The sequence below is a fragment of the Amphibalanus amphitrite genome, unplaced genomic scaffold (assembly GCF_019059575.1).
Source record: "Amphibalanus amphitrite isolate SeventyFive unplaced genomic scaffold, NRLGWU_Aamphi_draft 000406F_arrow, whole genome shotgun sequence".
In the NCBI taxonomy this organism is placed as follows: domain Eukaryota; kingdom Metazoa; phylum Arthropoda; class Thecostraca; order Balanomorpha; family Balanidae; genus Amphibalanus; species Amphibalanus amphitrite.
In genome coordinates, this window is record NW_024881900.1 from 257,984 (window position 1) to 321,996 (window position 64,013).

Below are 64,013 nucleotides of genomic sequence, written 5' to 3' on the forward strand. Positions count from 1 at the left end.
GAGATTCCCCGAGCACAATAAGTTTCACAAATGTCAAAAGGTCAGCGGGACTAAGCGACAAGGCCATTTGCCTCTATGACAGAGGGAAACAAATGACGTCTGGCCGGCTGTCGGCTGCCTCCCGGCTCTCTCCCATCCCCTCCCCGGCGGCGGCCGGTGACAGCGCCCATAATGGGAGACACTACGGGTGCCCGAGCTCGGCGTCCGCCCACACGGCGCCTCACACCGGTCCAGAGTGACAGCTGGGCGCGCCACCGCACCTCCGTCCTCAGCGTCTCAGTCCCCAGCTTAAAGCTTCTGTAACCAAGCAGCTCGCCGCCTCTGTCCCCAGCTCAACTTCCCTGTCCCGGCTCACCAGTTTTGTCCCATCGCCCCGACTGTCCTAAGTTCACTGTTTCTGCCCCCTGCTCACCGACTCTGTCGACTATCTCTGCACTGAGCTCACCGACTCTCTCCTCTGTCCCAGTCCTATACACAGCTGGCCATGACAAACCATCCACAACCGATCCCCATAACAGCAAACGGTTACGGCTGACATATTGTTCGACAGTAGCCGCGGGGACCACCGCGGCGCTGACCAGTCCACTCTCACCCTCTCACCCTCGCACCTTACATATTCAACTCATAGCGGCGACGCGGCTATGGAAGGTTAGGACCCTGCCCGGGCGCCACTGAACGTGACCGGAGCAAAGGGAGACGGGGGTCGGAGACAGATAAATCACCCCGCCGACAGACGCGGGGCAGACCCTGACTAGGGGTGGTGCGAAGGGGAGTGTAGGAACGGGCGCGCCGCTGGCAGGAGAGCCGAGAGGCGCGAACGGCAGTCGTCGACTGCGACGGACGGCGAGTGGAGCAGAGAGTGGGCGAGAAGTGAGCTAAGGAATCCGTGCGGAGTGCCAACGGCTACGAGGATTATCCGATCACGCACTCCTTAACGCCGACATGGCCGCCGGCGAGTGGAGCGGAGAGCGAGCGAGAAGGGAGCCAGGGAAGCTGTGGGGAGTACCAACGGCTACAAGGATTCTATGGTCAGGCACACTAACGCCGGCACGGCAGGTGAGGCGTATCGAGCACGGCTCGGGGGTACGTACAGCGGAGTGCGGTTCCTTGGCGGCGACACCACGAGGATGGTTGCCCGGCGACTGACGCGGCGCCACCATGAGGATGGTTTCCCCGGCGACTGACGCGCATCTATTCAGAGGCATATTAAGCGCACACGCAATCGTAAAGGAAACTGGGGAGCCTGGTAGGCACGCTTTGAAGGGTCGTGCAACGCGACACCCCAACCTGCGACGCGATACACACAAAACACCTGGTTCCGGCCACCCTACAACTCATGCACACACATCAGGTCCGCCGCCGACCCCTCGGCTACTCTGCAACTGCTATGCGTCCGACGCCCCGGCTACTCCGCACTGCACATACATCAGGCCCGCTGCCGACGCCTCGGCTACTCTGCAACTCACGCACATACATACCCATGCACATGCATCAGGTCCGCCGCCGACGCCTCGGCACGCACATACATCAGGTCCGCCGCCGACGCCTCGGCACGCACATGCATCAGGTCCGCCGCCGACGCCTCGGCACGCACATGCATCAAGTCCGCCGCCGACGCCTCGGCATGCACATGCATCAGGTCCGCCGCCGACGCCTCGGCTACTCTGCAGTAGAGATGTCCTCGGATATAACTTTTCGGTATACCGATACCATACTGATACCAACTCGGTACTTGCTAATTGATTCCTAATGTGTTCGGTATTTTGTTGGTATAATGCACCATAGGTTGGTACTTGGTTTGGTATCGGTATTCCGATTTTCCGTAGTCGACGTCCTACTCTGCACCGCACATACATCAGGTCCGCCGCCGACGCCTCGGCACCCACACGCATCAGGTCCGCCGCCGACGCCTCGGCTACTCTGCTGTAGAGATGTCCTCGGATACAACTTTCGGTATACCGATACCATACTGATACCAACTCGGTACTTGGTATTTGATTCCTAATGTGTTCGGTATTTTGTTGGTATAATGCACCCTAGGTTGGTACTTGGTTTGGTATCGGTATTCCGATTTTCCGTAGTCGACGTCCTACTCTGCACCGCACATACATCAGGTCCGCCGCCGACGCCTCGGCACGCACATGCATCAGGTCCGCCGCCGACGCCTCGGCTACGCTGCAGTAGAGATGTCCTCGGATATAACTTTTCGGTATACCGATACCATACTGATACCGACTCGGTACTTGCTAATTGATTCCTAATGTGTTCGGTATTTTGTTGGTATAATGCACCCTAGGTTGGTACTTGGCTTGGTATCGGTATTCCGATTTTCCGTAGTCGACGTCCTACTCTGCACCGCACATACATCAGGTCCGCCGCCGACGCCTCGGCACGCACATGCATCAGGTCCGCCGCCGACGCCTCGGCTACTCTGCAGTAGAGATGTCCTCGGATACGACTTTCGGTATACCGATACCATACTGATACCAACTCGGTACTTGGTATTTGATTCCTAATGTGTTCGGTATTTTGATGGTATAACGAACCATAGGCTGGTACTTGGTTTGGTATCGGTATTCCGTTTTTCCGTAGTTGACATCAATACACTGCACTGCACATACATCAGGTCCGCCACCGACGCCTCGGCTACTCTGCAACCCACGCACACACATCAGGTTCGCCGACAACGCCCCGGCCACTCCGCAAATCACGCACATACATCAGGTCCGCCGCCGACGCCTCGGCTACTCTGCAACTCATGCACATGCATCAGGTCCGCCGCCGACGCCTCGGCTCCTCTGCTACTCATGCACACACATCAGGCCCGCCGTCGTATAGCCTCAGCCACCCCGTAAACTCTGCACCGGCATGGGTCGAGAATATGGTATGGCAGGCATGGCACGCGCCGCACCAACTTAAAAGATGGTATACTTTTCAGGGTAAAAGCTACGAAATTTAAGGATTTCAGTTTGATAAGAATAAAACACGATAGTATTGTTCCGAGCAACTGGCGCCATACCAACTTTGAAAACAATTCTCCACCCATGTTCGCACGTACATGAGGTCCGCCGCCGACGCCTCGGCTACTCTGCAACTCACACACATGCATCAGGTCCGCCCCCGACGCCTCGGTTACTCTGCAACGGCACATACATCAGGTCCGCCGCCGACGCCTCGGCTACTCTGCAACTCACGCACACGCATCAGGTCCGCCACTGACGCCTCGGCTACGCTACAACCCTTGCACGTAAGTACATCAGGACCGCCGCCGACGCCTCAGCTACTCTGCAACTCATGCACATACATCGGGCCCGCCGCCGACGCCTGGGCTGCACTGTAACCCCTGCACACATCGGGTCCGCCACCGGCGCCTCGGCTAATCTGCAACCCATGCACACGCATCAGGCCCGGCGCCGACGCCTCGGCTACTCTGCAACTTACAGGCGCCAGGTGCGCCGCCGTCACCTCGGCCCTCTGCAACACGGTAGGCACTTAGCTTACTAAAGCGCATTTTAGCGACATCAGAGCCGGAGTCGATCGCCGGCGACCTGGTCACTCGTGGAGGTGTTCACCGCCGTACCGTACAACACGGAACGCAGACCATTTAGTCACGCCGGCGATTCGATCGGAGTCTGGCAGGCGTAGTTCAGACACGCTATTGTCATCGCATATAACATCTTGCCACGAAACCGCTGCTCGGCAACTCGACATTCTTTTTTTTTTCGCCGGGACTGGAAAACAGCATCTCCTTTTTTTTTTGTCTCAGAGACCAGCTTTGGGATAATGCCCCTTGTCAAAACAGACCACGCATTTCGAGAAGCGCTTCCGAACGCAACCTGATGGACATACGCTGCCGCAGAAACACATCTCAGCCAGTCACCTTGGAGGCTCGGTTTAGCACTCAAGGCGTCTCTTTGTAAAAAGGTCTCAAAGTATTTTCTAAGTGGCCGCCTCCGTATTTCTGCAAATCGACATACGCATACATCCGGTCCGGCGCCGACGCCTCGACCACTCTGTCTACCGCCTCCGTATTTCTGCAAATCGACATACGCATACATCCGGTCCGGCGCCGACGCCTCGACCACTCTGTCTACACTACACAGCTGGTCCGCTGCCGACGCCTCGGCTACTCTGTCTACACTACACACCTGGTCCGCTGCCGACGCCTCGGCCACTCGGTCTACACTACACACCGGTCCGCTGCCGACGCCTCGGCCACTTTGCGCTTAACACGCACGCACACACACACACACACACGCACCCCCCCCCCCACACACACACACATACACACCCGGTCTGCGTCATGCATCGGCTGCTCTGCAACTCGACAGGCATCTAGCTATCGACAGACTATGAACTTCTTTCGTCCAATGTCTGAAATACTGGGCTCAACGGTGGCAGACGAGACCGAAAGAACAATCCGCACACACTGAGAAAACAGTTTCTCCATTTTCGGTCTCAGAGATCAGTTTCGGGCTAATGTCCCCGATTCAAAACAGATCACACATTTTGAGAATATTTTCTGAGCAACGCCATTGATCGCAGAAACAGAGCTCAGTCGGTACCTATTTTCGGTGTCAAGCTTTTAAAAATTAGTCTCACTATGAAACCAGTTTCCAGTCCGAACCCCAGTTTCGGTATCGCTTGAATCCAGTATTCGGGTACATGAGCCCTTAGGAAGCCTTACTGAAACCGTTTTAAAATTCAGACACATTTGAGGCTGGTTCAGCGCTCAATTGAGTCTTTATTCAAACTGCTCTCAAAGTGTATTCTGAATGCAGGAATCGAGCAAGCACAGACAAAATGCATGCAAGATCATGCCCGGACACAACTACACCGACTACGCCGCTGCCTGCCGGCTCCCCAATCTCGAGACTCCGAGTAAGCGTCGCGACACTGCAATCTGCGGCAAGCTGGCAGCCGACACTTTCGCGAACCCTGCCCACCCACGGTAACCCGTGCGAGCAGCTGCCAAATGTGAGTCCCCATATGCGCTGGCAATGCAAAGTTGTCATCCCGCAGGCCAGAACGGAGGGGCAGAAAAGTCATCGGCGCCCGTGCTCACAGGCCTCATGAACAGCACGTGATTCTTAGGTAGGGGTAGGTGCATTTAAAGTACGCTAACAATGCACCGTTCCTACTTTCCGTGAGGTGAGGCACTGTGCTTTGCGTGCGGCGCCATCACAGCACCGGAATCTATGCACAACCTTTTCTACCAGTCATTCACGGCCACATGGCCATACAAACCTCATTTATGTATGTGCGGTCGTATAAGCACGTAAACCGGGTCCGCCGCCGACGCCGCGGCTAAGTTGCGCGCAACATAGGTCTACGGGACCGCTGCCGACGACTAGATAATCTGCAGCACGATATCAAAGGCGAAACCAGGCCACTGATCCCAGATTCGCGGCATTCCATTTTAGCCAGCACCGATGACGTCGGTTTAGGCGCCGGGAAGCGTGCCGGGCTAAACATCACAACCCCGAGGCCGCGAACACGGGGGTCCAAGACCGACACGGGGACAAAACCATCGGATCGGACCCCCCCCCCCTCACCGCAGTGTGTCCAGGCATGGCTTCACACACACCGGAATATCAGCGCACGACACGGCAGGGCCGCCGGGAACCACAGTCGCCCTCCCCCCCCCCCTCCCCCAAGGCCGCCCGCGCCGACCGCCAGTCAGAAAAGACAGCCATCGGCGGAGCCAGAGCCGGCCGCCGGCCGCTGGCACAGCCCCGGCACCGCCATGACACCGGACCGGCTGATGAGACAGTCAACGCCGGGGCAGCCGCGGGCCCGCCTGCCGGTACTGTCCGCGGGGCCACAGAGGCCCACAGTGGGGCCGCCACGGTCCTCAAACCGGGCGACAGCAGCCTGACGGGCCGCCCCGCCGCAACCTGATACCAGCCGACGCCGCACGACCCGGCTCCCCCGCTGTCCCCCGGCGGCCACGAGAGGCAGACGACTAACGAACACCCCGAACACGGTCACGTTCCATTAGTGGGTTGCGGCGCCCCCACGCCGGTCGACAGTGAGTCACTGGCGGCACTGTGCGGGGAGTATGGGGTCCAGTCACAGCTGACTCAGGACGGGAGCCGACCTTGGGGTGGAGGGAGTCCCTCGCCGCCCCGGTTCACACTAACTGGTTCGACCCAAACTCACCACCAAGAGCCATGCCGCAATAACAGACCGGGCATCGCCAGCGGAACACACTGGGAACCTTTCCGCATGCGGCATGTGCCCGGGTTCGTGGTCAAACCATTAACTGCTCAGCAGAGATCGAGAAGGTGTGGGCAGCGGACGCTTAGCCTAAGACTTTTTCATTCCATTGGGTGTATTTGGCGTTTTTTAGGGGCCGTCCTACCCTACAAACGAGCCGACGCGAGTGGTTTCGGCCGCTGACAGCCAACTGAGGCGAACGCTTGGTGATAGTGGCGCGGGCAACGGGGGCCTAATCAACTCATAGCGGCGACGCGGCTATGGAAGGTTAGGACCCTGCCCGGGCGCCACTGAACGTGACCGGAGCAAAGGGAGACGGGGGTCGGAGACAGATAAATCACCCCGCCGACAGACGCGGGGCAGACCCTGACTAGGGGTGGTGCGAAGGGGAGTGTAGGAACGGGCGCGCCGCTGGCAGGAGAGCCGAGAGGCGCGAACGGCAGTCGTCGACTGCGACGGACGGCGAGTGGAGCAGAGAGTGGGCGAGAAGTTTCCCACCCACCCTCACCTTTTTAATAGATGCGACTTCGAGATTCGTCAAACCTGCATATCCTTAATCCCGACCATTTACCTCGTCGTTATCACTCCGTCGGTGCGTTTTTTAGGGGCCGTCCTACCCTACAAACGAGCCGACGCGAGGCAGCGTGGAGGGGACCGTCGCCGACTCGAATCCAAACCTCGGCCGACGCGGGTAGTTGGCGGCAGCAGAGCACGTGGTCCTCGGCTCCTTTTCTCCGTCCGTTTCACTCTCTCCTCGGAACGCCGCTCGGGAACGCAGCGCACCTGGAAAAAGGACGGCGCACACCTGCGTCAGAATCGGCGCACCGTACCTCATCTGCCTATAAAAAGGCCAGTGCAATAAAACGTCGTATGCAAACGGGACTGAAAGGCTCTCGGAGGCGGCTCTCGTTGGGCCGTGGGAGTGGCGGAGCGCGGGCTCAAAGGGTGGCGTCTCGTGCGGCGGACCGATCGCGGCCAGGTGCTGAGCTCGCGGCGCCGTCGGCCGTCCCCAGAGAAGGCCCAACGGTGCGCGGCGGCGGCAGTGGCGGCGCGGCGGCCGGCCGGCCAGGTGGTCCGCAGCGGCGCGCCCGTGAAAGGCACCGAACGCTCATTGTTTGCACCCGAGCCGGAAATTTATCGCCAGAGTAAATCATACGTAAACGGAAAACGGTCTCGGTAAGCCGGTGCGTCGCCGGCGGAGCTGCTGAAAGGCGGTGGCGCGGGCCACGGAGGGCAGGGTCGGGCTGAGGCGACCGGCGGCACAGCTGCGGGGGGCTCACACGCGTCCTCAGCGGCGCGCCGCAGGAGGCGGCAGAGAGACAGAGATTCACGCCACATGTAGACGGCAGAGAGACAGAGATTCGTGTCGGAGGTGCTGTCTAAAACAAAAAGAAAACAGAGTTGAATTTTAAGGGTTCCGGGGTGCTGAAGGAAACGACATTGATTAGACAGTTAAGGCCTGGCTACACTATGCGTTTTCTGCGTGCGTTTTTTTTTTGCGAGTTTGCGTGTTTTGCGTAATATCGTTCTAGAAAAAAGTTATTATTAGTTTAACTTCTTTAATATTTATATAAAAGTTAATAAAACGTTTATGTTAACCCTAGAACGCCTAGGGGGGGGGGGTTGTATCAACCCCCCCCCTGAGGTTTTTTCAAAGTGCACGCTAAACGGCTTGTCGTAGCGGGCTGAAATTTTCAATACCCTCTGGGGCAACCTTTGCGCATCTTTTGCCGAAAAAAATTGATCGGGTCATGTCAGGTCACGGAGTTATGACGTCATAAGAGGTACAGCCTCCGGCCGACAGTTACCAAACGTGTGCGCCGAATCCCTAGGTTTTCTGCCGGTGATACCCACATTGTTTGATGGATCATGATGAAACTTCCCATGCATGTTGGGGCAAGCATTGGCTATCGTGTGGTGCAAGAAAATTGACCGGGTCAGGTCAGGTCACGGAGCTATGACGTCACAAGAGGAACAGCGTCCGGTACTATTTTTGAAAAGCGCCCGAACCACTATTTTGCTAATTCTTGTCACCTCAATGGGAATATGCAGCAATATTAGCTTCTATAGGGAGCAAATGGAACTCCCAAATCCAAAAATACAATCAGATTTCAAAAATTTAAATTTTGATTTTTCGAATTTCTGCCGCCGACTGTGACCTTGCCGACTTCCGGCGCTCCCAACGCGCCATTTTTAGAGCTAGGGAAACGAAATACATACCAAACGATAGAGAATTGATCAAGGAACACGATAGTGAAGGTTTCAAGTCGATATCTCCCACCGTTTTGCCGCAATCGCCGCGGAAAGTTGAAAAAGTTTGATTTTTGCGGAAAATTTGACCTTTGACCGGTCATAAGTAGGTCAAATGTTGACCTAGGACCAAAAAATATACCACCAATCGCGAGATCTCGTTGAGAGCAATCCGTTGGTTTTTTCCGCTAAGCTCTACGACCTTCCGTTTCGAAACGCCAGGGGGGGTCGTAACAACCCCCCCCCCTGGTCGTTCGTGTTATGAGAAATGGCCTGGTCGTGCGAGGGTTAATTAAAAGTTTATATATGAAAAAAAAAACATAAAACAAAAACGTAATGTCGTTTCTTTCCAGAACGATATTCCGCAAATCACGCAAACTCGTAAAAAAGGCATAGTGTAGCCAGGCCTTTATACCTAAAATGTTAAAATCTTTCACGAGTGAAATCTAAATTTAAGCTTTTGAAATGATTGATTAACTTTTGAAATGTCATAAGTGGTTTTCTCTTGTTAGCCTACCTAAAGCATTAGGTGGCTTAAATATGACTTCAGAATAAATAAATAATTTTGACAACAAATAGCATTGCCAATCGAAAATCTGCTTCCATGTTATTGCGGCTGTTTGTTTGTTACTCGATTATTTAGATAAATTGATGTTTTATCCCGTCTGAATGTCAAACGACGATTTATTCGAGCGAAATAAATCTATCCTGCCATCTGAATATCTCCCCCTTTTCAGTCTCCCCGTCTCCGTTTCTTTCGTTCCGGTTCTGCGGGGCTCGGTTCCATCTTCGTCCTTTATCCCGGCTGCGGGGCTGGTAACAGCTTATTTGGCTTCAGCGCCCTGCCTGCTCCCTACTTGAACACATCTGTCTCACCAGGCGTGGCCGCACCGCGGCTTATGAAATCTAAGCCATTGCAATTTGGCCTTGTTGAATATGAAAAATTGGCGCCGTAGGGTCGAAGGTGGTGCACTTCTGGATGGCTAAATAGACCTTGGTGGCGCGCGTGCTGCCGAGAGCGGTGGCGATGGGCGTTTGATCGGTGGCGGGTCGGCTGGGCCGAGGGTCGGGCCGCGGGACGGTCGGGCTGTTCGACTGACTGGGAGGGGAGATGGGTCTTGGGATATCCACTGGCGCTCAAACGATTCACGCACTGCAACACGGAAAATTGACGAGCAGGTCGATATGTGTGCTGTGTAGCTCGTCGGAATCGGCGTTCCATGCTTTCCTAAAAAAGCAAAAAAAAAAACCTAATTGCTCGAGCATGTATGTAATGAAATGTAAAAACAAATCTATTTGCTAATCTGGAAAAGGAATCTACAGCCACTTGAATTTGCGGACAACTCAAAACACTTGCAATAAATTTGATTTGATAACAAACGTTTTCATTCTTCCACTCACAGACAGATTCCTCTATAGGCATAGATAAGTCTGCATTCCAACACCACCCGAATTTCGGCAACAAGCCTGGAAAACGCATCACCCATGTATTTCAGCAGGAACAAATGAACAACAAATTAGCCTGTGCACGAAAACGCCAATTATGGCCCGGCTTAGAGGACAGTCGGCAGGAAGTTGATGCCGGGCCAGGTGGTATATGGAACCGCGCGCCCTGTTCTCTATGCATTTAAATAAACATGCTCAGGTAATTACCACTCGAAGAACAGTTGGCCATTAGAGACATGGACCAAGTGATAATTATTCAATGCAATCAAAGAAGTGATTGTTGCTTCGCACCACTCAGCCCCAAACAGATAACGTGCATGACTGTGAGGTCCAAAACAACCCCGATGGCAAGGTAATAAATCAACACAACAACGGAACCACCTCAAATGGCATTGCATGCTTCAGATGTGAAAGATATGCTAATGAACCCCAGAAATGTTGCTCTGTCTGCGATACATGAAACGTCAAACTTAATACGTTAAAGTTGTTCTGTTCGCCTCAAACTAAGAACACCTGGCCATGCCTGGCTTCATGTTGACAATGTCTTGCAGCTCCCTGAGCGCTCTGCAATCTCGTTCACAGGTTGGTTACGCTGCATATAAATAACAATACACAGCAATAAACAGAATAGAAAAAATAATTCCCAACATAAAAATAACTTATGAAAATATGGATCCCTACGGTCCAGTATTGGTCAGTCAACACTAAGAACTAGCAGATATCCTCTCAAACGTCCTTCATTCCCAAAGCCAGATCCACTCTTCCATACGTACCTATTCAATTCACACGCTCTGAGCCGAATGTCCGTGGTCCTGTCTGCAGATGACTCTAGCTCACACTGATAAATATTGCCGACCTCTATAGGACAATTCACGACTGCACGCGTGTGACATCCTCTCAAACAGCTGGCTCATCAGTGCACACTGCGGCAGTGCGCAGTGAAAGGGGTGCGCGCGACGTCCGCCGCGCCTCCGACTGTCCATCTCTCTGTCTGTCTCTTCGTCCATCTCTCCGTCTGTCTCCTTGTCCAAAAGGCAGACAGCTGCCGCAACCCGGCTGCAGCGGCAGTGGCAGCTGGTGGATCCGCTCGGAGCGGCAGCTGCAGCGGACGCCGGACTCTCGATAAGTTCTGCACCCGGTCACCAAACAGTGACGGTATAAGGTCACAGCCATGCGACCTCGAGAACATCTTCAAGGGATCTCCTCGAGAACAGGTTCAGTTTAGGTCGAGACAAAAATCAGCCAATGCTCCGAACTACACAAAATCTTGTCGCTAAGTGCCGAAATTTAACAAAATTGACTCTAACAAAGAACATTGCTACACACACGTTAACACCTCTGGCCAGTGGCCGCAAGTACGGGCCCCCGGGGCGCCCGTACATGCACTGCAGGCGGGTCCAGACACCTGGCCTCCCGCGAAACGTCCCGAATTAGCACTGGCCCCTGGGGCTGGCCATGTATGTAATCACCGCCTCACTTCGACCCTCCATGACGAGAGGGCAGCCCGAGATGCGGGCAACCAACCGACCGTCTGTCCGACCGTCTGCCGGTCTGCCGGTCTGTCCAGCAGCTGCAGGGTTGCTTGCCATTACAAGCACGTGCCGCGTGCATCGAACGCAGCCGGCCAAGGTACGATTAGACGGATAGGGGCAGAACAGATAGGGATGGTGCAGGAACCGAGGAGGGGACACCACAGAAGACGATAAGAAGAGAGGAGAGTCGCGACAGCAGCGAATACGAAGTGTATCGGTAGGATTAGGGACAGGGTAGGCCCCAGAGAGCAGAAGTTATATGAAGACCGATGATCACAAGTGCAGATTGTCGGGACAATGGAAAAAAGATCATGGGAAACTGGACTGAGGGTTACAAAGGACACAGTGAAAATGATCGTAACATCTGAGACAAGCAACCCGGTGCCAAGCATTATCAGACAGTACTAGGCAGGCTCACTTTTAATTTCAAAAGTAAATGCAATCAGAGTAGATCAGAAGATAGCGAGAGATACTTCGCATTGTGTCCAGGGGTGGACAAATGTGCCGAGTTGGGGTAGCACGAGTCTTCCCAATTCCACGCCGGCTGCGCCGGCTTGGCTTTGGAGCCGCACCAGACAGCGGAGGTCAAGGTCACCGCCAGGGCGGCGGCGGATTTGCTGCGCCCGTGCAACCCCAACTCGGCATATTTCTCCACCCCTGATTGTGTCTCAACTGTAAACCGTGAAGCCCCTAACCAGCGTCCACAACTATGAGCCTGTATCTGACCTATACGGAATGAAGTCGGCCGGTGCCGCAGTGCGTTCCGCTGGTGGATCGGGGTGCGGTCGTTCCATCAGGACTGGACAGGACAGTAGAGAGAGAGAGCGGCCACACGGAGGAATGTGCGACAGAGGCGCCGGTAACGGCTCACCGACGATCACACGTGCGTCAAGCGGCTCGGAGGGGAGCCAGGTTCCGTGAGCCGGGCAGCTCGCGAAGCCTACAAGTGCAGCGGGTGGTGTGAATGACGACCATGACCCGAGCACCACGCCAGAGTGATATACTTTCAAAGTCAAGGTCCATGCGCATTTAATATTCCCATAAGGACGTAACAGAGACGTATAGAAAATCAAGACCGACCATCAAACAAATAAAGTCACCACGTCCTGTGTTAACCCTTCAGAGCCGACCAGGGTCGAATCGACACCATCGCCACCCAGTGGTGCACACTCGAACTTCCTAGATGACGTCACCCGCGGTTTTGCTAATGAGTCGGCGGGTAACACAGTCGGCTGGTGCCGGCCGCGTTACGAGTGAAGTGCACGGTCGGCCGGCGCGCTGCGGTTACTCCACCCCGTGTTATACCGGCCGACGGCGCCACTGGCGGCGGCAGCGTGGGTGGGAGGGTGTACTCATTGTACCCCGGGATGGGCCTCCCAGACACCTGGCCACTGCCGGAGGGCGCAGGGCGGGGACGGGACTGTAGATGAACGGGGTCACGGTATGGAGATAGCTAATGAAGAGCTACGCTCTAGATGCCGCATAGTCGCACACATAGGAACGATTGAAACTAATGATTGGCATTACGATCGATATTATAAGCACATTTTCATCGGCTTACTGTTCTGGGGATCCAGAATCTATTTACACATTACCTGGGTAAGTTCAATGGTGGGCACTAAAACCTCACGGAAACAGGTTTACGGTATGGATTTGTGCATGCAATGTCGGCTCCGGTGACTGGCGTTCGTTACTTCATCTAATAAGCCCCAAGGTCCGTCGAACTCGGTCCGTCATGTGAAAACCCTTCCGCTTCCCACCGCCATCGGGCGGCCGGCGTCACGACTCACGAAGCGCTGTTGACTGCCGCGTGGCGTCCAGCGGGGCCCGGCACCCCGCCCCGACCGCACGCTGACCCTGCCGGCACCCGGCGCCGGGGTCACGGTCAGTTCCGCCACCTCCTGCGACCGGCGGCCGGCCGGCTCCTGTGAGACCGGCCTCCCCTCCGCGCCGTGCAGCGCCGCTGGACCGGGAACGGAGGGTGCTGCGCTGACCGGTCAGCGGTCGGTCGGCGCGTGTGAAGTCCATCTCGGCGCGGCCCTGCTCGGCCTGCACTGAGTGCGTGCAGCCTGCTCACACCTGCGGCGCAGCGGACGGCGCGGCACGAGCCAGCCGCACGCGAGCGGCCGCCGCCGGCCGGCCGGCCTTGGTCGTGAACCGCTGCCGCCGCCCCCGCCCACGCCGGCCGCCGCCGCCCAGAGGGGCGGGCCGCCCGGTGAGATGGTGAGCTGTGAGCAGCCGGCCGTGGTGAGATGTGAGGCCGGCTGGTGACAAGGACAGCGCAGTGTGTGTGTTATGCACTCTGTGGTGTGAACTATGGGACTGTGTGTGTTATGTAAGCAAGCGAGTTGGGGTGACAACGGAAGCGGTTCCAGCTGTTTACGGGAGGAAAGCCACCAGTAGACTGTATCTGTCAGACTAGCTGCCGGAGTAGAAAATATTAGATTCGTAAAAGCAATGACGTGATAAGAAATAAAACGGCCGTCAGTTTGTTTGAAAGATTTTGATTGAGCGTAATTACCTACTACATAGTGAATAAAAAAGTTAAACTATTGTTATACCTATTCATTTTGGTCATTTTGTGTTGATTGTTGAACTGATACCTAAGAAAGCTCCATGAAGGAAGGCGAGTCAGCCACATAATTTTTGAAACACTTTTCGTTCTTATTCAGACTTAAAATACATTTCCCAGAATGTTTTGAAGCAGCAGAGGTTGTGAAATGGGTTACAGCAGTGAGTAGAGCCACGAGTGCAAAGTTACACTTCCATCCATCATTGATGACCCAGGGGGCGTAGGGTTGACAAGGAGGTGGAACGACATTGGTACTCCAAATCCCAGGGGACGGCTGACTCATACAGCTGCCTGACGGAATGTCATGAGGTCAGCAGCGCACTGAGGAAGTCAGCAGGACTGACGAAATGCCGTTCCCTGGTTCACCCAGACTGGCGCGGTGCCCCATTCAGATATCTGTCAGGTGTATAAAAAGCACACCGGTCGGGTACACACACCGCCGGAGGGCAGTGCAGTTATCCCGCGCTGGCGCATCTCAAAGGGCCTTTCTGCGCCGACCGGGCCCACGGCGAACCCTGAAAGTGCCCACCGGTCTGGATCGACCGTCAGAGCAGACGAACAAAAGGTGGTGGCCGGTAAAAAGGCACGGAAAAAGTGGCAGCTCTCCTGTTCGTCGGCCCCGTCGCAGGCTGGAAATCAGCGACTCGAGCGGCAACAACAAATACAATTAGCGTCGGCGGCGCCGCGGCCGGCGGCGGTCAATATTGACCCGGCCCACGGTGACCGCGACTGGCGGCAGTCGCCGACTCCCGAGCCCACACAAAAACGGCGCACCGCTCCCCGCAGAGCAGGCAAAAACGGCGCAGAGCGGCCGCGCGCGCCGCACCGTCTCGGCGCGCAGCGCGGCCCGACAGGTGGAAACCACCACCAAATACCGCATCAGCCACGCCTAAGCGGTTTAGCGGAATTTCCTCTGCGCGCCGCGCCGTTCGAGCGGTGGGACCCGCCGGCCCATATGATGATGATGATGTCCCGATGGAGCGACGGGACATCGCTAATGCGAGCCTTCCTTCCTGCAGCACTGCGGCTTCCGACATCCGCGCCGACAGGTCGACACTCTCGACTGAGTATTGTTGGACAGCTCTCCGGCTTCCAATGCCCGTGCCCAGCCGCAGCTGACCTATGTCAGGTCAACACCCTCGCAAGGGGCGTGTGAGGGCTGCCGATAAGATGATGTCGCTTGCAGGCCGCCAGGTTTGTTCGCGAGCAGGCGTAAAAATAATAATAATGAACTTAGCTAAACTTGAAGGGATATGGCGACTTGAGTCAATATGCTATTAGAATATAACGTAATTAAAATGAGTGCCTTTTAATTCGTCCATCTAGGACATTTGCTGGCCATTATAAATCCGTAGGCACCCATCATTTCGACGGAAACTTCAGATTCAACGTCAAACGCTTGACTTGTCGTGCACTGATCGATATGTTTGGCCAGCAAAGGAAAACACAGGGGCAGGCGTGCGTCGTGTCGTTAGTTCTCAGCAATAAAAACACACCCATTTTACAACTTTGTCCATGAAACAGGCACGAAGCGTTGCAATAGCTCTCAGTGCATGCTGGATGGCATACACAGGCTGTCGGTCGATGGCTAGATCCTGCTGCGATAATACGGCCGACCGACATGGAAAGAAAACACAAAACTTTGACGTTATTGAAGCGCGTGGCCTAGAAGCATCGCGAGGTGCGGACGTCGGAATTTGAACGACAGTCGTCGAGCCCCAAGTGCAGTTTTGATGGATATAAACTGATCGTTTTAAAGAGACACTCATGTGAGCGGCGGGGTCCTTCAAAGGTGGTGCATGACAAATCAGTAACAGGCTTTCGTCGCGGCGTTATTGCTATGTGGCGAACACCGGCCAACTAAAAGCCACATCTATTGGATTAACGCGGCGCGAAATGTGTTTTCGTGGTCTAGTTATCGCGTCCGCGAAATCAGCTAATGCTTTTAAGACACGCCATCACAGGCGAACGCCTAATCCAATTTGGCGGCGTATTTGGTTGTCTTTGGTAAAGCGCACAATGGCGCCGCCGCCAGATCAGAGGGAGAGCGGAGGTGTAACTAACCGGAAAGAGGACAGGGGCGGGATCCTGTGGGACGGCCCAGATGACCGCCCAGCGTTACCGAACGCAGAGAGAAGCACCGCAAGTGACAAAATCCCGCCGCCCCGGGTACGATCAGCGTCAGATGAAGCTGCCCGACCTCCATCCGGCTCTCCACAAACAGTCGGGCCCGCGGCCGAGGTGCTCCTCTCCTCTTCCGGTGGAGTCTGGGCCGACAGCAGCCGCCACCCGGTCCTCCTGTGCCACTGTGTCTGTGTGGTGTCCTCCGCGCTCTATAGCTCCCGACACCGAACCCGACACCGCGCCGAGCCGTTGAACGGCGCGCGGTGGGGCGGCGCCGGCTCGAATCTGACGCGTGTTTAGCAAACCCTCCTCCATCATGGGCCGCTCCATTCACGGTTTTCTGTCGATTTGTGCTGATTTCCGCCTATTCATACCGCCAAGACGGTACACAATGGCCGCTGGAATATGCCAAATGAGGGGCCATATACGGTGTAACGGACGCCGACCTCCCGCCGTTCCGTTCCGTTCCGTTCGTTCCGTTCTGTTCCGGTACTGACAGGCGAGGAGATGCAGAGGCTTTCTGAGCTCGGATGTCTCCACTCGAAAAACGATATAACAGGACACATGCTCAGAGTGCTCACATCGGTTTGAAAGAGGACAAGAAAACGGTGTGCGAGCAATGTATACTGTGCTGGACAAGATTGGTAGTTGAGCCGAAGTCATGCACCAATCTATGCATAGAGTTCATGGTTGAAAGAGAAAGGCGCCCACAGCACATGTTTCGTTCGGCAATCTACGACCTATGTCAAACATGGAAAGGCATGCGGCACACGAGCTGCATGTGCTATACGGTAAACAAACTAACGGTACGGGCGTGCCACATGTCAGCGCATTTTTCGGTCAGTCGGCTGTTTCTCCATATCGGACTGAAGAACACCTCAACTAGTGAGCGAAACTCGATAAAACGGACCATCTTTCCCCAGCTGAGGTCCGCCTGGTCAAAAGTTGCATACCTGTTGGTCTGTGGTTATCGGTACATGCTAGGTAACAGGTCAATGGTTATCGGTTAGATGGTCAGTACTCAATGGCCAGTGTCACTGGGAGGCGGTCATTCGTCAGTGACCGTTAGTTACTGGTCACTGTTCAGTGGTCAGTCACCTCCTCATCCAGCCACATGTGTTCCAGGCACCGTCTCTCTCCCGGAATCCGAGCGGCCACGCCGAAGACGCAATCGATTATCACGCACACAAAATTGCCCGTAATTCTCGGGAAAATTGCCTGGTAAGACCCACTACCATTATCGGCGCCGTATCGACGAGGCCGCTCGCGCGCACCGCGCCGCGATCGCACCATCTCGGAGCGGCGTGCGAGCCCCGCTGCGCGCGCCCCACAGCTCGGCACGATTACAATCGCGGCGCGGCAGCGACAATCGCGGCGCCCTGCACCACTGGCGCCGCTGGCAAACGCCCGGAGAGCGCTGATGATCGAGGGGCTGGTTATCGCAGGGTGTCCTGTGCGCATTCGGCTGAGAGGGAACGGCTGATTTTGGTAGTGTTTTTTTCAAACTATTAAAATTTGATCCCGGATCTATGCTCTTCAATCGAGAGCAATACACAGTTCTCCGCAAACGAAACACAAAATAATACGACGCCCAAAAGACAAGCCACAAAACAGTATCTAATATATATGCTCAATCAAGCAGCCGTCGCGGTCGAGCCGCCGCGCGCCGCGCAGATTCCAGTGAAGCTCTCCAGCACGTCCTACTCTGCTCGGCATCCCGTCCAAGCGGCCAGGCCTCCCAGCAGAGGCCAGAGAATGAGGAACGGGCACGGGGGCCCGCTCGTAACTCCCCACGTGCCATAGCATCGAATGCCTGTGGCCTACGTGAAACATTCCCCTTGTCAGCCACAAAATGATTACTGAGATGAACTCTTTCGGGCGACGTGCGTTACTTCAGTCTTGCATTGCCCGAAATCCAAAGGATAAAAAACATAAGTCGCTGAGAGAATGAGCTATGAGCATTATCATGATTTCGGAAGAGGTATGCTGTGCAGTCATTCTATTCTTGAAAAGCATGTGAGTTGTTTCGAACCTACCGCAAGGAATCGATTCAGTGATCCGCAATTCTGAAGAACGGCCCGGCCACACCCGACACTAACTACGGAGTCTAGATTAGAATCCAGGGAAAATTTTAAGTCGAAAGCCCTCGAGAACCATCCCATGGAAGCACACTATCCAACCAGTGAGCGCCGAGGAGCTCCGAGACCCGATCTCTCCGCGCCAGTCTGGATGTGGTGTACGTGTCTGAGCGCCTACGGCCGGCCGCGCTCTCGGAGACGGCGCCGATATTCGGGCAGTTCCCAGCAGGACCGGTCCGCAGACGGGTGGAAATGAGTTCGGCTCCCACGGCTCCCGAAACGCCATCTTTGATCACCGGGTTCAAAGAGCACGTCAGCCAACAACGCGCCGCCAAAGTTGGCCGGCGCCGGCCCAAACTCGGCGGCGCTGTAGACCCACACTGTAGGAGGACAAAGCGCGGTACGAACCTGTGCAAACACAGACCCAAGCACAGACCGCGGCACTGGCAGCAGCCGCATGTCCCATTCACTGCCGACGCCACACGTACTCAGACCGCAGAATGTGCCCGACCGCCGCAGCCGCGTCCACCGCCAGCCAAATGATGTCCTTAGATCATAAATTTCCAGTCTTTTACAAGTACGTTATTTATGAAACCGCACGCGGCCCGAGCCGGTCGTCGAGCGGCTACTGAATGTCTCCAGTCGGACGGGGCATTACCGGCTCGTGCTCGGCGCCGCTGCTCGCCGCGCTCGGCGCCACTGCTCGCCGCGCTCAGCGCCACTGCTCGCCGCGTCCAGCGACTCTCGGCAGGTGCCGGCTGGTGCCGGGGTGCGGCCCGCTTCAAAGACGGCACAGAGCGGGTGAGGCTCTCAGCCAGGGCGGACAGCCTGCCCAGCGCCCAGTCATACTGCAATTTAGGTTATTGCGAGCACTCTGCGATAAATCTTACCGCGTTACGTATTGTAGGCAGGCTTTAAGATGCTATAAACAGGCTCCTCATTAAGCTTTTGAGAAGAAGCCGCGCCCATGATGACCAATATTAGTAATATCCCTTGGGGAATATCATAGAACCTTGCAAACGTAATTAGCAAAAGTTTAGCGGTCACTCAGCATAATCTTCCTAGCAATGTGCACTGCCCCAAAATGGAGCAAACTTGAGAGAGTTATAGCACAGTTTGATACGACAATAATTTCTGTGCAATAAACTCCAAACAAACGGGATCCAACCAGTTCCAAAGTGCGGGCGAAAAGCCGTTTTGGGCCTTCCAAATGATGAGCCTCTGATGCGTGATAGGTCACACCGGGTGAAGCTGGACTCCACCGTTGCCACACCGTGTGCCGGGGACGCCGGTGGGGCCGCTGGCCGGACGCCGGGGCGGGGCCGTCGGCGTGCCGTTCTTTGTCCCTCTCCCGGCGACACCATTCAGCGGCGAATTTGCAACAGAGCGCCGCCAGATCGGCCGTGTCGGCGACTAATGCTGCGCGCCGGGCCGCGTCGGCGGCGAGCCGCGGCGCACAATGGCCAGCCGCGGTCGCCGCGCGGCCGCCGCCCCCGCCCCCGCCGGCTCATAGAGCGCGCGCTAGGTGCGGCTTTGCGGCGCTCGGTCACAGCCCGGCCAGTCCGAGGTATGTGGTCATCTCAGAAGACGCCACGTCACCGCACCGTGCCGTGACCCTGGTCAGACGTGAGATGGTCGGACCGCCGCGCGGAACAAACGGAGCCGGAGACTGGTGGTCCGTTGGACTGGAGATGACGAAGGGTATGCAACTGTGACTCGTTTACTTTCGTCACTCGTGGAGCAGCCTGCGATTTTTAGTTAAAAATATGTTTCAGTGTCTAAGAAAGCCGGTATGATGGGATGTCTAGTGAGAGCAGCCGACTCTGCTGACTCGGAGGTGCCGCCGAGTCAGACTCAGCCACCCACTCAGCGGACCACCCACCGTCCATCCGTCCACCCTCTGTCCACACTGCAGGCGGGCGCGGTCCACACGCGACAACACTCTGGACGCAGCCACCCTGTCCGCCGGAACACCCGTTAGAGTCGCGTTCACCAGTCTCTGACACCGACCGCCGCATACCAACTCTCCTCTCGGCTCCCAAACACAGAGAGCAGGCTGTTTGACGACCTCGGCCACCCCGGCGGTCCCTTCAGACCCGCGCGGCACGACCCCAAAGAGCGGACCGTTTGACTAGTGACCATCATGCGGCCATAGGTCACAGCGTGCGCTGCGCAGTGTGCGTGGGTGAGACGGTGTCGCCGCCGCCCGGCGCGGTGGTCCAGCCGCGAGGTGCGCGCAGGGTCAGAGGTCAGCCCGGGTCAGCAGGGGTCACCCCAGCCCGGCGCCGGCACCACAGCCGGGCGGCGCCGCCGGCCGCGCGCACACGGCGCTCTTTACGAGACGCGTCGAGCCCGATGACTGTAATTGATACAGAGTAACCGGCCAAACGACGAAAATATGTATGTTTTATGATAATGGCGCCTAATGGCATCTGTCGGCCGCTGTAATGGAATCTGAGGCCGGCCGGCAGACAAAATCACTGGGACGGGAATGCCATTACGGGCATCTCTCTCTGGGTTACGGAGACACTGAGGTGAATGGACGTTCCTTATCGCCGCGCCGGTCGACTGAATCGGGCTGAGCTCGGTGAGGTCTCACTGAAACCGACCGGCGTGCCTTCCAAACGGGGTCACAGTGAGCCTTACTGATATCGAGACAAGATGATCTAGGTAAATAAAGCATTAGCTGAGGCCTGAGGCAGTGTGGTAGCCCATATGTCTATTCTTTTATTTGATAAAATTGGTCCTGATAAAAGTGAACATTTCAGATTGCACTCGGCCGCGGCGGAGCTGATTGCCAATCTGAGCATGCCTTGTTCCCTGTATAACTGCACGATTCCCGCTGGCGGCACCGACACCTCCCCAGTGAATGTAAATCATGCCGGCCGTCGCAACTCTGGTCTGAGTGCTGATTTATCTGTCAGTGGCCGGCTCGCGCGCGCGCCGCCAGCGGACGCAATAAGCGCTCCTCTGCGCCGCGCCGGCCGGGGAACGGGGGCAGCGAGGGCAGCCGCGCTCCGTGAATCATCGACACCATCCCTTCACACCCTCCCTTCTCACATAGTCAATAAGCCGCTCCGCGAGAGGTGTCCGTCCATCCCCCCCCCCCGGCGGCGCCGAGCTGTCCGGAGGGGGGGGGGGCGTCCGAGGGCGTCCATCAATGCCCCGACTGGCGTCCGGCCGCCGGGCAAACTCAATTTGACATCATCAAAACGGCCACGATGGGCCTTCAATGGCGCCGCGCCGGACGGACGGCCGAGCTGAAGGAAGGGACGAGACGTCCAGTCGGCTGAGCAGACGGGACGGGAAAGAATGGACAAGACAGGACAGACGAGCTGACGAGACGATACAGACGAGCGAATGATCTCATTTGATCTCGCTTAAAATTGTCTTAAAAATGCAGAGCAAAAAAAAAAAAATACAACGATATAGCGCGTACAAAAAGTATTCGCATTGTTTGCAATATTGATATTTGTTGCAAATTTCTGGAGCACATCTTATAATTTTTAGATAAACAAGATTTTCTGCGATTTGTAAGCCCCGTACCCCAGGTGCTTTGATTAGATGATGTTCTCAGTGTCAGCATCACATGCATCCCTCATTCCCTCACTCACCCTGATCAACCCTCCCCCTCCACCGTCACGTTATCCAGCTACCCTCCGCCCCGCCGATCTCTGACCGATCACGTGACCGTTGCTCCCCTCTGCCGCCGCTCACTGTCCCACTGACAATGGACACACTTCCTGTGACCGTGGCGAGCGGCGGCGAATCTTGGTGAAGGCTGCCGACGCCTTCTCCATTATTCATCTGGGCGCCCATCGCTCGCCATTCAATAGTCACTTCCGCGGACAGGCTGAGGCAGTGTACGGCTGCGGGATGATCTCAGCCTCCAGAGGTCGCCAGCGGGGTCACTTCCCCTCCTCCCGTCAGAGACCCACTGACCTGACTTCCAGTCGGCCGGTCACGTGACCACAAGGTCGTCCGTCGGCAGACAGCAGTGCAAAAAGTCCCCTGTCCAGTGGTGTGCGACTTGGATTCTAATTACGACACAGGCTAATTTGAATTACAAAATAATGGTAATGAGCGCGTGAGCAGGTTGACTGGCGCGGTTCATTCATAAGATGGCTGGCTCGGCGTGGCGCCGCGTGGCTCAGAGGTGTGGGATGAGTGACCGACCGATGGGCGCCCCGCTACACGGTCCTCCTCCCTGCACGCCCGTGAACGCCCTGGCATAGGTACCCCGCGAGCCGTTCGCACCTTTGGCGCAGCTGATGAAAGCCAAGGTCGCGACGCATACAGGGACGCTGCAAATTTATGCGGGCTTTGGCCTCGCGGAGAGGCAGAGAGGGTGGACTGGCCGCAGGAGAGAGCTGGGGAGAGGACCGCTGTGGGGAGAGAGTTGTAGGGGAGGGTGACCAGCTGATGGGGCTCGACGAAAACATGAGTTAGATTCTTGTTGAAGTCAGATTTTAAAACGTTCAATTGAATTGAACACTACTTAGTGTACGATTGTAGCGTTAAAATGTTGATGTTGTTTTATGATGTATGAAAATGAGATTAGCTTATTGAGTCGCCTTTATCATCAAGCGTCTACCTCACCTAGAATGCTGGGTGTCTGGGGAAGACATCTGCAACTACCTACATTACAGGCAAACATCCAGTCGTGTCGCTTCGTTCAGACTGACACTGTAACTGTTCCAGCTGTGCCAAACCCTCATAGTCACATATCTCCATCCCGTTCATACAGGGTCACCAGTGGCAGTCGACTGGACCGACGGAGCCCCGCCCAGGGACCCAGCCAAGCGTAAGGGCTGTGGAGCAGGGGACTGGGGAGGGGCGTTTTACGGGGCTGTTTTGAGCGGCTGGCTGGACGCCCCGCGCTGCTGTCCATAACTCCTTTGTCCGTCGTCGGCGATGACTTTCAAATCCTCTCAAACCGGGAATTTACGGTGTTTGCCGGCAGTCGCCAGTCGCCAGAGCAGATGGCGATCCCAGAGGAGTTCAGAGCGGTCCTGGAGCGACCGGGCAGTGCACTGGAAGTGACCTGGAAGCCCCGAGGGCAGACGGCCTCACTAAAGCAATTTCAGCACCTGAGATTCTCTTCGAGTGCTCAAGAGCAGACTACACAGCATGCGTTGAACGTTTTAGCTGCCGAGAATGAGTCAAATATTCTTGATCGCGAACCCAGGTCGCTTTTTTAACCTGAAGCAACTACTCACATAACTAGGCGCCACTCTCAGGTCACTGGTCAGCACAGCTGCGGTTATGCTTCTTTAAATATTTCCTGATGGAGAAGGCGAAGTCATGATCGGGTTACAATACCTTAGCCCTAAGCTGCGATCGAATTGAGCGGAAGTTACGATACTGCACCAGGATACAACGCAACGACTTCAAAAGAATATCAGTGAAAGACTAACCCCGTATGGTGGCTACATTCAGTAAGTGTCGTTAAATCTGCTTTACGCATAGAGAAGACTTCGCAGCAAATGAATGGGAAAGTAATCAATTTCGATAGCCCTTCGTTGGGCTGCCATCTTACACCAATAAAACGTTTTGGGCAATGTTAACTGCCGCTGTCTAACTCTCCCTTTGACTCTGTTGGTCTCAGGCCCTGCCAGTGCCGTGAGCCGTCCAATGACTACTCTGTGAAATATGTCAGGCTTTAGAGGAAATGCATCTCACTTAAAGTGGTTCTAAATGTCGTCCTCTCTATGGCGTTTTAAAGTCCTGTTTTAGCAAGAGTGAAACAAGAACAGTAATGAAAATGGTTAAAAATCATGGGTTTGACGTTAACAATCCCACGTCAGCTACAATGTTATTATGTTCAATGACAATTCCAAACGCTATTGACGAAACTTTGCATTAGCATTTTGATGATGGAATAATGCTTTTAAACAAATTCAGCATCGTATACGTTATAATAGCTCCATGGCAACGATTAATAGTCATTTGAACGCTCTCACAAACATACAACCATTACTCACAAAAACCATCAATTATCATACAACTCAAAACTGACAGAGAATAGAAATGTATGTTTTAGGGAAATGTGCGGCAGGGTCATGGAGTACGGACGGAACCGGCACACCATTAGATTTGGCGGGGACCACCGTCCGCCACAGAGGGGCTTCCCCGGTCTGAGGACCGGCCGTGATACGGGTCTGTATTTCACGGGCCTGACAATCTATAATTGTAGTGCTCAGTCCTGTCACCGAGTCCACAAGCCGTTACACACGTCACGATAATCGTCACACGTGTTTGAGGAGCTGTAACACGCGTCACGGCCCTGTCACGTGATAGGAGGCAGCCATATATCACGCCACTTACAAGTGATATGAAGTTAGGTTGCCAAGTGGAACTTAACTGTTAGATGACCAAGCAAAAGCAGATGTCATGCGTGTGGGTGATGAGATGACGTGCAGTCACCTGCCACAAGGCTACGGAGTCAGTGCACAAAAAAAAAACTAGTCTCCGGTGCCAGCGGACACACTTGGGATGACGGTCCCACGAGGACACAGTAGTGGTAGTAGACCCCAATGTCGCGGACACAGATAGGGTGACAGATCCCCAGTGACAGGCCCCAGCTGACAGTCCCCGTTACCAGCGAGCACAGACGCGGTAACCGTCAAACATGTCAGCCGTTTCAGCCGTCTGACCGGGCCGGCCCTGCCGGACGGAGTGCAAGCCGCCCCTAAACTGGGCCATTGTGCGCGTTTATACTGAAGTGATAGGTTATAAAGCGGCCCTGAAAAGGTGGAAGCCGGCGGCGTCGGCCCCGACCGTTGGCTCCCGGCTCTCTCCGGGCCCAGATAAAGGCACGCCACTGGTCCGATTTAACCTGTTGAACACAGACATTAGCCGCTGCATTGAAATCGTTTCCCATGGTGGGCCTTTTCAGCCGGGAAGCGTTACAGTGCGGCCGCGCGACCTCAAAGGCCTGCGTGCCGGCCGCTTAGGGCGCGAGAGTGGCGCTGAGAACCGGCGGCCCGTCGGACGGAGGGGCGAGCGGTGTCTGAGGACAGACGTCCGCCCCTGCCAGACGCCCTCCTTTCGCCAGCTGGGCGCCTGGAATGCACAGAGCGACGTGAGCGACGCCCGGGATCCAATCGTCCGTGCTGGGCGAACGGCCCACGGCGATCGGGGCAGAGTGGGAAAGTGTCTTCGGTCCACGTCTTATTGTGAATTTCTGCAGTGGTAAAGGTAAATGAAGTTAGCGCGCGATGCGTTGCACCACCTCGGCTGCGCTGTCATCACAGTGTGAGCAGTGTTTTCTGTTCTAGTCCAGGTGCCATCCCCAATGGTTCGTGCGCTGACTGGCAGTAAGATGTCCAGCGTGCCGTATCGCGTCGAGCCAACCAAACCGGCGCAGCTGGTGTCCATAACATGGTGAAGACGCCGCACATCAGCCAGACTAACACCTTTCCATATCGCTAATCACCCTTGTGGCATGAAAAACTTACATAAGGCAATCACAGACGCACGTAAATTTAACAACTGGACCGAATTAGTAGGCGCAGGCACCATAAAAACTTAATGAGTTGGAGTCATTATGAGCAGAGCAGGTACGTCACTGGAGAGGGGCCTGAAAACCGGCGGCCTCGCTACTAGCCGCGGGCTGCGCCGGCGGTCATTACCAGCCGGATACGTCACTGGCGCGGCACGGACGAAAAATGGCGCGCCGCCGCCGGCAGCCATGTTGCAGGTAAACAAATGCGGCGCACTTAGGCCGCCCGTCCGGCTAGTCATGATACCGCCTGGCCGGCGGCCGGGGGCGGGCAGCGATGGATCGGCCGTCTGCCGAGCGCCATGGTCAATGTCAGTGGCGACAGCTGCAGAACCAGCACCACCAGCGGCACCAGCACCATGACAATCAGTACCATCACCATCTGGGACAGCACCAGCACCGCACCACCATCACCGGCACCATCACCGGCACCTGAAGCTGCGCAGGCCGCCCGCGCGGCTGTCGGTCGGCGCCGTTTGTTTTTGTCGCAGTCCCTGTAAAACTGACGCTCGCCTCGGGACCTGCCGGCGGAAAAAAGCTGAATGGGCCGCGCCGCGTTCCGTGAAGCGGCGGCCCGATCACGTGAGTGGCGAGTTCGCGACCGGTCCGGCACGAGCTATCAGCAACGGAGGAATGTCCGCCGAGGCCGGCGCGGCGGCACGGCACCGCGCCGCCGGACCCGGGGCACACGATACTTATACGGTACCGCGGGGTACGGTACCCCAGGGGCGAGGTACCGCCACAAGATAGACGGAAAGAGACGGACGGACGGATGATATAGACTGACGGATGAATAGCCAAAGACGTGCGAGCGGTCCGACGTGAACGAACGGACAGAGGCGCACGGACGGGCGCTCAGAGCCACAGAGCAGTATCGCAAGTGTTCCCATTCTGCCGGCACCACCACCGCAGCCCCTATCGCGCCGACGTGGTTCTGCCGGCCGCGATTAGTTAGGTTTTTCTGCGGCTGTGGCCATGTAAGATTAATTGCTCTGGCAGATCCCGGGTCGTCGAGAATGTGCTCGCTCGTCGCCGGCGTTATCTCAATCCGTCGGAAAACTACAACTGTACTAAGCCGAGACCTTGTGAACACACGGTGTAGGGCCGCGGTCGGACACCATTGACCAAATCCTTCCTCCAGACAGGCTAAGCGCCGTACTCTTTGAAATGAGTTCCTTCCATAGCGATTTGAATCATCAAATCAAAGCATTTCAATTAAATTATTTCTGAACGATTTGAGTTCACATGACGATGTCATGGAACCGAGCAATCATCTCTGATTCATTAATTGGAACCATTAATAAAATAAATGGAAATAGATTGAAAATACTTGAGTCATCCGAAGAATGTAAATAAAGGAATGATAAGTTCGCACCTTCTAGGCAAAACATACCTACCTACTGTGTAATGGTTACCAGACCATAGTAGTGTTTTCGGTCCAGGCTTGTGATTATTCATATTGGATCATATTGACCACACATTCAACTGATAAGGGTAAGAATATAAGTTTTTCCGCCCAATGAGATAATACGGCATCTTAAAACAGTTAATCAAATATCAATTACGCACTATTTGACGATTAAAATGAATGAAATGCATCAAAAATAAATATAAACATTTGAGAAATGCTACTCATCGTACCGCTTCCGAGACAGCGGTAATGTTTTGCGATCGCGTCTTTATTTCAACACTCGTACGGAGCGTAGAGGTCCGGTCGTAAATCCGAACACAGCGTATTCTGCCTGTTGTTGCTGGAATTACAACATAAGGACATGTGAATTAAGTTCTGTATGGTGTGTATCTACATCAAAACACGGCCCGTAGTTTCCCGTAATCACTCGGGGCACGTGCAATTTAAGTCGCTTCCTTGTTGCTGTGCAAATACGGCCGAGTGCTCTGAAATCGTAAATCCCGCGACAGAATGTCATTCAACGCGGTGCACTGCAGCGCCGGCCGGCCACTTAGCAGACCACCAAGGATCCTGAGGAAACACTAATCTGAATATCTGATTGTTTTAGCACGCGATCCGAGCATATCCATTAATCAGGATGGAATGGGTAGTCGGGCATGGCCGTCTACTTAGCAGCCGGTCCCGCGTCACAGGGCCGCACCATTGTTGTCCTCTGCGCGGCCTCCATTCCATCAGATCGCGCCAGCTCTGCAGCCTCCCCGGGCGGCATTTACACTCACCCCACGGCCCGTAAATCGGACTCTTCCTGGTTCTTTGGCGTCTTCCGCACGCCCGGATGTTTGAAAATACGCAACAATTGAGGAAAACAAACAGAGCGGCGGGCCGGGACGGGGCGAGGCCGGCGGGGAGCGGCCGGCAGCTGGGCCGGCGAGACGCCCCCTTTGAATCAGGTGTGAGGTTTCTGGCCGGCGCCGGATCAGCGCCACAAAGCAGCGGCGCCGCGCATAAAGCGGCCGGTGTGATCATCGGGGGAGGCCGCCCCGGCCGGCGCGGCGGGCGGCGGCGGCACAATGGAGCGCTCCCCAGCGGCTCCGCGCGGCTCCCGGCAGAGGCTCCCGGCGCGGCTCCCCAGCGGCGCTGGCTCTCGGCGAGCGGGTGCCACCGGCGGGCGTCACCGGCCGGCCGGCCCGGTCCGGCCGAGTTTTTACGGCGCCGAGTATTGAGGTGCCAGCCGGCCGGACGCGTCTAATCCCTCGCCGCCGGAGAACAATTATCTCCTTGTCCACACAGATAAACAATTGCGCGCGGACGTTGATGGAGACAAAAACCGAGGTGAGAAGGAGGCAAACAAGCGCAGCGCAGGGCGGGACGGCCGCGCCGCGCGCCGCTGCCGCAACTCGGCCGTAATCAGACGCGACCATCTCGGCGCAGATGGCTCCGATTGCGGCGCGTCGTGCCCCATGTCGCCGACGCTGCGGTCCATCGCCGGCCGCGGCGGGCTCCGGTGTCGACGGACGGTTCTCGGGCGCGTTCCGCTGTCTTCCGGAGTGTTGCCGGGGAGATTCACGGCTGCAGAGCGGCACAGCTGCACGCTGGAGGTGAGGCAGGGAGGCTTACAGCGGCCGGTACCGTTATGTTGAGCTCGGCTCGTACGATACCGTTCTGTGGAAAGAATGGAATAGAAACATGTACTTGCATGCTCCGCCTGAGGACTATACCCAAACCAGGAAAAATGTTTGCTCGGCCAATGCACATCGGATTATTTGATGGCTGCGCTCATATACTTGGTCTGACCATCTCAAAGGGGCCGCCGCCGTCTGAGCGGCAGCGGCCGCTCCATCTCTCCGTGGTGCCGTCTCGGTCGGCTGGGTCCGTGGGCGGCGGCCGCAGCTGCTCGTGGCCAGCCCAGAGCGGCGAGCTGCCCCGGGGCCGCCGCCACGCCCTGCCCGGGGCACGGCACCCGCCCCGCCGCCGGCCGCCGCGCCCGGACCCAGAGCGCGCGGCGCCGCCCGCATGTCAGGCCGCGCCGCCCAAAAGTCAATGCCCGATACGGGCCGGGCGGCGACACGGGCATCCCGGGCGCAGCTGATACCAGGACAGGTCGGCTGCCACGGAATTCTGGCCAGTCCTATCGCTTATGCCCGTCTGACAGGCGGCGACCACTTCTGTCCGCCTGTCGGCCCATCAGTCGGCCGTCGGTTTTCTCCGTCGGACCCTCTGACCCATGAACCCGGCTCGGCCGGCTCCCAGCGCCGTGTAACTTTTCCAACAGTGCACCGTGGGGAGCCAGGAAGCGGCCGCGCCGCCGCCGACCGCCCCACGCGGAACTCGGCCCGGTCACGCGCGCTCACACGCCGCTCCCGACGTTTCCATGCACGTGCGACGGAGACGGAGCAGACATCGGTCACGCGGCCGGCGTGGGTCGCAGAAACTGCCCCCAGCCACGCTTCCAGGCCCGTCCGCGGTAGCCAGCTGGGCGCCACGAATCCATCGAGCCGGGTATGACGACGCTACTGGCGCAGCGAGTTGAGGTCTCCCCCTCCCCTGGTCCGCCGCCGCGCGCCGGTCCGATCTGGTCCGTGGTCCGCGCGGACCTCACCTGGTCCGGCCGCGGTCCGGTCACGTGCCGGCCGCGCTGCTCTCGCTCCCCTCCGGCAGCGTCTCGGGCAGAGCGCCGGAGCGGCTACGGCAGAGCGCGGAGGCCCATCAGCAGTAGTGTCACGTGCCGGGATCCATCAAATTGGCATGCTGCACCGAGCCCAGCGGCGCGCCCCGCTAAAAACAGAGAAACCAACCAAAACGGGAAAATCAATAGGGAATTACGGAGACGGAGGCGGAGGCGGAGAAAATGGGAGAACAGAGGCGAAGGCGCTGAAAGAGGCGACGATGCCAACATACTCGAGAGACAAAACAAGAGCAGAGAGGGCACGGAGAATGCCTACATATTCCATAATACACCCGGTTGGAAACAGAGAGTGCCGTAGAGTCAGACACAGTGGGCAGTGGAGCTGACAAAAGCGAGCGTGACGCGGAGAGCAGAAAAGAGCGGTGAACTGTCGCCGCCTGACGCATGGCAGGGCTGTCGGGACTGCAGCCGGCACCGGGCAACATGGCAGCGGCGGCTGGGGGCTGGGGGCTGAGGTGGCGGCCACCCAGGTCGATACGACTCCCGAGGGAAATGGCGGCCGGTGGCGGCCTGACGCGCCCCGTATCCTCTGGTCGACCGGGACTCTGACAGGGGACCGGGGCACCCGAGTTGTGGCCCACGACCCGCTAGGGTCACCGCCGGCTAATCCTGTCAGTACGACATATCTGCAACACATGGGCAGAACTGGATAATGGGCGGGGAAACTGATACCACTGAGGAATGAGCATGATCGAGATGAGACGAGAGAGCTTTGTTTATTGCATAGACTTTTACGTCAATCGATAGTTCAAGTGAGGAGAGGGAAATTATCATGCCTAGTAAACCGTAAACATTTTCCATAGGAATTTCTGCCATAATATTCCCCGCCTGTCGCATTGGCGGCTTGTCGTGGCGCCGCGCCGGGCAGCGAGTTCGCCATTACGGTGAGCCTCGGCGGCAGCTCGGTTCTTCCTTGGCCGTCCCTCGCCATCCGCATACTGAGTGATGATCAAAGGCAGGACGGACGCCTGCCCGAACCTCGCGGGACGTTGCGGCAGGCGACTCTGATGCAGCGGGGGGGGGGGGGGCGAGAGGGGGTGTCGAAACACAACTTGGTCAGGTAAAACTGGGATGAAAAGAGAGGAAATTGGGGTTAATTTTCACTGGTGACGATTTTTCGAAACTAGATTCCGCTTTGCATTGTCATGATTGATGCGTCAAAACATGTTGATATCGCACTTTAATGTGAATTTTATAGAAAATTAGTTGGACACTAATCCACAATCTTCTAAATTTAAAACTGATTCATTGTGCGGCTGAACTTAAGTGATGTGTTTGTGCTTCTGAGTTATGCACGCAAGTGGCATGCATACTCGTACTTACGCATCCAAACGTAGCTGAGACATCGGCGCGCAGAGCGCACTAGTGAATGTCTCCGCCAGAAATCGGAGACTGCGATGGAGCACAGGTGGACATCTCCGCAACGACCCGTGCACAGCAGGTGAGGAAGATGACCGAATTTTTACCCCGCAAACACGCTACAAATCAAGATTTTATGTCAAACAAATCCCGACAGAGCTTGATACTTATCTAACCACCAAAACCGCGCTCCTTAATTGAAAAGGGCAAATCCAACAAGGTAGCAGCAGTGTCGGCCGCAGTCGCGCGGTGTCCGCGGTAGCTGCGACACCACTGCCTTGGCCAGCACCAGTGACAGCACCAGAAGACACCAGCGCTGACATCACCAGCACCACAGAGCACCAGTCTGACCGCGGCGGGCGCCGCTGGACGACCACCGCGGCGGCCGCCGATCGGCCGCGGCCGCTATCTCCCGGATCGGATTTTTTCGGCGTCCGGGAGGAGCTCTCGGCGGCGTGGACAGATAAAAACCGGCGTGGCAGCTGTCTGGCCGCACCGCCTCCCGGCGACGCCATAAATTATTGGACGCCCGATCCGTCAGCGACGCGACGGCCGGTCGGCCCGGGCCGCCCCGGGCCGTGACGTGACGTGACGCTCGGAGCGCCCAGAGCCGTAACGTGTCGTCTGAGGAACTCGGCTATCCCGTGACGTTTGGGGCGCTCTGAGCAGCGTTCCACTGCTGTGTCGTTTCGTTTTCAGTGTGACCTCTGAAGTCTGAACTCAATATAATTTCTACCGTGCCTGGTATCACTCAATATAAACTTGTGTACCTTCATCACGGCCATTCTCACAGCTGTCTTGAGTGCTCGTGTCTCCAATGACCAATTTCATCATCTTGTCAGGCGGTCAGCGGTGACCACAACTCAACTGCGCAGCTATTGAGAAACGGATTCGACCAGTCACACCTTTAAGTCGGAAGAAGTCAAAGGAGACACGGATGTGATCGGCGAACTCGTAAATCACGACGCGACCGATACAGGCGGGATGTGGCCGCCAGGACACGGGTTTTCAATTATGGCGCCCGGTGCGCCAAATCGGCCGCCGGCGGGGGCGTCCGCGGTCGTGCTCGGCGGCGCGGCGGGGCGTGCGTCGCGAATGCCTCCGCGCGGCCTCCTGCGCGGTTAACGCCGCTCCCGCCCGCCGGCAATTAATCGGTGACGCAAAAAGACGTGAGCGCGGTGCGCCGCGTACGTGAAGGATGGTCGCCGTCCGGTCCCTGCTCGAAGGCTGGCCGCCGCCGCCGCGGACGGTCCGCGCGACTTTGCACAGTTGCGGCGAACTCCGTGCCCACAGTGCAGTCTGAGCAGCAGCCGCCGGCTGTGACGGAGGCGGCACTGCCGCGGGCCACCCGGAACCGGCGTTGACGTCGTTAGCTGCCGGATGCATAGAAGACTGATCATGAAACCAACGTGTGTTGGCGGAGTTAGAGATCAAGTTGGTTTTGAGCCGAAAAGTTGGCTGTATAAACAGGAAGAGAGTGCCTTGGGATAGAAGTTTGAAATTCGTTTAAGTCAAGAATCAGGACCTGGTGCCCGTGATGCACCAAAAGAGCATATGGAACCGACAGAAGTCACTCAGCCGTCAATAATAGGCTGACAGAACAGGCGGAAGGGTGGGTTCGATCCTCGCGACCTCCTCAGTGTTTTTGTTGCTTTCTTCTTGTGTCGTAGGCGGGCGGTGGCTAGCGGCGTCTTTTTGTCACAGGCAGGTAGACAGCGCTCGGGCGCGCTTTTTCGCCGGATCTCGGTCTTCTTTTAGATTCCATTTAACTGTTTGATTGCAGCGGGTCGAGCGGCCGGCGCGCGGCCCGCCAGCCAATGCTACCCTGCACGCATACCAAGTGGCGCGGCGCGGGGGAGCGGCCGCCCTGCCTGCTGCCACCGCCGCGCCCCGACCCCGCCTCTCCTCGCGCAGGGAGCGACTGCAGCTCCGCGGCCGTGCGCGTGCCACAGAGCAAAATCAATGTTGTCCGTATTACCATTAATTGAATGGCCATCCAGCATTTCAACTGCTAAGACCTTCCGATTTGCATATGTTTGTTTTAATAATTAATTAAGGTGACGTCACTCGTCTGCTGAGCAGCCTGAGCAAGGTGGCGTGACGTCACCGGGATGGCCTCTCAACTGGCGTTCAATTTGCTATTAGCGCGTCCCGTTGTCTGCGGTTTTCACGCCTCCTCGGCCGGTGACTAGGCGCGCGGCGCGGTTTTTGTTTTGTGTAATGACGGCGCACGCCGGCCGGTCGGGCAGCGTTTGAGGTGGCCCGGCATTGGAACGTTGCGGCGGCCCAAACCAGTTCTCTTCGGGCTCACTGAATGCTGGTGAATTGAACGCCGCTAAAATAAATGCCGATCAATGGAAAATCGCTAAAATACCCACCACAAAGCGGCTTTTGTGTGCGGTGGCACCGCGTTTGGTTCGACTGTCGGCGCGCTTTCGAGCCGCTCGCGTCGTGCCGCCGAAACTGACGCAGGGGCGCGCCCAGCTGTCGCCAACATAATGCGCCGCCAACACCTTTGTATAACCTGCATTGCTGTTCTCACCTGTGCCCTGAGGCGACGAAGAAGCCACGTGCAAGCGCGGCGCGCGGCGAGATGCGAGGGCTGGGAGGCTGCGAGGCCGAGACGCCGCCGCCGGCCGCACGTGCAAACGGCGCGCGCGGCGCGGCGCGGCGGCGGCGCAGCTGGCGCGGTCGAGACAGACGCGGCGCGGTGACACAGCACTACGCCGCCATCCATCAGCACGGCACAATTATCAGCTCTTCACGGAGACGCGTGCCGCGCCACCAAATTAAAATCCCGAAATCACGCCCCGATTGGCCTATTATGACGTTTTGATAAATTGGCTGGCGGCGCGGGGGCGCAGCGCGTGGCCGGTCCACCCGGCCGGACCAAGCGTGGGAGCGCCGCCCGCCGGCCACGGTCCGGCCCTCGGCCGCTTGCTGGCCGGGCCCATGTGAATTACTCCCGCTGCCCTTGACGCCTGGCTCGTCTCAAACGGCCCTAAATGGCTTGTAATCCGCATATAAGACCCAGAAACGGATAAAACCTAATTGCGGTTTCGCGTGGCGGCGACCGGGCGCACCGGCCAGCCGGCGGTGCCGCTTCATCTAAATCCTATAATTATTGGTGAAATAATTCCAATTTGCATAATTATCAGCCAAAGCAGGTTGCAGAGCACCCAGTTGAGACGCCGGTGATGTGCACCACTGCTGCCGGGTTTGCCGGTGCTCTCCCACACGGCGTCTATGAGCCCGGTCGGCGGGCGGCGGCGCGCCCGTCCGCCCCACCGAGCCGCCCGGGCCGACCATGGGGCAGCGTGATATCCTTGAGCCGGACCGGACTGTGGCGGTGCCGGCGGCAGACGGCGGCCCGGTCCGTCGGCCCCCTGACTGCGGCAGCTCCCCAGCCAGCCACGTCTGCCCTGCAACCAGCTGCATACGGTACCTTTCCGGACAGCTGCGCCAGCTTTCCAGACAGCTGCGGCTGCGGCAGCTCGCGACACCCGACCACCCATCCACCGACCGGACTCTCAGCCCAGCGGCGACTCACCTCGGCGCGGTGCAAGACTGGTCGTCCGTCCCCACAGCAGCCTCGTCGGTCAGCTGCAGGTCAGCAGCGGTCAGACGGCGTCCGGCAGGGCTGACGTCACGAGGCGGGGGCTCTCAACGTGGCGTCCCGGCTCGTTATTGATTGCGGCGCCAATGATGACCGATGGAGACGCTGTCGGCGGAGATTTGAGCTACACTGACGGGCGGCGGCTCGCCGGTCGCGGCGGAGGTGCAGCATTGTTCATTGCCCGCCGGGTGGCGGAGGGACGGGTGGGGTGCCGCACGGCAGGCGATGGAGGGGAGGGCGGCCGGGACGGTCAGTGCAACTGAACTGCTACCCCCGTACCATATGCACTACAACTGCTTCGCTATTTACCTCCACCTAAAAATGCACTCTCTGACATAGTGAAATGCACCACTCTACGTAACATGTTATGGGCGCCTAACCTTGACACTTCCCTAACCCTAACCAGTCAGTCCACGCATAAGCCACCTCAGCACCTCAGAGCTAAAACATCAGAGCATAGCTCGCATGCACACACACACAACTGGATAATTTACGCAGCGCCGTCACGCGGGGGCATTGACGTTTTTGACAGTACCTGTGCTGAGCCGGCGGTGAGTGACGAAGTGGGTCGCGGCACGCGCCACCACCCGGTGATCCCGGTCCGGTCCGGTCCGGGGCGCCGGGCGGTCCGGTCCGGGGCGCCGCGCGATGATGGGGCGTCTTCTGAGCGGCGCGACACGGCTCAGCAGCCGGCGCGGCCTTCGGCGCCCACCGCCGGCCGTCCGAATGGCACCGTACCAACAGCTGGCTGAGGAATAAGAGACTCGTCAGTGGCGGCCGGCACGACACGGCATCGAGGCGCTCGCCGCTCACCTTGTGCCGCGGACTGGTGTGCCTCCCGTCCCCTCTCTCTCTCTCTCTCTCTCTCTCTCTCTCTCTCTCTATCTCTCTCTCTCTCTCTCTCTCTCTCTCTCTCTCTCTCTCTCTCTCTCTCTCTCTCTCTCTCTCTCTCTCTCTCTCTCTCTCTCTCTCTCTCTCTCTCCTCTCTTCATGGAACTCACAACTTATTTTTGTTTGACTCATTTGTGTTGTTGGGATTATCGAATTGAGTAAGATCACTACTGATTACCTGCTAATGGGCCACAGTGGAATGACGCGGTTTTTCGACCTTTTTACACACCTGCACCTTCTCTGCCCCTACCAACTCTCCTCCATGACCCGGACCAGACCTCCGACCTCTCTCTCCCTCTACCTGTCCTCTCTCCGCACTCTCTCCGCTGTCGGGCGGCCGGCGGGAGGCCAGCGAGCTGTCACGGGCGCGCTCTCGGACGAGACGGGCCTTCGACGGGCGCCTGCGGCCGGCCACCTCAGCGCGCCGCGCTCCGACAGACGTCTGAAGGTCTCACCGAGCCCGACCGGTCCCCTGGCGTGGCTCCCGACAGGCGCCATGGCTCAGAGGGAGACACAGGGCAGGGGAGAGACGACCTTACGGGAGACACGTGAGAAGACGAGCTAACAGAGTTGGAAACAATGGAACGAGGCAGGGTGTGTTTGTGAGGTGTTGGTTCAATTTCAGAGGAGCAGTCGACGCACCTGTTTGCTCTTGGCGCCGTTAGATCAGCATGTGCTGAAATTTCGGTTGGTTGGTGCTGCTCGCACGAGTGCCATGAGCAACAGCTGGTCGCAGTCCCCTGTCGCCAGCCGACCGTCAGTCACTGTATTAGGCGCCATTCAGTCATCACTGCTCTGGCCGGGCGGCTGTCAGTCAGTCGAGCGTCCCTCTCAGTACCGGCCGGGCGGCTCCCAACCGGCGGCTCCCCGCGGCGCGGCCGCCGCCGCCGCCCCATGGAATTCTGCCCGTCAGTCGGCCGGCCCAGCCCGCGTCTCCACTGACCTCCGACTCCATGCGGTCTCCACGGCCACTCCGGAGAATGTCTCCGCTCTCCAGCGTCTCCCGGTGTCTCCCGCCGTCTCCTCGTCCCCAGTCGGCCGCTCGTCTGATACGATCGCCGCGTCTGTGTCGCTGCCGTTAGCGGAATCTGGCGATATTTCAGTGTGGCTCGCTCCCGGGGGGCGCGTGCGGCGCCGCTCTGACTCCTCTGACACCGCCGCGATTCCTCCGCTTTAATTAATGACGCCCTCGCAGTAAAATTGCCAACTTTTAATTCGGCGTGTAAGTCGGCCGGGGCGGCGCGGCGTTTCTGGCGTGCGCGCTCAGTCGCGGCAAACACGACGCAGCCAGTGCGTCGTAATTGGATCAGATGATTCGGGCCGAGCGGCTGAAGCCGGACCGGGTGAGAGCTCTCGGCGCGGCCAGAGCGGGCCCGCTCGGGCCGGGACGGACGGGTCGGCCGGCGGATTAGCTGCGGTTGGCCAGGTGCGAGGACGGCGCCGTCCGCGGCCCGGTGACAGGACCGCCGGAGACAGACGCATGGCGGCCAGACGCAGCCGACAGCCGCCGAGACACCTGAGGTCGTCCGGCTTCGGCACGTCAGGGCCGCCCCGGAGCGTCACAGGGCGACGGGCGCCGCCCGCGGAACCGATCAGACCCGACCAGAACTTCTGAGGTGACGCCAAGTTCAGGCTGTGATTTACATCCAATCAAAAGGAGCCTTGACGACCGGCACTGGTGGCGCTCATCCCAGCTGAGTGGGGATGACGTCACCGCATTATCAGCTGAGCGGTGATGTCAGAGGCGGCGACCCGGCGGATCGATTGTCAGCCCCATGCGGCAGGGAATGCCATGAATGTCCATCGGGAACGGGACGGCAGCGAGGCGCGGCGACAGCTCGATTGTCAGCCTGCCACTCTCGATCGCACACCCGGTTTTTACACGCTCCAGATCGGTGGTCCGCCTCCCGCGGCCGGCCCGCGCCGCCCTGGCACCGGCGCATCAAACCCGTCATTAAAAATGCCCCAAATGGGCCTGAAAGTATTTGTTCCTTTGCCGTATTTCTCTGGAGCGCGATGCGAAGGGTCTATAATTAGTTGGCGAGTGACACCGTTCGGCTCGGAGGGGCGGCAAAAAGCGGAGCGCCACATTGTCTGCGGCGGACGGCACTTGTCGACCTGGGCGCCACCCAGGAGAGCCGTCCAGCCGCTTTGTGGCACGGTTCCGGTGTCACCTCGGCGGCGGAACGGACCTCCGCTAACCCAGAATGGCACCGGAATCTGAGGCGTGCCGCACCGCCCGGCGCGGACCCAGCTGTGAGGTAACGCACCGTCACACATCGACACACGGTCCGCACCGGCCGAATACCTGGCGCTGATTGGTATTCCGTCTTTAGTGTGAATCAGCGCTATAAAAACAAAGCGCGTGGGGTAAAAACCACGCCATGATGAGCATCTGACGATCGTGTGGGAGTCGCGGGTCTATCAGCTGACTATCCATCAGCGGCGGCCCGGGGCCGGCCGGAGGCGGCGAGCCGGCGACATTCCGGCCGTCCCCGCGGCATCCGCGCCAATATCCGGAGCGGCGCCGGAGTGACCTCTGGGTCACCGGGTCTGCAGTGACCTCGCGCCGTCTGCACCGGGTCACAGCGGTCTGCAGGGAGACGGGACAGTCGGGAGAGTCCGTGACCGCCTGATCCCGATCAATGTCCGGACACGACTCAGTTGACCGATCGTCACCGCCGCGTACCACGGGAGAGGTGAATCGGCCAGGAATCTGCCACCCGACCGCAGACGACGGCACGTCCGGACACCAGCGGAGCCGGAGCCGGAGCCGGGTGTGCTCCGCGCCGGTTAAACACCGACCCGGAGGCCAGGAGCGGTGAGGAGGAGCTGCAAAAACCGCATACCGGCCGGGACACGCAGCCCGCCTCCCTCCCGGACCCGACTACAGTGAGGAGACCACCTGATCACCTGGGCGACGGACGGAGGAGAGAGGGAGAGAGAGAGAGAGAGAGAGAGAGAGAGAGAGAGAGAGAGAGAGAGAGAGAGGGAGGGAGGGAGGGAGGGAGGGAGGGAGGGAGGGAGGGAGAGAAAGAAAACACAAACATTATACATTTTCGTTTGATGATTACGGTAACTGTGAGATTAAGGGCTGAAGTGGGATTCATTCGTAAACAGGCATTCATCACATTCGTGCAATGGTTTTCCGCATCAAACAGACAAAAAGACAGAAAAAGGCTGTACTCACCAGCCATGGCGTTCTTCTTTCTTGAATACGGCTCCAAGTGCAGCCTCTCCTCGCTGACTTAGGACGACCAAGACCATGATTGAGGTGAGGGCTTCTCGGTGGCGGGTCGCTGGGGTCGGACTATACCGAAACCCTGGCCCGTGGCAGACCTGTCATGCCAGGCTCCTTGCAGACCGTCCACAGCTGGGCTGGGACTGCAGTCCGATCCTGCAGCCGGCTGCTGCTGCTGAGTCTCTGTGACCGGCTGCTGCTGCTGCTGCTGCTGCTGCTGCTGCTGATCAGCCTGCGGTGCTGACCAAGCACCGAGCACAGACGCGCGGCAGAGGGGCGGCGCACACGTCCCGCGCCGCTCCTCTGCCCTGCTCGCGCCCTCATCTCGCGGCGCGCGGCACCACTTTCAGTTTCGGCGGTGCGCGCCGCCGGCCGGCGGAATGTGTGCCGCTGGACGGCGGGCGACGGACGCTGGAGAGGGACGGCTGGACACAGACGGGGAGCGTCACAGGCCGCCGCCCCGCCCGCTAAACCAACACACCTCCGCCGCGCCCGCCGCACCGGTCCGGGGTGCAGCGAGGGCACCCGGCGGGTGCCGCTTCTGCCGCACCCGCCGCACCGGTCCGGGGTGCAGCGAGGACACCAGGCGGCTTCATACCTACGCAGCACTGGTCCGGGGTGCAGCGGGGACACCCAGCGGGTTCTGTAAGAGGACTGAGTCGAGGGCTCGGCTGGATACAGTGCACAGACGAGGGCTAGAGGTGACACAGTCACTGCAGTCAGGGGTTATTGGGCTGTTGAATGACGGTGAGTGCATAGTTATTCATGGACATTGTTGGACAATGGACAGCAATGAGCAGAGACATGGATGATGTGTTACGGGACAGTGAAAAATTGCAAAATTGGTGGAAGGCTGGACTAAAGAAATGAAGAACAAAAAGATAATACTGTGCCTGAGACTGATTGAACAGATTAACAGGCATAGGATGACGACTACCGAATAAAAACAAGCATATACGTTGGTGAGTGAGCTACGAGACGTAATATTATGAGAGAGCACTGCGAATAAACGGTGGCCCGTAAGGAATGTGCAATGCAGCGCTGTCAAAAGGAGTATGCTGGGTCTGAAGAACCAGCTTCTAATTCCGTATAGCAGAGTGTGTCCAATGGTCGCCCGTGCGTGTGGCGTCTAACGCGCCGTCGTCACTGCGGTCAGCGTGGTTTCCCACTAGAAAGCGGAATAAAAACAACAGGCGGCCGGTGTGAACGTTCCAACGGTAAGGTACGACGGTGATAAGGGATTTTGTATGAAGGCGTCCTATGCGAATGATACCCGCTGGCGAATTCCAGCATGCTACATACAACACATGCAAGCGCGCCGGGCAAAAACAATGGTGAGAACTCTTTACATTCGTCGTTATCTTTCTGGTTGACATAAAGCTAGCTTAGTACGAAGTTCCATGACAGATAAACAAACAGCTCAAAACGGGTAGCATAAACGGTTCGCCAATCTAACAAATACCGCGAATCTGGGAATTTTCGCAGACGTAACGTCATACTGTTATTTTTGTTCCGTATAGGGTTATGTACAGCAAACAAAAATAGTTACATTGAACTATATTGAGAACTATTAGCGTTGGACTTCACACCATTTAGCGTCAAACTATGCATTCATTTAAAAACATTTGTTATTACATGCTTATACAAAAGGGCATAAGCATTATCACAAAGTAAGAGACACTCTGGCAAAACCAGTCCATAACATTAAGTAGAATTGATCAGTACAGACAGACCCTTTTCGTCATTATGTAAGTAGGCGCATGGAACGATAGGTAATAGATGCCATTATGTCGTAAGACTTCGTCTTCCCATTATGTATTGGGCTCACGTGTTTACTTGTTCTATTCCGCAGGTTGCCCGCACTTGCCTTTGCACGATGAGGTTCAAGGCAAGCGACGACAAAAAATAATTGGTTAGTGGGTACATAGGTGGCTAGGTAGTTGGTAAACAACATTTCATGTCCGATATCGTTTGGTGGCATACCTTGCAATCCCAGTTGGGGTAGTGCAGAGGACACTGGGTGACTAAGACAGAGGCCAGGGTGTGCACATTTACTCACCACACTGTCCAAAACATCCGCTTTGGCTTACTGCGCATTTATGCTCGTTATGTCGTAATGTGTAACACGTTAGCTGGGCAGTGCCGCTTAGCTTATTAGTAGAAGCATATTGTTACGGTGTCTAACAGTTTATCGGTAGCGTTTGTATGACGTTACGCAATCTGTCACCTGAGTACGTACGAGTAATTTCGATATCAGTAGAAGGCATGCAAGCTTATCTATAAGCTTGCATATAATGCATAACTTCTATTGGAGGCACGCGATAACAGCAGCCGAAACAATGCCGCAGTATGAGCGACATGCTATAAAGCTGATGATCAATCAATCATCTTTACATCAAATTCATTAATGTTGGATATAAGGTACCTTCAAGCTACCAAGTTAAAAGCAGAAGTTACAAGTTACAGGTTATTCGAAACCTTCAAGTTTCAAAAAAGATACCATCCTTGGGTGACTTCTCTCAACACCACAGCTTATTATGAGCGCATCATCTCAATGCCTTGACCCCAACGATTCTCCGCACTACCGTCCGCTAAGCCTTTTCATCCGTCCGCGGTTTCTGACCCGTCAATGTCTCCTCCCCCATGTGTACTCCATCTTCCACCTGTCGGCAATTATCCTCCCCTATCCACGCACCTGACCCTCCCCTGTTCCCGCCCCTATGTGCCTCCCCAAGTCTTCCCGAAAACACACTTCGCCCCTGTGACTGACCCCATTGACCCCATCGCCAACAGAGTGGGGCGTATCCTGGAGGTCCGGGGTGTCCCCCGCCCGCACCTGACGCCCCCCCCCTCCACAGTCCCCACAGTCCGCCCGCACAGCGATCAGCACTGATTGTGTGCGAACAGGGCGCGTTTGAGCCGATATCATCACCGGCCCGGTCGGTGTCACATACACTGGCCATTGGACGTTCCGGTCACTTTGAGCCGCTTTGTGCCGCGCGCCGGGGGTCGGTGTGGCGCTCCGGGGGTCGGTAAGGGTCGGCTGCCCGGCCGGTGAGGGTGTGTTTTCGGCCCGTCACAGCCGCCGGTCAGGGGAACTGACCCCATACGGAGCCAACCGACCGACACCAGCCAGCCGCGGTCCGGTCACATGGCCAACAAACAACGCGGACAACGACCCAGAGTGACGGCCCACCCCGGCGGCACATTCCAGAAAACACACACATAGTGGGCCGGGGAGACCCGCCCAGCCCTGCCCCACCTGGGGTCTGTCAGGTGAGGCAATCTGGGGTGAACTGTAGTAGGTATGTGCTACACCCATTTTGGGTCGCACCAAAAACAATGGAAAAAGTTCGGGCGAGTATAGTACGTACTAGTGAATTTGATATAGTTTGTAAAATAAGTTAGACAGCGTTTGGGATCAAAATTATTTTTAATAAAATTATTTCAAATGATATCACATACCTATTTTTCAGTTTTAGGCCTATCGGTTACAGACTGAAGCAATGCGACACATTTGTAAGTCGCCAGATAAAAGATCGAGTCCAGAAAACAAAAACAAATGACGTTTATTTTCCTTCTGTTTACCCCAATGAGCACCGTCTAACAACACGAACATGTTGTGAATGTGCGGTTACAGCAATGAGGTGTCTGATAACGGCCATGACAAACACAATACAAGCGTCTCCCAGAAGAACCGCCTGGTGATCTGATGCACTGTGCAGGACATCAAAGGCTGGTGAATTTCGGAGGTTTCCGACGCCGCAGCACACGACACGCCAGCTGGCCACTGTCCGGGATAGATACGGAATGTTTTCTGCAGAACAAGGACGATAGCACGTTTTACAAGTGAGCGGCCGGGACAAGTTAAAAAAGATTTCAACCATATGGTCGCAGCTTTTACCTTTTCCTGACGCTTAAAGTGTTTTCACCTAGACGAGGCATACACAAGACACACAGTGGTCAACGGGTCAATCCAGCTGTTTTGTTTGCAATTTTGCTTTCAGATTTCCCAATGCTGCACGTAGCACTGCATTCACTTTGATCCAGTTGTGCAGTTGTGCACGTGTCAGCTATTTAGCTTGATTAGTAAGGTCAGGGTGTCTTAACATGATGCGACAAAACACTGCTGGACCCGGATGCATTCTCGTTTTGAATTCGTCACGTACGGTAGATTTGTAACGTCATAGAGGCTGTAGTTTGAAGTCCTGGTTAAACGCTGGTTAATGTATCCCCACCACAAACGAGCTCCATTGATTACGGTGTGTATAGTTAGCAACACGGGTCTGCAGCTGCTCCAGGACGAGAGGCGACTGAAAGCGCCGGCTCTCCGCTTTGAAGTGCCAAAAAATAGCTAAACTCGTCATCAAACGGTGCTGAATCGCCCTCACAGCATTCAGCGAGTAGACTGTTAGTTCCATCGAGTGCCGACCATTTTCTCCTTCATGAAGCGCAAGAGATGTAGTTTGGAAATCATTGCCTTTTATCGCCACACAGCCCTTGCAAGCGTCCACGGCGAATAAAGAAATATGCAGCAACTAATAACAGACCTGCTACTATTTTAAGTTCATGGCGCTTTAATGATAGGCGCACTGCAGTCGGGGCCATCCAATCTTTTAGTTAACTGCTCCATAAATATGCGGTCTGCTTGACAAACGTCCAAGTGGCCAGACGGCCGGAGCGCGCCGCTTGGACAGCCGGGGAGGAGTGGGACGAGATGGGTCGGGACGGGACGGGACGGGGCTGACGGATGGTCCTGGACCGAAACAGAGCCATGGGACTGGGAACGGAGTGAGCTGGGGCTGGAGCTGAAGTTGAGCCTGGAAGCGGCATGCTGTAGGTGCAGATGAGATTGAAAGGATTAGCTCCTATGTGGTTTCGCCATGTCCTGTGAATACATAAGTTAGCTTAGTGTTGATTTTTAACCAGCATTTGCTTAGGCATAGCATTCGCTATTGCCGTTGACTTCAATCAAAAGATGCGTTATATTTCACGAACGCAACATAGTGGTGCTGCAGTGCATATAAATACTAGTAATTTACATAAAAAGTGAAGCACAAGTTGAAAAGCACAAGTGAAGCAAAAGATAGCTTTATGCCTTTAGCGGTAAAGCTAACGAGCGCACAGGACAGATAAAATTTCCGAAGCGGTAATGGCTAGAGAGCGTAGTGATTTCAAGCAGCCAATCAGCCACTTCACCAGAGAGCCCTGTCTCTGCCAGCTCTTAGCTCCAACAATCATCAGCACAGTCGGTCAGCTCCGTGAGACAGGAGTCAGCTCTGTGAGCCATAAGTCAGTCAGTAGCTCAGTCGGGAGCTCGGTCGTCCAGCTCCGGCGGCGCGGCGAGCAGCCCGCTCTCCGCCGGCCATGGGTGCCGTTGATGTATGGTAATAGAAAATCAATGCTGCCGATCCGGAAACGGCACGCCTGCCGCCGGCTCGCGGCATTTGCATAAGAACAGGAGTCTGTGCTGAACCGGTGCCAGAGGCGGGCAGGTGGCGGCACGGCGCGGCTCGCGAGACGGCCGCGGGGAGACGCGGAGACTCGGGGAGACGGGGAGACGGATCACAGGGCAGGGGTAGGTCGGCTGGTGTCACACGGCCCGGCCGGCGCGCGTTTTTGTGACGCCACCCAAGGGAGCGCGGCCCGAGCGGGGAGCACCGCCTTATCTGGGGAGCACCGCCATAAAGCCAGTAGTCACGTGCCCGGCGGAAAATATTTGCCGGAGATTATGGGGCACGATCATTGTATTGTCCCCACGGGGCGAATTTGACGCACTCCCCTCCTGTCATTCCAGACCTTTCCTGAAATTTTTCAAATATTTCCTCGACATCTGACAGTTCTTTTTTTGCCGAGAGAGGATAAAATTTGGGGTCGGGCGAAAGGGTCTCATCACGGGGCTAATTAATGGGTTCACTCGGCGCGGTACGAAACTGGCGATCATGGCTCGCTAACTGGCAACGGTCGGTCCTCGTCGACTGACTTCAGCTGATGCCCACCTCTAACTATTCGCACGCCGGTGTGGTCCACGACTCTGTCCAACAACTCGTCAAATTCTTATTCAAAACATTAATTTTGAAATGCTTATTAGTATTTGTTGGATATTTTTTCAAGCTGCACCAAACGAAAGTGCAAGCACATGCCTACCTGTCAGCCGGCTATGTATACTGCATAGTCCTTCGGCATTCGTAAATGAACCAGTATAGCGCCTTATGGGGCGACTAACGGAGCGAGCGAGAGGGTGGGCCTTGCACGTGCGAAATTGCGAGGGGTACCTCCAACTGACTTGTGCACGGCACCCTACTAACCGGTCTCTAGCGATGTGCCGAATTTGAGCACAATCGGCCCAGCCGTTCTCGAGATCTGGAAGCGGCACCCTGCACGTGCGCACGTGCAAAATGGGTCCCAACTGACTTGTGCACGGCACCCTACTAACTGCTCCGTAACCGTGTACCAAATTTGAGCGCAATCGGTCCAGCCGTTCCCGAGATCTGGAAACGACCCCTGCACGTGCGCACGTGCAGCAGCACCCCAACTCTGGCACATGTATATGCAGTGCCTAGTGGGTGCCTACCTACATGCCAACTTTCAGCGCAATCGGCCAAGTAGTTACCGAGATATTGCAACAATTACAAAACTGACACCTCTTCGTTTTGCACGTGGCACGTGCATAAGGGGTCACCCACATGCATCGGGAATAGTCCAATACTTGGTAGAAGGAATGAAGCTACCCTACAAAAATTACCGCGTGTAAATCGGTCAAGTGGTTGCTGAGATATAAGCCTCGCAAAAGCGTGACCACGGCCGGCCGGCCGGCCGGCCGGCCGCTCATACCTACTCAGAAATTTCCGTTAATCTAAGGAAAGACTACGCTCGCTTCGCTCGCTCCGTAATAACCCAAGCTCTCGAAGCATAATTCGAACACTAGGTAGTTACTTGACATGTTAGATGCTTGGAATGCTAGATATCACTTGGCAAGCATTCACTAGCTATAGTTACATTTTGCTCACAACACAGTGCAAAAGCTAAAGATCACCGAATAAGTAATGCCTTTCAATTATGCTGAGGATGAAGATGAGGAGTGAACGAGATCATATTTTACGCTACGCAGTTCTAAATATGTAGGTACAATGTACATTGCATATTGCACAGGGTATTTAATGATACAGACACTCGAATACAAACAACTTTTTCTTTTTAAACGCAGCTCAATGACAGTTTAGTGATATGAGAAGTCATGTCCTCATGTTTCTTGCAGCTATTTTTCATGAGGTGTTGAATGTTCCAAATCCATACTCACACCTAACTAGGAAAATTGCCGCTTAACTGCCCGCTTCACAACGATGAAGCAGAAATTAGTAAATCAAATTCCACCAGCAAGACAATTTCCATTGGCCCTGGAGAGTAAATATTTAATCATGTTATCATGCAACACTTGTAAGGATAGCAGAAGCGGGCTTCAGGTTTGTGAGCATTGCGAAGCTTTGTGTTCTGTCTCATTCTTTTTTCGAGTCGTGACCGTCGTTCGAGCGATGCGTCTGGCTCGCTGACATTGGCATGGCGACTGTCCCCGGCCGGGTCGCTTCTCAACTCCGAAGTCCCCGTGTCTATGTGGACTGTGTTGTGTAACCTGCGGCGAGTGCGGCGCGTTTCTGCGCCACGAGAGTCGCCGCGCCGCGCCGCAAAGTGTCGCGTCATGGGCCCAGTGGCGGCGGCGGCCGCCTACCTGCGCGTGTTGTGTGTCGGGTGCGCGCGCGGCCGGAGAGGGCGCGGACTGTGTGTTTGTGTCGCCGAGCGCGGGAACGCGGTGTGGGGCGGTCGACTCGGCGCTGAGGGGAGCGGACTGCCCGCAGCCTGTCCCCGTGGGTCGGCGCACCGGCCACGCCGTCCGCCGCACATCCACACACATATCACTGGCGCCGCGCCGACTGACAGTTGATTACTTAAACACTGTTTTAGTGTCGGCGCGGCCGGCCGCGGCGGCGCGTGCCGGCGGTGATCGCCGCTGCAGCCGACCGGCCACCGGCCACCGGAGCCGGCCGCTAATGAGAGATAAAATACGCACTAACAGGTGAGTCGGCCGATAAAAACTGGTCCGCTCGCGCCGGCCGCAAAAACGGCCAAATATGTCACCGGACTCATCGCCGGACCGGTCGCCGGTGACCGGGCGACACTTTTTCGCCGGCTTCCTACCGTCGCCGCGCGCTGTATAATAAGCTGACGGCGGCGCCGCGGCCGTCACTCCGGCACTTGACACCAGGCCGTCAGAGAGACGCCCGCGCCCGGATCATTCCTCCAGCGCGAAATTCCGTCTGCCACCGGCGCATGCTCCCCCACACTATTACCTCCTAACAGGCCATTTTTGAACGTAAATTCGCCGGAACCAAGTTGCCAAAATTGAATCGCGCGATGGATTGCGGGCATTGACGACTGGAAACTTGCACCCGAACCCTTTCCAATAAAGCGGCGGCGCCGGCCGGGGTCGGCAGAGACGCGGTGGCGGCTGAAATGACGCGGCTGAGACCGAAGCGGCGCGGCGGCGGCCGGGACGGCGCAGCTGGTCGAAGTCGGTCGTCGCGCCGGCGAGGTCGCGGCAGCCAGAGGTAAGCGAGCGATCGTGTTTCGGGGGCCACTCTGTCGTCATGGCGACGGCACACCTGCCATCTCGCCGGTGAGACTGGATTTCAGCCGGGGCGTGCAGGCCGCCGGCCGCGACACAAAGACGTCGGCCGCGCCGGCTCCGGTGACGACGGCCGCCGGCAGCTGCCGCGCCGGCCCGCGTCAAAGGACCGACGCGACGCGGGAACCGCGCCCGACCGGCGACGATTCGACACACCGTCGAGCTGCGGCGGCGGCGCGCCACACTCCGGGCCGAGTAACCCGTTCGGCGGCGCATCTGTGCCCATGCCGCGGGTCATGGCACATAAATTAGCCACCAATTGTTGACTGGACTGTGTGAGTGCGCCACTGCGGTAAAAACGGTTCGTCGTCGCAGCGCCTGCGCCGCTCCGCGACAAAGACAGCCGATAAGAATGAAATAAATGGATATCCAGAGAAAGAGAAGAATGCGCCGGTCTGCGGCCCGAAGAGAAATGGCTGGCGGCTGACTGAGGGAGCGTGCCGGTACGGTGCCATTGTCCGCTGGGACCGGCCACTCGGAGAGCCGACACTGAGCCCCTGCCCTCTGCACTCGCCGCTCCACTGCAACACCCTCTCCCCTCTGTGGTCCCTTCTCTTTCTCGCCTACTCTCCCGTCGTCATTGTGTTTTTCGCATGTGCACCAGAAGAGGCATTAAGCGGGCGCGCTGCAATATGTCGCTGTCGGCCGGCCGGCCAGGCGCCAGATCTCAGCTCCGATACACGCCGATTGGCCCGGTGAAACATTTCGGCGCGTGATTCAGCGCTATTTCTGCTGTTCGACCGCGCCGCCCGGATTCGGCGGCTCTTTTATAACCACTTGGGTTTGCGCTCGAGTGGCAGAGATCAGTTTTCAGGCATTATCAGAGCACTTCCGACAGGATATTTCGTATTTCCTCTCAGCTGGAAGCACCAGCGCTAGATGGAAAAGTTTTGAAGTATGGCAAACGGGATTTATTTTACACATTGTCTCTCGATGCCTGGACACGCGAACAGACATGACATCAACAAGAGCGTAGATGAAGAGAAGCCACACTTCTCAAAAGCATGGCAATACACATTAACAAAAACAAATAATTGCAACACTGTAATCGGTATCATCCACATGGTATATCCATATTAAGCATGACTATAGCGACCGATAGTTAATTAAACATTACTGTCACCTAGCATTTTGATTGGTTAATGCAAAGAGTGCACGTTTAAATGTTACGAAACATCTTTTTTACAACGGAATGTATGCGTATGGAAAATATATACGACCATTGTACTCTATCAATGTTGAGCATATGAAATTTGAAGCAGACATTTCAGAAAACAGCAATAAGGCAGAAAACTAAATGAATAAATACCAATTATAACGACAACATTACTACAAAGCGATTTGGCACTCAATTTACAATTACCAAACAGTCCCATACAACAAGATCTAGCCAAGTGCCTAGGTGTACTTTTTGACAGAGGTGAGGAGTGAGCTGCGAAGCAGTACAGGTGCTTGCTTGACTTAATAATGCCACATGCAAACGAATTAACTGCAAATGCTACACATTGTAGTGAACATTATTCTATTATTTGTGTTGTTAGTGCCTTGATTTAGCATTTCCTGGAATTTGGCGTTCCTTGTTAACGACCATTGTTAAAGGTCAAAATGTGACAGCGTTACTCGCTAGACATAAAAAACTTTTAATTTCTTCGCATAAGATACCAAATTGCAAGACACCATATACCTCCCAGCTATTCATTATTCAAGGTAGCATTAGTGCAAGACAACACAATTTTGAATACCAGATAATAATTGGTATAAGCTGGTTGTTGTATAAGCAATTTAAAATGATTTCGAAATCAGATTAAACTGAAGAAGCGAACTTTTAGCACACCGTAAATAAAATGCTTTATGAAATAAGTAATACGGCAAAGTGCACATACGAATAGACCTGGTAAGATACTGTCTATCGAGTCGGCCATAAATTTCAGCTTAGTTTCTATGAAAAAGTCGAGCGCGGCAGTTGGATGACAGTACACCGATGGCTGTGGCTGCAGCGACCGGCGGGCGGGGTCGTGTCGACGGAGATCTAGCAGTCTCCGTCCCGACCCCGCCCGACCTGATCTGGCCTGACCTGACCCGGCCAACGCCACGGTCCGCAGAGCCAGGCGCAGCGGTCGCAAGTACACAAAATGCAAACATTAGAGGTATTCCTTATGAGACTCGCTCGCTGGCGCGCTCTCAGTGGCCGCGGGCTCTATCACAAACCGCGACCGGGACCGGCCGGGCTGGGCGCGGCGGCGCCGCCAAACTAACAACGAATAAGCTCCGTACAACTGAGGGGACGGCGGCCCGGACCGAGAGCACGGCATCAGACCGGACTGAGCGGGAGACGGAGCCGAGACGCGGCGGCCGGCAGCGCGGCCAGCACCGAGCCGCTTTTTATGGGGCGGCCTTGGCGGGCGGACCGGCCGCGGCGGCCGACCGGGGATCCCGGCCGCCGCCGCCGCCGCCGCCGCCGCGCCGCCGCCACAGGACAGAGAGAGCAGACAGAGACAGAGAGAGAATTCCGATCTACCTGCTTACCGAGCTCTCCGGTGCCGGCGACGGCTTTTGATGCACCGCGGTGAGGAGGCGCCGGCGCGGGCGGCCCCACACGCGCACACGCACACACGCACACACCCGCCGTCGGCGCCGCGCGCCTCTCCGTTCAGCGGCAGCAGCAGCGGCGGCGGCTCTCCGTCTATATACACACACAGCTGGCCACGGCGCTGACTCAGTGCTGGCGTCCGGCACAGTATAGTCTTTGTATGGCTCTATGATCACTGGGGGGCGGGGTGAGCGTCTCTCTCGCTGCGACCGGGCCTAGTCAGTGCGCCGCCAGGCCCTGCGAGTGCGGCGGCAGCGATGACGCCGTCGACTGCTGCTGCGGCGGCGACAGCATCGACGGGCTGTGGCTTTGCGCCAGGTGGGTGGGTGGCGAGCCCTGCATCGAGTCCATCCGCCGCTGGTGGTGGTAGTGGGGAGGCCCCAGGGGAGGCTGGCCGTGCGGCGGCGGCGGGCCCTGCTGGCCGCTGCCGTGCGGCGCCGGCTGCTGCTGCTGCTGCTGCTGCTGCTGCTGCTGGGTGCTGCTGCTGCTGCTGTTGCTGCTGCTGCTGCATGTGCTGCAGCTCGGACTGCGAGACGTAGGACTGCGGTGAGCTGGTGTCGCCGTTCTCGTAGTTGGGTCCGATCACGGGCGGCGTCATGCGCTTCTCCTTCTGGCGGCGGTTGCAGAACCAGACGCGCACCACCTCCTTCTCCAGCTGCAGTGAGTCGGCCAGGCCAGAGATCTCGGGCGCCGCCGGCTTCGGCTGCTTCAGAAAGTGCTGCTCCAGCAGCGACTTCACCGACACCTCGATACTGGTGCGCTTCTTGCGTTTCCGCCCCTGCGCGGCCAGCTTGTCGATGGAGGTGGCCGAGCCGGTGGTCGAGTCGGCCTCCTCCAGCCACTTCTGCAGCAGCGGCTTCAGCTTGCACATGTTCTTGAAGCTGAGCTGCAGCGCCTCGAAGCGGCAGATGGTGGTCTGGCTGAAGACGTTACCGTACAGGGTTCCCAGCGCCAGGCCGACGTCGGCCTGCGTGAAGCCGAGTTTGATGCGGCGCTGTTTGAACTGTTTGGCGAACACCTCCAGGTCGTCGGAGGAGGGCGGGTCCTCCTCGATCTCCTGGCTGTGCTCACCCTGGGCGCCCATCAGCTCGTGCGGGTCGCGGCCGCCCAGGTGCGGCAGCTGGTGGGGCATCATACCGTTCATGGCGTAGGCCGGGTGCTGCAGGTGGCCGCCGACGCCGTTGGGCGTGCTGCCGATGTACGGTGAGGAGACCGGAGGGTGCCAGGCGTGCGGCGCCGCGTGCTGAGGCACCCGGCCGTGGTGCAGCATCTCACCTGGCTGAGGCTTCACGTCCTGGTGCAGTCCCACGTGCGGGTGCATGGCCGTCGCCCAGTGTCCCGGGTCGGCCTGCGGCGCGAACGCCCACGGATTGTGCGGCATCGCGCTCTGCTGCGGGTGCGGCATGTACTTCATCTCCGAGCCGTCGCGCATCACGTATCCGGGCGAGTTGAGCATGGTCTCGGCACCACTGGACACACTCACGTCCGCGCCCACCGCACTGAGGGCGCCGTATGCGGCAGAGGCCATGTCACGCGGCAGCCTCCCGCTCGCCACGGCTCATGCGTTATGCATTACTGGCGGCGGAGCGCGCCGGCCTCCGCCAGCCGCTATGGCCGGGAGCTCCGGCGCTGATTGGTCGGCCGGGTGACGTCACGGCGCGCCGACCTCTGATTGGCCGGCGCTCAGCGGCGGTTTTCGATCCCGGTCACCACTGTACCGTCGGTGTTGTCGGCCAATTTTTTGACACTTTGCAAGCAGATTGCAGCGTCGACGGGGCGGCGGAGGGTTATGTCACGGTGCGGCAGGACCGCTGCCAGCTCGGGGCGGTCCGCGGTACCGCGGCGCGGGCGGCGCCGCTGACATCGGCCCACGACCGGCGACGGGTGCGGGTGCGGGTGGCCGGTGGGCCGCCGTCGCCGGCGGCACTCCCATCTGATGGATCACCGCCGGCCCCACCAAAATACCCGTATTTATTTAGGGTTTGCTCTAAAATGGGCCCAACTGGTGGTTAGGGGTTTTCACGGGTCGTTGGGAGTAAATAGAGAGCGGTGTAATTGGCAGATTCGCATAGCTGGCATTCCGGACGGTACGCCACCTGACCGTCTGGGGTGCAACGCTAAATGGCACCGTCGGCCCCAGCTCGCAGTCCGGGAACACATTTAGACTGTGCTGGCCTGGGGAAACTAACCAAAATTAACGGGTGAGAGCCGTATTTCTTCAACGCCAGGTCGAAACAATGCTGGACAGTGGGCAGCACCTAAAATCGGCCTTCTTCCACGTTGTTCTTGATTTGTATTCAGCTATCGTGATTTTCACACACTGGATTTCATAGAAATTGGCCCAATTAAAACAACACAACAGACATCCACAGCAAATATCAATCCAATTCCAGTGCATTGATATGCGTAGGTATATCAAAAGTACTCATGGCATTTATCGCGTAGTGCTTTTTCAAGGTGCATGAGTTAACAATTAAATTCAATTTATACGACCTTCTTCCTGAGTGAATCATAAAAAACAACTTTTATATGTGCATTTGGGCACAGCCCATTAGCAGATGTAGGCATATCGCCAAATAAGTAAACATTCAATATACATCCGATGATGGGCTGTGCCCGAATGCACGCGTAAAAAAATATTCCTTTTTCGGATTCATTAGCGGATAAGGTCGTATAAATTAAATCTGAGTACTATAGCATTTTATGCTTTTGTCATTTGTAGTCTTTTGTAGGTAGTTTGTGAGACATTGTGATATTCGATTTTGTGTCCTCTGTTCAGTATTCATAATTCATACCGATGCCTGTTTTCTCATCCATGCCGATGCTAATTGCTAACCCTGCAGACACCTTCCTTTCCTGTAGGTACATCTGTAGCACATGATGTGAGAGAACGGGAAAGGTGACGAACACAATAGGAAAATTGAGCTTTTAAGTTTTGCTACGATAAACCTGGTAGGTGAAAGAACTCGATATGTCTAAAATCACAAAATATTTGGCGAGCTTCGTATCCAGATGATAGAATACCAGCGTGAAGCTTGAAAACTGTTGCAGACAGTAGCGGCGGAACACCAGGGGGGGGGGGGGGGGCACTGCCGACTTTTGGTCCCATTCTTTCCATGCAACGCCCATAGGGCTAATGCTAAAATCCAAAATCAAAGGGGGCACGGTGTCCCGGTGCCCTCCCCGTTCCGCCGCCTGTGGTTGCAGTCTGCGATGATATGTAATACATCGAGTGTATTGTGTAGATTGTATGTGGGTAGGTATTCCACCTGATGTATTATCATATTTGTCTAACATCCTAACTGAAATGTTCGAACACATTTATGAATGCTATATTCCCGTTACCAGGAACATGATGTCCTCTCCAACTGAGGCCGACAGTGTTATTTAGCGCCTATGCGAAACAGCGAAGGGCCCTGTGGGCCTTTTTCACCCACAGGAAGATGCAGCAATAAAATTCAGAGGGCATGGTTGATAGATTCCAAGCCCCAATACAGAACTGTAAAGGTTGTTTGTATTTCCTGTGAGCGTAACTATTGCAGGTGATCTGAAAAAGCCGAGAGGCGAAAACGAATACAAAGTTTTTTTCTTCTAGAAACCTTGTAAATGCCTTCTGAGTTCCTGCAGCAAGGCCAAACATTCCAACCTAATCCTTGCCATAATGAGGAAGGTGAATACTTTATATTTCAATGAATACTAAGCGAACACAAAGTATACCTATCAATGATCAGTATGTCTGTGACATTTAAATCATTTTTATCCTTCTGACACCCAATATGTTGTTGTCGTTGTTGTTGATTTATCGTCTAGTTTTCTTTGTAAGGCCATAGCAAACCGTGTCATGGTTGAAAGATGAGAGGATGGTGGGGGAGGGCGGGGGGGGGGGGGTTGGAGGCAAGGAGAGCAGGAGATTGGCCGGACGCAACTACCGGCAGGTGCGCAGCCGAGCCGTTTCATGTCAGACATGGCCCGTCGAGACAGATCACTCGGGAGAAAAGACAATACATTCAGACCCCGTCTTCATTTTTCGATATCATTTAACAGTTTCATTTACTCTACCAGTGTACCTATAACAAGTATTCACCCGCCTAATGGCCAGCACAGCTCTCTTTTATTAACCCGCGCATGACTGGGGTATTTTCCATAACGTGAGTGACCGAGGGGGGGGGGGGGCTCTAGAGAGCTCCCCTCCTATCTCCGAAACCACTGGGCTGATCGTCAAAATTCAAGCGGCGTCTGATAGCCCTGGAAAAACTGTCCAGCGAAACTTAATTTCATTGACCTAGCGGTTACCGATGACGTCACAGGTCAGATCAAAGTAAAAATTATCAGCATTTTGGCTTGTTCACAATTTAGGCTCTGGCCGACGGCTTACAGGTCCGATCAGACTGTTTTTTGGTTTATAACTCCTTGATATAACTCTTACATACCCCTAGGGTACTGAACCTTTACTTCGAATTTTTCAGGTCAAGCCAGGTCATCCTAGGTCACGGAAATTTTATATCATGTATCAGTCACGTGACATTTTCATCTTTCATTTTCCTCGTCATTTTCATCTAAATTTACCTGATGTCAGGTCACTTTCAGGTCAAAAAGGTCAAATTTTGAAAACGAAATATTTCAATACAAAGGTGCCTATCAGATGCAGTTTGTGCTCAGGAACACGATGGTACTATTAATATTTATATTTCTGTATGACGTCAAAAACGCACTGAAAATGGATTAGAAAATCTATAATTGTGAAATTTTCACTTTAATGCGCATAGCTTGGCCATTTTTGAAAATATTGAGCTTAAACTTTCTAGAGTAGGTTATCGACGGGCGCTCTATTACATATATTCCGTTTTCTCCGAAAAGCAAAAAACCTTTTGGAAAAAAAATAATAAACTTTATTTTTTTTGTAATTGTGTATGTATATTTTACAAAAAATAAACATTTTGAAAATCTGAGATAGCAGTTTGATAGACACGTTTATATTAAGTCCAACAAGCAAAGAAATAAGATCTAGCTTAAAAACTGAGCTCTTGAGAGCGATTGCCGTAGTTCAATGTTTTGCATCAAAATCAGCCGACATGACGTCACTCTGACGTCATTTTCGGCCGACCTATGGTAGCTAGAAAGTTGAAATTTAGATACAAGGCGTGAAATTGATGCCGCTGAAGGTACCGCAAGTAACGTGTCGATACGTTAAACGGTTTGGAAGATATTGCCGAAAAAAAAAACGGGAGGGGGCTCTGTAGAGCACCCCCCAAAGGCAAAATTAGAAGAAGAAAAATGGACGCACGACATCACAATTTTCACATGATAAACTACAATGTGCTCAACGAAAAGTACAGTTATGTAAATGGCAAACATGTAAATGGCAAACATGGTTAAATGGCAAACATGGTTACAAGATTTTTAAGTCAGGTTGTCGGCAATAGCTGTGAACTTTTAATTGAAAATAATGACACAAAATATGACTATAGGTATCGATAAAAGCACATTAAAGGGACCCTCCCACCTTAACATTAGATTTGAGTTGAAATAGCCAAAATGGGGTCCCTGGCTCACAATTACCGGTTTCGGCACTCACAACATCGAGAAATGCCTTAAATCGGAAATATTGAATTTCAAAATTGCAGCATTTTGATTCAGAGGGGCTAATGCATAGGAATACCCCTCTGAATGTGTGACGTCAGCGCAGATATCTAACGATTTTTAAATGTTTGACTAAAACGTTTTGTAGCACGCGGCGATATATGCTGCTTTGCGCGCAACAAGTGCCGCACTTTCAGCTGCCAAACTATTGCTTCCAAATAAAGTCGCTAGGAACAGCGGAGATCCCAACAAGTAAACAAAAGTAAAAGTCTAATATCTTGAAAACCGGTGAATATTTTTCGGTGAAATTTGTTAGATATTCGTTTTCGCCCTTTCTGAACCGAGCGACATCACTTTCATACCAATTCATAAACTTTTTTGAAGGTGGGAGGGTCCCTTTAACCCGCGCACCGACGGGGGGGGGCGGATATCCGCCCCCCTGAGGTTTTTCGCGGATAGCGGGAAAACCGCGGCGCGTAGCGCCGCGAAATTTGGTATGACTATTCTCTCATCAATTTTACACATGGTGTGCAAGTTTGAACCTCCTAACTTTCAAGGTCAGGTCACCAGGTCACTTTGAATGATCCAACCTCAAGTCACTTTTTTGCAACTTTGTCACCGTGCCAGAGCTACAGTAGATGTCGGAGGCCTTTGAAAGTCGCAGGATGTTATTAGGTCATTAGTAGCTACAATTTGTTTATCTCGGAATTTTGATGTCGGTGACCTAAGGTCAGGTCAATTTCGCGACCTCCCCATTATAAGTCAATGGGGGAAAAATCAACTCCCTGTTTTTACCACTAAAACGCGTCGGAATGGCCCCATATACCATATATGACTTCATATACGATCAACCTTCACTACCTTGAGGTCTGTTTTGCTGTCGGGCAGCTGTAAGGTCATGTGACGTCATCAAAGGTCACCAGCGGTTTTTTGCCAATAACTCCGTACAGGAACAAGATACAGCCGCGCGGATGGTCTCATTGTGTTAAGCTCGTCAAGACGCATCGAATGATATACATGATGACCTCGAGGTCACGTGACCTGAGGTCAACCTTTGACCTTGACCTTTCGAGGTCAACATACATATCATTCGATGCGGATTGACGAGAGGATCACGATGATGCCCTTAGTTTGTTTCTATCTTGACTAATTCGAAAGTTATTCGAGAAAAAAACTCTCTCCATATCTAGCGCCGCCATTTTGACTTTTTTCGACCCCTGTGACGTCATCTTTGACCGGACCTGAAAATGACCTTTGTAAAAATTGTAGACCTTGTCCGTGCGTATCCGATGCCGTTTACCGCTTGTCGCTATCTTGCTTCGTTCTCGAGATCTCAGGGGGGGGCGGTCATCCCCCCCCCCCGTCGGTGCGAAGTTGGCGCAGACCCCCGTCGGTGCGCGGGTTAAACAGAAATAAATAGAAAATACAAGGATATGCCTATCGGAAAATGTGATGAGATTGACATGCCTGGTAAAAACGTTTTGTGCCATTGAAGTGACGGTTTCCATTATTCAGCTTATCCTTAGGCCTTAGCATAAAATATAAAGCTTAGATAGCATCTTTATTTTTAAAGGTCTACAGTAAACCTTACGATGAGACATTCGTAACATTGTCAATTAACGGTTATGATGTAACTAAGGATGAAAAATTAGTCAGGTGCCTCAAGACATTCCACTTTGACTTACCTACCGGCTACCAGATGCAACATGAAGTAAGATAAAAAGACAATGTTTGAAAGTAGGATAAATCAACCGGGCCACGATCATCTCAGATGTCATCATTATTCGAAACCTTCAGTGACATTTGTAAACGGGCCACGCAGATCAAACAATAAAAGCCATCGGCATTTTTTCCTTAACTAGGTAATGGCTGCCAATTGATAATATTCCTTCGCAGTGCTGAGGAAGAAATTCAGCCACTATTTGAGGGCATCCAAATTGAAAATTAAACAGACATTTTGTAAACGCAGCGCAATGGGAACCAATTGATATGAAAAACATCGGATATGATGAAATATATTTTAAAGTTAAGCACCATTTGCCTTGTTTGGTTGTCGTTCATATCTATCTAAACCAGTACCAAAATTAAGCTTGATAGGGACATCTGCTTTCGACCTCAGATAGCGCCGTGACTTGTTCGCACCACAAAGCGTGGCCAATTGGCCCTTTACACGGTCTTCGGTGGCCGCCCGGTGTTCCTTAGACCTTTATTGTCAGCCAGCATCCCCCAGTCCTGCCCCGCATTTCAGGTGTTTTGACCGCGTTTTGGGGGCGGCAACGGTCATTTGTTTTCCCCTCCCGCGGACCTTTGTAATAGTTTAAAGACACCACCGACTTTATCTAGTGTCTGCCGGCGGGGGGCAAACAAACCACAAAGGAATGCCCCTGTTCTGGCGGCGCGGGTTCGCCCCCGCTGAGGACCGCCGTAAAAAATACGCACGCCTGCCGGGAAGTCACCAATCAACAAAATAACAGCCATTTTTCCATGGGGCTACTTATTTACCTACTTACGACCTTGGAAACACGACAACGATTAATCACTGCGCCGTTTTTGCCACGGTGACAAACGCGGCGCGGCGTCACGCAGCGTGCGGCTTTTTGTGGCGCGGCGACATAGCCACTCGCGCGCCACACTCGCCACGATCGGTGCGCCGCCCGCCGCGCCCCGCCGCGCCGGGCCGACCTACCATGTCAGCTCAGCGGCGGTCGACGCCGCTTCGTCTGACCTGGCGCGCCAGGTGCGGCAGCATAGACCCACCATCACTCCGAGACCGTGCAGCGCTTCCAATCACTGTGTCCTCTTCGTGCAGCCGCCCTGCTCAACGGGTAAGCCGCGGACCAAACCGCTACACCGGCACATGCACGGAAATCATAATACGCTTACAGCATTTTTTGTTTTCATGGTTGAAGACAAACTCAGCCGATCCGGAAAGGCTCGTGGTTCACGAAGCTCCGCCGTAGCCCAGGCGTGCCCAGTCGGGCGGGTGGGTCAGGTGGTGCACAGTGCACACCCGTCTCGCTCTCTCACCGTGCTCGTGACGTCACTGATGGTCCGGTATCGGTGTGACAGATCAGACGCTGTCAGCAGAGGCGCAGTGGCTCTGTTCCCCATCCCGGAGCCGAAAACATGCCGCCGCCGGGTCCGAAACAGCAACAGCGGCCACCCGGCTGCGCCCAGCGCCGGCCAAAACACAGATATGCACGCCTGGTTAGCATAATTTGTGAGGGATTTACCATATTATCGACCCGATCAGGTGTCAGATGACTTGATACATCCAAGGGGAGCAGTGGGCTACAGGCCCGGCACGCGCGGGCTGGTTGGCACCTCGACTGCATAAATTTCAATAACAATAACCGCGTCCGGCCGAGAGTTGGCTATTGATACCGGAGCCGTGGCCAGCTCACTGAGCGGAGACTGCAATGCCCGCCGGGCACTGCGCGGGTAGGCTGCGCCGCAGTGCGCCGATGCCCCGCGGGCGGGTATCTCCGAGACGCCGCAGGCGCCCCCGGAGAGCGGCGGCGGCCGCTTATGAAGTGCGGTGCTGACGTCTGACGGTCGGTCGGTCGTTAGCTGACGGACGGAGTGAGATCTGATGGAGCGCAGGAGACTGATATCTCGCGGCGGATTAGCGGCGCGGTACAGCCTAGGCTCTACACACCACCGCAGTCCGTCACCGGCAGACGGCGGCGGCGTGCCGCGCGCCTCTCGGCCGCAGGCCCGTGTAAGCCGACAGCGCTAATTGCCTGCGTCACTTTAACTGATGACGCCCAATTACCAGGCGGCTGGGGTGGCTGGGCTCCGATTTCAGCTCTGCGGCCGCCGCGGCGGTGGAGCAACGCTCCGAGCAGGGTGTGGGGAGCGGCGCCGAGAAAACGGCTGGAGACGTCGCGCCTTAGCTGCTGGCGTGTACCCGGGGAATGGGGAGATTGTGTGGCACTGAGCTATAGGCAACAGATCTGAGGTGTCTGAGAACACGCTCCATGACATCGATGGAAGAAGTTAGGTTCAACCACATCATGCTCTGGCTTTTCATGCACATTCCATTGATACTGTGTTTTCTTGCTTGCATATTTTAATCATTTCAGTGCGATAATATAAAATAATGTTGATGACTCCTGTCAAAATCAACACCGCAACTTGGATAAAAAAGAATTCAAATGTTTATGTGTAAAAACAAACAAACCCACATATCATCAATCTATAAAATGCCTACACTTCATTAGGAATGACACATGTTTTAATATAAATTCAACGGAAGTTGTTTCATTGTTTCCATTTAAAATTACGGCCAGAAAATTTGTGCAAGTCGATCGGCGTGCTATGGATCTGATGTGTCCTGTTAACGTTCATACAGGTACTGTATATCATCTTGCCCTTTAATGAACGTTTCAACACATCCTCGAACCCGTAGGTATAAAGGCAAATGCATACCAATCCATCTTTGGTTTCATAACGAATCAATAAATATCAGTAGGAACATTTTACAGGTATTCCTCGGCAGCACATAAGTTGCGAGTTTCCCATTCTGCTGGCATGCCACGAGGACAGGGTCCAATGTCGTTGTTTCCGTTTCAATTTGTCCCCAAACAGTGGTGTTTCATCTGTGTTCATTTCCCCGGGCGTTGGCCATCGATTTTATGCTAATGTCGCAGCCAACTCCATGCGGCCGGAGCCCACAAAACAAAGCTGCTCGGCACCGGGTGTGACGCCGGCGGCGGCGCGGTGGAGACGGTGGTGGTGGTGGTGGTGCCGGCTGTTGTGGTTGGTTGGTGATGGTGACGGCTGCAGTGGTCGGTGGTGACGACTGCAGCGGGCGGTGGTGGTGGTGACGGCTGCAGCGGTTGGATGGTGATGGTGACAGCTGTAGCGATCGTTGGTGACGACATTGCGCTGGCTGCTGTGGTCGCGTAGTGTCGACTACCTCGCTTGGGTGGTGTGGTGAATATTGAGGGGTGTATCGGTCGAAATACGACTCAGGAAAAAATATCAACGACTGCAGCGTTCCATTGGGAATCTCCCCTGCAGCTAATAGTCACCTCTAAACTTCTGTCGCGGTCACCCGGTCACCCCTATATAGGAGAATATCGACTCTGCCCCCAGACACCATGTCAGCTCTATATTGGCTCTTCCCCAGCCACCAGGCCAGCCCTCTCGACTCTGCCCCTGTTGGTCGGTCAGCCCTACATTGGCTGTGCCCCTGCCACCAGCCAGTCCTCTCAGCCCGGTGTAGCGTTGCCTACGCCGGCCGCCCCGCCTGAATGTCGATGGCGTTAGGCAGCACTCTGCACGCTGGTCAGAGAAGGCGCCACCGGCACGGATTGATGGCGGGCAGAGGGTGGGAGTGGAGAGAGTGTCGGAGGATCGGTCAGAAGCCGACGCTGGCACGATGGTGGCGTACATCCAGGGTATTCGATAGTCGTGATGTGTACACCGACTACCGATCAGTGTCTGTTGTACAGTCGTGTACAGGTTGATGGTCCCCTACTCTTTATCCACCGGGTTCCTATGGCTCAGCATTGGCAGCAGCCGCCTGGTACCGGTAGGCTGTGCCGCATGACCCGAGAGTGAAGCGGCACAGCCTACTCACACTGTATGACACCGGCTCGGGTCGCCTGGTAGAGCGATTTGACCGGACGCTGCGTTACACCGGCTGGGGGGAGGGGGGGGGGGTAAAGGTCAGGCCTGTCTATTTAGCTCGGCTCGGTGGATGAGGCGGTCTGGAGTGTGGTGTGGGGCGGGGGTGATGTGGGGAGGGAGTGAGCGGACCTGGGACTGAGTGTGTGTGGTCACTTGTCGCATAGAACCGATCGTAATCCACCCTCCAAAAATTCGCTTTAGAGATATTCACAAAACCCAGGGGGGTTCAAACACCCATCTCCCAAGTGGGGTGCGGAAGGATAGGTAAGGGTCCATATGGTCTCCTCATGAATTGCAGCAAAGAAAGAAAACAGACCTGTCACCAAATAATCTTTCTGAAAAGTGGACTAATCGCATAGCCTCGGACACAGAAATAAACAACCAGCAAGCGAAGCGTCTCGAACCGGGCCTCTCACTACCGGTCAGTTTGACAGTCTAGCACTCCTACGCTGAGCTACACCGGATGGTGGCCACGGCCGGGGCAAAGTCTGGCCGGGCGGGCGGCGGGGCCGGGAGGTCGGCAACAAAGTCAATGAATGTTTTTGTGGTTTCGGATGCCGGTCGCTTTAGCTTGGTGGAATGATGATGGAGCATTGGCAAAACTTTCAACGTGGAGTCCCGGTTCGAGCCTCATCGGGGCTCCGGCTGCTTTTCCGAGTTAGGATCTGGTTTGATTTTAGTGGTTGCGAGCCATTTATACGGTTTTATATCTACATGTCGATTGTCGATTGATTCATTGATTCATTCATTCGTTCATTTATTACATGTCGACATTTAGCATACGAATTGACATCCAGGATCAATCCGTTCAATCTACCATTTTCATAAGCGTATTGCCTAAATATCATGCATATATGTGGCACAAGACCTATGGTTGCCTCGATACCGTGCCAAATCACGTTTTGCACAATGCACAAGTAAATTATATTCGCTGGGTCTTCCGTGCATTGTGCTTAGCAAAAACAGGAATGCAATTGTTAAGCGACGCAAAACGTGCAATGCAGCAAGTGACCACACACACCCGCCCAGCCCCCATGGTCCACCAACACGCCCCACACCACTCCCCAGCCCACGCCAACCACCGAGACGAGCCCCTCCCCCCGCGCTGGTCTGACGTGACAGCTGGTCTACAAAGCGCTCCAACCGGCGACCCGAGCCGATGTCAAACAGCGTGGGTAGGCTGTGCCGCTTCACTCTCCGGTCATGCGGCACAGCCTACCGGTACCAGGCGGCTGCTGCCAATGCTGAGCCATAGGAACCCGGTGGATAAAGAGTAGGGGACCATCAACCTGTACACGACTGTACTTTTAACCCTCGCCGGCAAAGGGGGAAGGGGTTGATGCAACCCCCCTAAGGTTTTTCGCGAATAACTCGCGTAAAAAACGGCCGATTGCAACGAAACTTGTAGTACCCTCGCATTGATCAATTTTACACCTACCCTGAAAATTTCATGACCCTGACCACAATGACCTTTGACCTGTGACCTCTTTTCCGTGACCATGTTTGGCCGAAATCGCGATCGGCGTATGTCGGCTCGCATTAGCCGCGCGTTTGCAAGCTTTTAGTGATTTCAAACGTTCAAACATGTGATTTGATGTTGCTCCCATGCATTAGGGTGGGTGTCAAGGTCACCTGAAGGTCAGGTCAGGTCATTGACCTTTGGTGACCTCGGCTCACTTTTTCGAGTTTTACATGTTTCTAGGCTATTTTTTAGCTGAATTCGAATTTAGCAACCATTTGAACAATTACAAAGTAGTTTTGGTGCCTTCGTAACATGTTACGGCTCTGTCAGAGGCGGATGACAGGTAGTACTACGAATACCCGTCACGACCCCTACCGGTTGACCTGACCTGACCTGACCTGACCCGACCTGGTCTAAACGCTTAAAGACATCAACTGTGATCAAAACTGACACTATATTCGTGATCAGCACCCCGGAAAACCCCTTAGCAGTCACGCTTTACGACTTTCTAACAGGTCCCGATATTCCCGATTTTTGGGTCATTGACCTGACCTGGAAGGTGAACCGATGACCTAGGACCTTAAAATTGGGTATCATTGGCTTCCTCTCGTGACGGGCAACACACTCGTTTTTTCCGCGAAGCTCTAGCTCCATCAGGGGCCAAACGCGAGGGGGGGGGGGGTCGTACCCTTTGTGCCGTCGAAGGACTCAAAATGGCCTGTGCCGGCGAGGGTTAACAGTCTAGTGGTGCCAATTTCATGAAATTTCAATTCCAATTCCGATCCAATTCCAAGAAATTGCCAAGTAAATTTCCAATTTTGTCCAAAGCGGGGGCTATTCCAATTTTTAACGATTTTTGCATTTTTTGCGTAAATTTTAAAAGTGTTTAAAAGCGTTTTAAAGGCCTCCGTTTTAAAATTTTAAATTTTAAAGGCCTTGTGTTCCGATTAATTTCCAAAAAATGTTAAGAATTCCGTCCAAATTCCAAATTGGAATTGGACAAAAATTGGAATTCCAAGAAAAGAAATTCCGATTGGCACCAATAGTTAACACTGTCCAATGCCATTGGCATTGCCCATGGTGTGTCATTATTTTGGAAAGCATCAATAAGCAAAGCACTAAAGGGATTTTTCTA

The 64,013-nt window shown here is 55.3% G+C and overlaps 1 protein-coding gene and 1 long non-coding RNA gene across 3 annotated transcripts; both read right to left on the bottom strand.

Annotated features, from left to right (window-relative positions):
• Window positions 1-4,747: 4,747 nt before the first annotated feature.
• LOC122390712 lies at window positions 4,748-38,984 on the bottom strand. 2 transcript variants are annotated; one of them, XR_006258210.1, is made up of 4 exons: window positions 38,879-38,984; window positions 35,333-35,545; window positions 34,732-34,902; window positions 4,748-7,002 (listed from the first exon to the last, which is right to left on the bottom strand). It is a non-coding gene; the product is annotated as an uncharacterized LOC122390712 (long non-coding RNA). The 2 variants fall into 2 exon arrangements; XR_006258211.1 differs by lacking the exon at window positions 38,879-38,984 and adding an exon at window positions 35,867-35,984.
• A 9,521-nt stretch (window positions 38,985-48,505) lies between these two features.
• On the bottom strand, window positions 48,506-51,762 carry LOC122390713 (silk gland factor 3-like). The gene has a single exon (XM_043383911.1). The coding sequence runs from the start codon at window positions 51,725-51,727 to the stop codon at window positions 50,372-50,374; it is 1,356 nt and encodes a 451-aa protein (XP_043239846.1). The 5' UTR covers window positions 51,728-51,762; the 3' UTR covers window positions 48,506-50,371.
• Between the last annotated feature and the right edge of the window lie 12,251 nt (window positions 51,763-64,013).

Excerpts from the sequence above, each read along its gene's own strand:
- LOC122390713 (XM_043383911.1), bottom strand. The coding sequence starts at position 51,727 with ATGGCCTCTGCCGCATACGGCGCCCTCAGTGCGGTGGGCGCGGACGTG.